Source organism: Meles meles, chromosome 2, assembly GCF_922984935.1.
Source record: "Meles meles chromosome 2, mMelMel3.1 paternal haplotype, whole genome shotgun sequence".
NCBI lineage: Eukaryota > Metazoa > Chordata > Mammalia > Carnivora > Mustelidae > Meles > Meles meles.
Window position 1 is genome coordinate 31,520,318 of NC_060067.1, and position 72,089 is coordinate 31,592,406.

Sequence of the window (72,089 nt, forward strand, 5' to 3'; positions counted from 1 at the left end):
GTTCAATAGCTTCGAGATAAGACGAATTTCATCTGCTATTATAAGGAACAATTTAAGTAATGCTTCTGTATGAGCACGGCAGTCCTACATACTAAATTTCATAAACCCAGAGAATCTACCTCAATTCAACCTTTGAGAGTTGATAAAAAGAGTAGCGGCAACGTGATGGCCCAGGAACTGGAAACTCCGTTGTAGGAAAGAGACGCTGCCTCACAGAATTCCTAAGACCCTCGGCACAGTCCATCCCTAGAGTGCTGGACGTCTGCGCACGCGCAGTATCCGCGGGCTGCGCCGCCGTCCCTTCTGCGCCTCGGCTTTACATCCGGGTCTTTGGGCTTCACGCTCCGCACGCCGGCTGGGGTCGCTCGGGGTTGCTGGGTTCTTGTTTCCGCTGTTCCAACATCGGAAGTGTCGTTGGGTCGGCAGGTGAGTCCGGGGTGGGGACCAAGAAGGGGAGTTGGGCGGGGAACGGATTGGTCATTGTCCCCTAGGGTGGCCTTTGTGCCGAAATGGGGGCGTGTGGCTGGGCAGATTGGGGTCTTGGGAGCTTCGAGGCGGGGCGAAGGGTGACGCGTGGCTGCTGGTGCCCTTCGAAGCGGGGCCTCAGGGAGCGGGTACCTGTTCCTTCCTCTGTTTTGGAGGCTTTCTCCTGACATTTGTCAAGAATCAGTAACAGCCATCCGCATTTGTATTCGCTAAGTTTGCGGAGTGATTGGGGCCAGCAGCCACGGAGTCGAGGTCGATTTGCAGCTCCGGCCTTCGGGGCAGGGACCACAGCCTTTCTCTGCGGCTTCTCGCTGCTCATAGAGAGATGCGGCTCCCCTGCCCTGCACTTCAGAGACATTTTCAGGTATGGTGTAGAAAAAAAGCTCAAAGCAGGGATTCTGAAGTTCAGATGCCAGTGTAGATTATAGAATAACTGCAAACTAAGCCGTGTGCAAGTTCCCATCCTGCTCCAGAGTTCTGCAGCCCATTCTCCAAGTTAATGCACATTCAGAATGAATCAGCACCAGAGGAAGGTGAGCAAATTGGGACGGGGGAGGGGGGGTGAGTGTCATTTTTTGTGAGTGCTCTTTGGTTGTGATGCCAGAGAATTGCCCAGAGCCACCCCAGTTTGAATCCATGAAGATTAGCAAAAACACGTTTTTTAATCTGAATAAATGTGACCAAAACATTCTGCTTAACTTTGCCTGGGATGATTCATTTGAGACTTTCGTAACGAAGTCTGAGTTCTCTGAGTTTAAAACAAACAAAACTTGCCTGTACCTGATCTGAGAGACTTAACTTCTTTGCAATGAAATCTCTTCCTGTGGTGTTGTTTTCGAAATTTAACCTGATTGTAATAATCATCTAAGATATTTATGAAAGTGCAGATTCCTTGGATCCCATTTCACATCTGTTAAAAGACTTGATGTCCAATGAGAGGGGCCTGGGAATCTATATCTTTAGCAAGCATCCTAGGTGCTTTTTTTAAGGCACATGTGGAGCATGGGTCTTTCAGTCAGGTAGACCCTCAACCATTAATAGCTTTATAACTTTAGCAATAAAGTCCTGAGTTGCAGTTTTCTATATCTGACAAATGAAGAGTTATTTTATCTTCTTTTTTTTTTTTTTTAAGATTTTATTTATTTATTTGACAGACAGAGATCACAAGTAGGCAGAGAGGCAAGCAGAGAGTGAGAGGAGGAAGCAGGCTCCCCATGGAGCAGAGAGCCCCATGTGGGACTGGGTCCTAGGACCCGGGTTTCATGACCTGAGCAGAAGGCAGAGCTTTAACCCACTGAGCCACCCAGGTGTCCCTGAAGATGTTAATTTCTACTCCAGAGAGTATTCGAGGATTCTAAGCCCTTACTAACAAGGCCCCAATCTTAATCATTTTTGTGACTATAGAGCTTAGTGCTTGGCATTTAATAGGCCCTCAAAAGTGTGTTGAATTGAGAAAAAGAGTGTGCCCAAAAGACGGAAGGCACTTGGAAAATTCTAATCCTCTTCCTCCTTAACTTACAGTTGTTTTTTTTTTCCTTTTTATCAATAATCAGTTTGCTGAATATTCTTGTTAGAAGTAAGTATATCTCTTGCTGGCCATACTTACTAGAATTAAGTCTGTTTCTTCATGGCCAGGAAATGTTTTTGATTCTTGGTGTAATTTTGAAATTGTTCCTGGCATTAGTTCATTAATGAATTTAAATAGAGGTCAAGTCCATTTATGTTGGAGTGAATTTATGACTTACTATGTAAATTATTGTCTGTAAAAGCTATTTGTCTATTGTTACTGTGCCAGAATTTTAAATGATGGTGATCATAATTTCTTATTATGCCAGAATTCTAAATCATTGTGTTCTTAAGGATATCATTTGGGTTTCATATATTCCTTGTAATAAGACCTACTATTCCCATTAATTTCAAGAATTTGACTTAATTTTGTATATAAAGTATATGGGAATTCGGGACTGCTGAAGCCATTTGTAAAAGGATTGGTATGGGTGATAGATCCATCTAAATATGAAACTAAGAATTAAAATATGGAAATTATGGTTCTAGAATACAGTGTAGATGTTATAAATCTTGTCAATATAAAAATAATACATTTTACAGAAATCAGGGGTTGTGAGTCGTGGTAGTAGGTCAATCCACATTGTGTGAAATGGAATTATAGTTTTTAAATGACTCTGATCTCTTAATATTTGTGAAATATTTTGTCTTAACCTTAAAGTACTCTTTTAGGAACCAAAATTGCTTTTTATGAAGAATTTTTCTTTTTCTTCAGAGATCAGCAGTTTTAGTTCACTTTTTCTTTTGTTAAATTCAGGAAGAATTACATGTTATGCTTCTTATAAAACAGCATGTCTAGTGTGATCTCACTGTTGAAAATTTCTATACATTCTATTTATATATGTGCATATAAGATGGACATCTAGAATGTTGTTTACTACTAATAATAGTTTTTATTTCTGAGTGTAGGATTTGGGTTGATTTTTTTTTCCTCTAATACCTTTCTATACTGAAAGAAATTTCTAAAAAGTGACAAAAACATTTAACAAAAGGGAGGTTTGGTTTTTACAGTATTTATAGGGAGAGTTCTGGACTTTAGCAAGTAACCCAAAGGATGCTAAGTATTCTTTACTCCTTTTAACTTGCATTCAAGAAATGAATACTGCTTTGTTTGCCTTTAGGTTTGTTTTATGTTGCTTTATATAACATCCCTGTCAAGACAGTGTAGTGTGGTGTCTTACAAAAACTTCAATAAGTTTGCCTTGATGTGAATTCTGGTTTTGTCATTTAGTAACTGTGTGACCTCAGTCAAATTATGTGACTTCTCCTCATCTAAAAGTGGGTGTTATATTTATTTCAGAAGATTGTTGTATGTACTTAAATTACATAAGCCACTGCTCAGAACCCAGGGTCTGTTCAAACAAGAAAGGCTATTACTATTTTAAAAGTATAAGTTGTATTTGTATATAAGTATGTCTTTCTTAATGTCCTTTTTAAAGTCATCAGTTTTAGTACACTTATGTTTGCATGTCTGTAAATTACTTAAAGTGCTCTACAATGGAATTTTCTCAGGTTTGAATTGTTGCCTTGGAACCTGTGCATCACCATAATGAGGCTTGTAATTCTTGATAACTATGACTTGGCTAGTGAATGGGCAGCCAAATACATCTGTAATCGCATCATTCAGTTCAAACCTGGACAGGACAGATACTTTACATTGGGTTTACCAACAGGTAACATACCATTTTTGTTCCATTTTAGATACTTAAAATCATGGGATGGAAGAGTTTCCTTTAGTAAAATATGTTTCCCCTTTATTTCTTGCCATATCACTTATTGAACATTTTGTATCTGTGTTTCATTACTGGTTTACTGGTTTTTTTGTATTAAAATTATATATCACTTACCACTCCAAAATGCAAAAGGAAATATTCCTGACTTCAGTGATGGTCATAATATTTTTGTACCTTTAGTCATCTTTTGTTTTATTAAGGATGTTACTTTCATTATTCATATAATCAATTAGTAGATTAGCCTTTCTTTTTTTTTTTTTTTTTTTTTAAAGATTTTATTTATTTATTTGACAGAGATAGCACAAGCAGGGGGAGCAGCAAGCAGAGGGAGAGGAAGAAGCAGGCTCCCTTCTGAGTAAGGAGCCTGATGTGGGGCTCGATCCCAGGACCCTGGGATCATGACCTGAGGTGAAGGCAGGTGATGGCTTAACCCACTGAGCCATCCAGGCGCCCCGTAGATTAGCCTTTCTAATGCCTGAAGTATGTACTCTTGCCTCTTGGTTTCACCTCCCCTGCCTCATACACTTTATTACCTTATTAGCCTTTCATAATTTCTATGTTTATTTTCTTTTTATTATAGAAGTATTATGACTGAAATATTGAAGACTGGTATGTCATCCTGACAGAGTAAACATAAATATGAATTACACATTTTATTGTATTTAGTTCCCTGTTAAGGTTTCTCTTAAAAATTCACCAAGTGGTGTCATTGATCTCATGGCACTTAACTTGATATTGTTGACTTCCACAGGAAGGATTATTGGGCATGGAATCAGAGCTACCATTTTCTTGGTGACTGCAAGGCATTTATTCTACCTCCCTAATCTTTGATTTCCTTACCTTTAAGAAAGATAAGGATAATAATGGCCGATAATGGGGTTTGAGGCTCAGTAAGGCAGTGTTTATGCCACTCCCTTGTATAGTGTAAATACCGTATAAATTTAAACTTCCCATAAGTGTGTCTTATTTAAACAGTATCTTTTTCCTTTTGCTCCTCGCCCCATATGTGCTAACTACGTAAAAGCTACAATCATACTTTTTTCCACCTAATTTCCATGAAAGGTATTGTTTAGCTCAAGTTATTATCTTGCTTTTTGTCTTTTGGTTTAGGGCAGTCAATCTTGGTGAGAATGACAAAGAGGGATTTTTAAAAATTGCATACACCAGACTGGCACCCTCAACACCCACATTTTTGATATATGAGCCCAAGTGGTTGGACATGGCTTCTGTATCAGTCGGCATACTGTAAACCTGGGCTGCAACCATCTAGCTGCTTTGATCATGCTGTCTTAAATATGATGTAGAAATAAACAATAATTTTAGCTTGGGGGCAGAAAGCCTTCAAAGTCATGAATTCAGGCAGTTCTAAACATTATTTCTGTGTTTAAATTTACAAGTTTTGCTTATTTTTGGATAATTTAACTGCTAATAATACATAATAATAATAATAATAACACCAGCGACATATCTTAGAAAACCTTTGTTGATTTTCCACTTTCCTCCTTCATTGACCATTGATAGTATTAATCATGCTCTCTCCTCCTTGCTTTTGAAGTTTGAACATAGATTTCTGTAATTGTGTATAGCATCTCATATTGTAATCATCCCTCCACCAAGCACAGTTTCTGGGCAGTCTTTTCAGTGCTTATTGATGTGATCTTATCAAGCTTCACATGTAAGGGCCTGCGTGTTTCTTGCCTCCCAAACTTATTCCCTGATTCTCTTACTCTGGGTCATGATAGGAAGATTAGACTACTTGTAGTTCAAAGAATAGACCTGGCCTTGGTAGCTTTACTTTCACTCATGTTGCTAGTATGTTACATAATGAAAACTACATGAGCTATGGAACCAGACAGAATCTCTTGAAGCTCTACCTTCATTACCATATGATTTGGCAAATTCCTTAATCTTTTTGACCCAGTTCTTCATTCTCAAAATGGGAAAGATAATACCAGTTTCCCAGGGTTGTGAGATTTACACGAGCTGATGTATAAAAATACTGGTATATAGCATCTAGTACATGGTAAACATACAAATATTAGTGGGCTATAGTTCTTTGAGATGGAATTGTAAAATTTGTATAAATTGATTACAATTTAAAACAGTATGTTTGCATTAGCTTTAAGAAACTCTTTTAGTCTTCTCTTCTCTGAACCTATATTTAGTATTTATAACCACTTGTATTATTCTTTTATCTGAGATAAAAGGCAATCTTTTTACCACCATGGAATTTCCTTTGTTTTTTTGTTTTGTTTTTTTGCCAAAGACTGTTTAGTTCTGTCATACTTATATCTGCCACTTGAGTAGAAATTTTGCACGCAGATGTTTTGTTTTGTGATGGTGGATATTATTAGGAGTTAATCAATACTCCAGTCAGCATTGGGAGGGCCAGATCACTTGTTAAGAATGCAGTCAAGCGGGCGCCTGGGTGGCTCAGGGGGTTAAGAATGCAGTCAAGCTAACCTTCCAATTTTTAGTTAAAATGAAAAAATACAGCAGATTTGAAGATGGAAGCCATCTTCAAGTGGATAAATTTATTAATCTTTCTTGTGCTGTGTCAAGAAGCACTATAAAACTGATTTTAGTTTCATAAAACATGTAAAAGAATCACATTTATAAAACAATTAAAATCAAGAACTCAGATGAAGGGTCCAAAGCCAAAATCCCATTTCCCAGAGGATATTTTGCTTTATACATTTTAGCTGATACATGCTGAAGATAACACAAAATAGGAAACAGAACCTCCAGTTAAAATCATAAAGGCTAATGTCATCAAAGAGTCCTTGCCAATTTCTGAGTCTATTTTGGAAGTAGAGGCAATATTTAAATTTAGCTCTGGTTTCCCTTTTGATTGCATTAAATGGTCAACTTGACCTTTTTTTATTTGTTTTATATGATACAAATCCTGAAAAAAAGCTTTTTCTCAAAAGGTGAGGTGTTTATTTTTCTTTTAATTCAGATGTGCTTTCTAGAAGTTTCTAAGCTTGGAATATACAACATTAATTCCAAATAGTGAACAACTCTAGAATAATTTTCTAACTATAATTTCTATTGACAGATTTCCAGTTTTATTCAGCACATTCTAATTTACTAAGATCTCAGGGTACTTTGCAAATGTATATATGATTCAAAATACATTTGTTAATTGAATGTGTATTTAAATTATTATTTCCCTAATAAATTAGAGACTATCATTAAGAGAATAAAGTAAATATAACCATTTAAAAAAATAGATTTTTCATGTTATGTTAGAAAATGGAATTTCTTTCTTTTTAGGGAGTACACCTTTAGGATGTTATAAAAAACTAATAGAATATCACAAAAATGGAGACCTTTCTTTTAAATATGTGAAGACCTTTAACATGGATGAATATGTAGGTAAGCTATATTATTTGAATATATTATTTGGAGTGTTATATTTTAAATAAAATGAATATTGTCTAAGAATTAGTATATTATTTGCATTTATGTTTTGAATGTAATATGATTATTTCTAGAAGATAATGTACTGCCTTGTGATGAGGTTGGGAGTTTATATTTTTTAAAAAAACTGTATTTTTATGATGCCAACACAATATCCTGGAGGAATATGGGACTAGAAATCAGAAGATCTGTTTTCATTCTTGGGCTCTGCCACTTACCAATTCTGCAACTTTGAGCCAGTCCCTCACAGTTCTTTCTTTTTTTTCTTCCTTAAGGCAAAGTTAAAATCAGTGTTGTTGTGGGAATAGAGTACCACGTATGTAAAAGTAATTAGTAAAAAAAGATTTTTCAAATATAAGCATATTTATATTTGTGGGTATGAAGCTTTTATGTTATATTGTTAACTTGCTTAACAGGAAAGATGTATGATGCGAATAAACTCTTGTTTTAAACTTTGAACATAGGAATGCATTTTTTTTTTAAGATTTTATTTATTTATTTGACAGAGAAATCACAAGTAGGCAGAATAGCAGGCAGGGGGTGGGGGGAAGCAGGCTCCCTGCTGAGCAGAGAGTCCAGTGTGGGGCCTGATCCCAGGACCCTGAGATCATGACCTGAGCTGCAGGCAGAGGCTTAACGCACTGAGCCACCCAGGCACCCCAGGAATACATTTTTAATGGTAGCCTAAGTGATAGCCAAAGAATTGTGATTTGGTATACTTTGCATGCATATAGAAAAAATAGGTGAGAAACATTGACCAACATTTAAGATGTATGACCAATTAATTTATGTTGAAATTAACACATAAATCAGTTCCATTGGTGGAAGTTAGTACGCTTGAGAAATGGAGGACAATGATTAAATGCATGTGAACTAGACTTCTTTGTTTGAATTCCAGTCTTTCTACGAGCTAGGTGACCTTGGGTAAGTTAACATTTCTGTGCTTTTGTTATTTATAAGATGAGAATGATAAAAGTACTTCCATAGATGTTCTGTAAATTATTTGAATTAATACATACATGTAAGGTGATTAAAATAACATTGGGCATGTAATGAGCACGTATTTCACATAATGAGCACTTATTTCACATAAAAATGTCTTTAGGGGTGTCTGGGTGGCTCAGTGGGTTAAAGCCTCTACCTTTTTTTTGGTTCAGGTCATGATCCCAGGGTTCTGGGATCCAGCCCTGCATCAGGCTCTCTGCTTGGCGGGGACCCTGCTTCCTCCTCTCTCTCTGCCTGCCTCTCTGCCTACTTGTGATCTGTATGTCAAATAAATAAATAAAATCGTTTTTTAAAAAAGTCTTTAAATTGGATTTAATTTGGATATCCATTGGATATGGAATAGAAAGGTTATATCTTTTAAATAGCATTTATGGCCTAATCAGAAAAGTAAACATTGGATTTATTCCTGGAAGTACTTACATTTATATTTATTAACATTTTATTTAGGACTTCCCAGAAATCATCCTGAAAGCTACCATTCTTATATGTGGAATAACTTTTTTAAGCATATTGATATAGATCCTAAGAATGCTCATATCCTTGATGGGAATGCTGCAGATTTACAAGCAGAATGTGATGCTTTTGAAAAGAAAATAAAGGAAGCTGGAGGAATTGACCTTTTTGTTGGAGGTAAGTAAAACATTTTGTCGTTTGTCTTACCTTTGTGTAATGTAGGGAACACCTGTAACTGTCTATAATACCCATTTATTCAGCTACTGGTTTTTACTTTATTTTCATCAAAAGATAATACTAAGGTTGCAAGTTAGAATTGTTTAAATTATGTCTTGAGAAATAAGTTCCAATACCTGCTAAACTTTTATGTCTTTAGAATTAACGGTTTACATCTTACAAAATGAGTGATGCTTTTTTTCCTAAATGATAATTCTTATCTTTTATGCTTTCTTTAAATTTCCAACCCCGCTTTCTTACCAGATTACAAAGTTAAATCTCTGATAAAAGTTTGCATGTGGAACACCTGGATTTTAGCATTTCTGTATTGATTGCTTAAGTTGCTTCACCTCACTAAAAAAAAATCAGTTAAGAAGTAAGACTTTACCATCACCCCCTTTAGTTAATATGAGCTAAGCTGTATAACTGTTTTTGTAAACTCCACATGAATACATGTTTAATTGGCTGAATTCCACTTAAAATGTATATATATCTACACGCATGTGTGTGTTCATAATTTACCATTGAAAATAGGAAGTTTCTTTCTTTGTAACGACAACATGGTTTTCTGTTGTCATTGTGAAGCCTAAGACAGATAACTAATTACCTTAAAAATATAACGTCAACTAAACAAACCAAAATGCTTTTTGCTAAAGCTTTTAGTATTCAACTAAATGTACTAAAGCTCTAAATTTAGTTCGCCAGATATATCTTATATTTAATTTATTAAAAGACTGCTTAAAAGTACATGAATTTGATCTTCACTAGAGCTGAATTGACGCTGACTAATGGTTGAGGGCCAGGTATGGTTGCAGTGGTTGATTGCCTTTAAGGAAGATTGGGTATTACAGTCAGACATGAATTCGCATTCTGTTTTGGTCACTTATTACTTGTATGACCTTGGGAAGTTTATTGAAATTCAGTAAAATTAAGTTATTTGTAAAATAGGAATGACTATTAACCATTCCAAAACTTGGAAGAATTAAGCATGTTAGAACATGTAAAATGCTTGGTATATAATTGGTACTCCATTAAGTGTTACTTCGGTCCTCTCTTAATTGTTCCTTAGTTCATTGAATTTACTGCTTTTTTACTGAATTACCTCTAAGGGTATCCAGTGAGATTAAGATTTTTTTCTTTGAGGAAATTCTTTTCTCTACCTAACAGAGCCAGTGTCATTTACTGTCTTTTGTAGGTGGGATGGTTTTTATCTGAGCATGAATCCAAGCTAGACTGTTTTACTTTTTGTAATAGAAACTTACCTGTGTTTGAAATAAAATTTGCTAATATTGCTTCAGTATTCCTGAAAAACATTTGTATTCCAATTTGTCAATATTGTTTAATTCTGAAATAATTACTATTTGTAGTTGCCAATATCAAGGCTCTGGCAATCCATATTTGGGAATGTTTAAGAAATGCACTACCCATGCATTCTTTAGGTTTTCTCCATACCAAAATCAAGTAGAATTACTATAATGTATACCTAATTACAGTAATGTAATTGTACCTAATGTATCTGTATTTTAGTTATATCAAGAAATATTTTCACTCCTTTGCCATTATACAAAAAGGCATGGAGCTAATAGAGGTTCATTATTAAAAATGACTTAATGAAAAATACCTTTTTTACTTCTTCATTTGAATATCCTTTTTTTTCCTGTTAATTGAATTGGCTTACATAAGGATCCATGTGACAAATCCCTTGGGGATCCCATGCCAGAAAATAGAATTTACGGGGGGGGGAGGGGACTAAAGACTCTTGAACTCCATTTTCTCCCTTTGTCTGCTTTCCAGAAAGTACTTACTGCTAAATATTGTGTTTAAGCCTGAATATCACTTCTCAAAGATTTCTCATAGAACTTTCTTCTTTTCCTATAGCTTTAAGTCACTCCTCATTTCTTTTTAGCTTAAGTTTTTTGGTGTATTTTCTCACTATCGGTCTTTTTCCCTTTGAAACAGATGGAGCATAAATTTTAATTATGTATGTGTATCACTCTTATTACTAGAAAGAACTTTATTTTGTTTTCTAACCAATTTTTGTCTAAGCTTCCTGTAGACATTCTCTTCTGACCAACCAATCAGTTAATCAGTCAATAAATAAGATTTCCTTACCTCTTCCATTAATATCTTCAGTGTAGTCATGTCATGATCCACAGTCTGCCATTTTATACTTACCATCCAAAGGACATAATTACTCTGTGGATAGGGGGAGAAGGGTTAGCTTATTGCATTTTCTTTGAACTTTTTCCTATTTGGGGTACCCTACTATTGGATGTATACTCATGAAAGAATCTCATTTGATTCTTTGCCTTTGTTGATCTAGGTTTGTTATTAGATTTTCAAGATGAGGCTTGGTATTTGGGTCTTACCACTTACCCTTCTTTTGTTCCAGGGTTTGTTGGTTAATAAAAACTCTAAGAACTGAGCCAAATGGGATCAAAATATCAGCCTTATTAAAGGTAAAGTTGGATTAGAGGTTTCAGGTTGGGCTTGAGGCCAAAATGGAGTTTCCTATTCTTCCCCTCTAAACTGGGAATAGTGAATGAGGACCTCAAGACTATGAATCCCTCTTGTCTTACTCCTGGGAGATTGAAAAGGAATTCCCTTTCCTGTGTAGAAAAGAGAAAGGAAATATATACTGCTAAAAGTTTTTATTCTCCCTGTGACAATAGAATTGTTAAAAGAAAGAGTAAAGTGTGTCATGCAATCCTTGACCCACCTCCAGCAATAAAATACACAAATACGAAATTTTGTAGATAAAATCTAAAGATATTACTAACTTTAAAATTATTTTAAGGTACTATTTTTAACCCTCTCCTTTGGATACATGATTAGAATCTTTGGTTTGCAAGTAACTATAATCTACTTTGGGACCAAAAGTGAACTAACTGGAATGACTCTGGGCTAACTTGCAGAATTGTTAGAAGAGTTGAAACGGCCAAGTCTGTGGAAGAACAAGAACCAAGGAGCCTCAAATTTCCAAAGCAGGAGCTTACAGATACTCTCCTGCAATGCTATCATCAGATACCTCAGCTGTAGATGCCTTCTTTCTTTTCTGCACCATTGCGCAAGGTTCAGAATTTCTTGAGAGAAATTCTGTTTCAGCTTGGGACAAGTATTTATCGGTAGACCACAATCATCTTGACTCAGAGAGATACAGAGTAGATAAAGGTCCCCCCACCCCCCATTGTGAGGAGGGCAGACCAAGGTAGAAGGAAGAGAGAGAAACTATACTGAGCATACCAAAGAATAGTAACCATCTATTCCTTTTTTCAGCCATTATTTATTGAGGGCCTCCTATCTGATGTAATGTTCTAAGAGGTAAGGGTATAGTAATTAAGAGAAAGTCCTTAATGCAATGAAATTTACGTTCTACCCCACAGAACTGTAGGAACACAGAGAAGGCCTGTAATCCAGACTCAGGTTTTAGAGATGTTTCATAAAGGTGTAAATATATTAGTTTAGACTTAAAGACTGAATGAGAATGTGACGTGGTTTTTAGATCTCATGATTATTTTTTTAAAAGTTTTGTAAAGCTTTGTGAAACATTCTGAATGCTTTTAAAACATTTATATCAGAAAGCTCAAATTTCTAATAGGTACTTATAGTCAGTAAGGAAATATATTACCATGAACCACTGCTGATAATTTCAGTCTTACTGTACTCTTGTATGACTCACAATACTATGTTGATCCTTTAAGACTTCCTATTTTTTTCTGGAACTTTTATTTTCCTGGTTCCAGCCTTTTCTCTTTATATATACATAGAGAAATACAAATATTTACACAGATGTATACTTTAGGAGGAGAAACTATAGTTTTACAAATCTAGAGAGAAATGCATATCTGTAATTTAAAACATATCTATAGGCAGATATATATATGCTAATGGAAAGATCCATACATATTAACCATATGTAGGTCAGACATTATGTCACCACATTAAAAATTCCTAGAATGTGGTGCTTTGGTAGCTTATATTTGCTCCCTAAGATTTTCATTTCTTCTTTGTTCCATCAAAACCAGGTTATTCTTTGTCATATTTTACTTTGTTATAATCTGGGAGAAATTGGTTTGAATTATAGTCTAAGAGTCAATAAAATACACATATCTATTATTAAAGTAAAATGTAGAGTATAAATGTAACAGGTATTTCGACTCAGAACTTGTGGGTTTATTTTTTCATGCAGGTTGTGAGAACTCCAACTCGCTAGTAGGGTACATATACGTAAAACTTGATTTATTAATGCCATGGAAAGATTCTTCATTTAAAAAAAAAAGATTTACTTCCAGTTTCATTCAAATAAGGAATATCATATTTTTATCTACATTTTAGAGGCAGTTCTAGAATATTAGAGCTGGTGTACGTCTCTTTAAAGGAGTGTTTTCAGGTTGTGGTGGTCACCCATTATTAGGTCATGAAATACAGTCATTCACATTCTGCATTTCCCCTTTGTACGTTTTGCTAATGAAATAGAATGACTCCTAGCAAGGTAAGTATTGTTTTCATGCAGTTCTTGTTTTTAATTACATTTGCATGTGTGTATATGTGTGCTAGATTACAGTGTCAAACATATTTCTTCTAGTAGGCTGTAGTCAACACATCTGAAGAAAACTACTGCCCTATATGGTCCAATCTTGACATTTTTGTAAGTGAGGAAACTCTACTACAGGGAGGTCCAGTTGTTAATCGCACCATCTAGACTAGAACCAGGCAGGTTAAAGGGTTGACCATAGAAACCACTGCGTTAGGCATCAGAAGATTTGGATTTGAGTTTTGTCACAGTATTTACTAAATTATTACCTTGAACAGTCATGTATTTTCCATGCATGTCTGAGTTTTCTTTTGAGCTCAGAGAAAGCTTGAGTAGAGGAGGGAAATAGATATTCCTAATAAGATTATCTCATAAGATTGTTAAATATATGTTGAGATGTGAAAATACTTTATAAACTATGAAGTGTGCTAATACAAGCTAATATGCTAAATTCTACTGTTATTACAATAATGCTAGCTCTGTGCTAGGCGTATGGAATATATTGAAATACTTGTTGAGTCAAATACAGGAACAAATATTTTAATGCAGCATTAGAAATTCAGCTATCCTATAAAACAAGGTGAGCCTGTTTATGACTATTTTCTCTTAAAAACAAGTTGAACGTTGAGAAATCTTACTTTATGTGTCTATGTGTGTGTATACTTCTTTTAAAAGGAATTGGTCCAGATGGTCATATTGCTTTCAATGAGCCAGGATCCAGTTTAGTATCAAGGACAAGATTGAAGACTCTAGCAATGGACACCATTTTGGCAAATGCTAAATATTTTGATGGAGATCTGTCGAAGGTGCCAACTATGGCTCTAACAGTTGGTGTGGGGACAGTGATGGATGCAAGAGAAGTAAGAATTCAGTGTTCTTTGATGTCTGTAGATTTTGGAGGAATTATGGCACCAGATAATTTTGGTTATATCCTATTCACTATGTAAACTGTTATTTAGCTTTCAGTGACTTCTGTCACTCTCATTGCCATGCTGAGAATCCAACTAAGTCAAGTCTTCTGGAGCTTATGAAAACTAAGAATCAGGCACCACCCCTTCTGGAATATTGCTACATTGTCTGCTTCTTCATAGTTTGAGTTTCTAAAATCACACTGATCAAATGGTCTGTTATTAAGTGAAATGGTCTGGTGAAAGGTGTGTTGTAACAAAGATGCAGTGCTGGTTAACACTAAACTATTTTTGGAGTCTCAGGATAATTTAGTGTCAAGTACTTCTTGACTGTGGGAAGATAGCCAGTTAGTTTCCAGCAGAAAAAGAACCCATCGAAGGCTGAATCTGTTCCAAATTTGGTATACGTAAGAAGGCAAATACTCTGAATAGACCCAGCCTAATTTTTTTTTTTTTTTTAAAGATTTTATTTATTTATTTGACAGAGAGAGAGATCACAAGTAGGCAGAGAGAGAGGAGGAAGCAGGCTCCCTGCGGAGCAGAGAGCCCGATGCAGGGCTCGATCCCAGGACCCTGAGATCATGACCTGAGCCGAAGGCAGCGGCTTAATCCACTGAGCCACCCAGGTGCCCCCCTAATTTTTAAATTTAATTGGGCTTTCATTTCCTTCCCGGAGAACAACAGAACGAATTATAGTCGGCTCATGATTATTAGTGGTTGTTACATGGAAATTCCATTCCTTCCTGATAACAGGATGGGACAGGTTCAGAGGAAAGCACACAATAAGTTATGATGAATAAGAAATAGATCTTAATGTAAATATGTCTAGACTTGAACATACAAATAGAACTGTCATTCAGAATGTGGTTTTTCATCTAAAAATCATCGGTATGTGAAGAAAGACCTTTCACGAGTTGAAATTCGTAGTAATTAAGTTGAGAAAGATTTTAGAGCAATTGTATTTTTAAAATACGAAACTGAAAGTTATACAGATAGATTTCTTACATTTAACAAGATTTAAGTTGTTAACAAGCTAATTCTTAGAGTGAACAGAGAGTTATTAAGATACTGATTGGTTTTTTTTTTCATTTGGTTTTTCCAACAAAATTTTATGATGCCACTCACCTCACAGTACTCACTCCCAGCATGATTACAGAGAAAATTATTATGGCAAAACTATTTTAGGACTTCATTATTTTCTCAGGGGCCTTAGTGTGCTCTTTTATATCATTCTTTGGAAACAAGTATCATGTCATCATACTTAGTGATTTTCCTATCTTTCTAGTTGATAATTCCCAAGTCTTAAAGGAACCTATAATAACTTCCAGGTGTCACTTCCAAGGTGTGTACAGAAGGTCCTTGTTAACAGAGCTGCCAGACTGTGAAGCTCTTCCTGACACACTAACCATTTAGAAATTTAGTTTACCATTCATATGTACTTTTCATCTAACGATAGCATTCTCCCCACACACTGATTCAAAATTTTATTAAGTGTATTTGTTCTTAACGAAACTAAAATTGAAGAACAGCCCACATCACAGTTCAAATCACTGGCAAGTGAAAATCTGTATACATTAAGCTCCTTACAATGAAAGATAGGAAAATCACCTAAAATAGTTTTGCCATAATAATTTTCTCTGTAATCATGCTGCAGGTCTTACCCTGCTGGGTCTCTTTTCATCACCTACTGCTGTTGACCATGCCTCCCATCTTAAAACTCTGCCATTAGTCCTCTTACTTTCTGAGCATTTCTTCTCAGTCTCCTTCTCAAGCTTTTCTTCTTCATCTCCCTTTTGAATATTGCTGTTCCCTAGGGTTTCATTCTGGAACTGTATACTCACTCTGCATGCTTTTTGGGGCATGACTTTTTTTTTTGTTTTTTAGTTTTATCACTATTCCAAAAAGGTAAAGTACTCTTAATACAGTGATAAGAATGTATCTTTATCTTGTACTCCTTCTGAAGCTGCCCGTCTTGTATTTCCAACTTCCAGCTGACATCTCGATATTTAGATGCCCTATATTTAAGCCATCCAAGAATTAAATTTATCCTTCCACGAAATTTGTCTTTCTTCTGAATATTCCATGCCTTGCTGAATAGCAGCCTTCACCACGAAAATTATCTGAGCTTGAAACATATGTCTATTCTTGGTTTCTTTACATCTTATTAGTCACCAAATCCTAACCGTTTAACAGATAACTTAGAGGTAAATAAGGATCCTGCCCTCCATCACTACTGCCTATTAAGTCTATATATCCATTTTTTCAAGGATTATTACAAACCCCTTCTCAATCACAAAAATAGTAAAGATTCATTCTGATATAGATACACTTAGATTTGCGCATGTTCTCTGAATTGCAGGCTTTTAGGAATTTGGGACCAAGGGCTTGGATTTTCTATTAGTTTGTAAGGGTATTCTTTGTCTTATGTGCTTAAAGGGCTGTTCTTACATTTAAGTAGATCCCTAATCCTTTAAATCTAGGTTTTGTGTCAAGACAACTTTGATAACATCTGTTTCATAAAATAGTCTTTAGGCTTCCTTCTCTAACTTTCAAAGTAATATCTGCTGGGATGATTGGATTAGAGCAGTTTGGTATATCATTCCTGGTTATGTAAATTCTTTGTTGACCCTCAGTTCTGCTTTTGCAAAACAGCCCCTTTCTTTTTTCTTCATTTTCCTGGTCACTTCTGCACATCAGTATCTAATGTATTAATAAGTACCTGCATTATGGTTTATTCATTAATACTTCATAAGAACTTACTATTTTATTTTCTTAAACCAGAAGAGAATTACACTTTATGCTTGCCTTTTACCTTGAAGAACAAAAAATAAATACCTCGAACTGTGAAGAAATAGGTAGCTATTTTTATTTTACCTTCGAGAAGAATATTCGTGCTAACATCTTTCTTTTTGAAAAATAGAGCTTTTTTAGTCATTTGAAACATGTTTTAAGAATTAATTAACATGTCATGGTCATGACTTTTCAGGTAATGATCCTCATAACTGGTGCACACAAGGCATTTGCTCTCTACAAAGCGATAGAAGAAGGAGTAAATCACATGTGGACTGTTTCTGCTTTCCAGCAGCATCCTCGAACTATTTTTGTGTGTGATGAAGATGCTACTTTAGAATTAAGAGTTAAAACTGTGAAATACTTTAAAGGTGAGCATTGAAATTTCAGAAGCAGACTGTGAGAATGTCCAATTGTAGATGATAATTAAAACTTAATAGACTGTGGAGTTACATCCTGCTCTGTGCCTATTGAAACCAGCATTTTGCCAACACAGTAGCCAGTTCTTTTTAAGGAAAAGAAAAATCTCACCTCAAATAATAGTAGCTTTCAGAATAGTTTCCTATTTGTGGTAGAGCATTTGACTGCAGAATAGTTTCCTATTTTTTTCTTGAATTCAAAACTTAATATTATTTTACTTTCATATTGTATATATATGATTAAATAATCCCAAAGGAAATACATATATGTTACAATGTTCTTTTCTTTGTTTCCCTGTCCCACCTTCCTCACCAAGCTATGGTTTAGAATCTAATCAGCTTATAAGTTGGGTCACCCGCAATTTCAAATTATTCCCATACACCAATTAATAACGGTTCAGTGTCAGAGCAGTATGGAATGAACTCTGCAAGTAAGCAGGGGTTTGACTGCCCACACTTCTGTATGTAACTTGTCCTTTTGACTCTTCCTGCAGTCTAGTTCAGTAATTCTCAAGCCTTACGGTACCAGGTTGTATATTTGAAACCACATGTGCTTGATGTGATGGATGATTTAAGAGATTTTCAAGGAAAATTTGACTATTTAGAAACCATTCCCTGCTTAAGAGTGAATTCCACGTATAGATACACACACATAACCACTGTATAAATAGGTGCTCTTTATAAAGTACTTGTATTTCATATAGCTGATATGAAAATATTATATAACTGGTCATATATATATATATATATATATACACACACACACACACACACACACACACACACATATATATATAGGTATACATATCCGTAATTCATAGTGTATGTAGTACGTGTGTACTGTTGATATTAGATAAATATGTATTTTTAATCTTTTTACTATAGTTACTAGGTGTTTATTAACATGTATTAGAAAAAATACACTAAACCAATCAAACCTGTATTCCATGAGTATCAGTATTGACAGAGATAAAGAAGTTACCATATTTTACTGCCTCTGAGACACATCTTTTTTCACATCTATCTTGCCTGAAATTGGGATGTGTTTAAAATTGGTCATTATCAGTTACCTGGTAGCATTTTTTCTTAATGGTACATAAAATAATGTGTCTTACAGTCTTCAGCATCTCATTCATGAAATAATAGTATATAATTTTAAATTATAAGTTAATTTAAAGGAAATCTTTAACTCATAGTTCATGTAAATGGTGTAAATGTGGCAAAAATCTTGAAGATGAATCACAAATGAAGTTTAATGAATTGTGAACAATCAAAATTTTGATCATGCTTACAGTTATTTGCACTTAGCTGTTGTGAGCACTTTCCTATTTCCCTATTCTTCAAAAGCATTTTTAATGGCTTTATAAGTAGATGTATCATAATTTACTTAACTCTTTCCTTACTGTTAAATGCTTAGATTATTTCCAGTCATTTATATTTTTATCAAAAATCATTTTTTACCAAGCCACAAAAGTATCAAATTAAACTGAAATATTGTCAAGTTTTTAAATAAGTTGGCAGGTAAAAGAGAAAGATCTGTGATGAGTTGTGAATAAGAGCCCTTGTATGAGGTTTTACCCATATATTTCCATGTAGTCTTTCATTTATTTGATTCCTTGAAAAAATTAATAGAAGGAATCCCTATTATCCACATATTTTAATGCCAGAGATTTATTTAACATTCCCATGTTCTGATACCAGCAATCCTCAGGTAAACCCTTGTGCTTATCAGATGATGTCAGTTAGTTACGTTTTTATTATATAATGTTTACATTTTAGTGAAGTAAATATTTAATAAGATACTTAATAATAGCCAGTACTTGTATGACCAGGCATTACTCAAAATGGATAATACTTGATTTACTTAATTCTCACAATTCAGTGAAGTGTGAGTATTCTTTAAATCCCATTTACAGATGAGTTAACAGGCTTAAAAGAGATGTTAAGTCACCCAAAGTCATAGAGCTCATATGTGGGCAGAGCTGGGGAAGTGAAATCAGGCTTATCTGGCATCTGGGCTTTTGTCCACTGTTTATACTGCTTCAGAGAAGAGGAATAAAACTCTGGCTATTTTAATCATATTTCTGTTTGTTGCGTTGCTTTCATACTATAATGATGGCTTCCAAAATGGTACAGACATAGGTTAAAGAGCATTTAAAACACAAGAGACGTAGGTGATTACATGTATTTTGTTCTTTTACTTCATCTATCCAGATTCTAAACTTTTCTGAAACATTTTGAAGTATAGACTATTTATGAGAGAATTGCTGCACTGCTCTTTTGAGGACACTGTATTTTCTACTATGGATCTGTATATTTCTGGAGAGGTTCAGGGTATCAGCCTCAGAGTGCCTCCCATCAATATGGAGAAAATGGAATTGAGATATTATTCTGGGCTATATGCAGACCTCATTTTACAGTAAGGTATTTTAATGAGGGTAGAAGTGAATATTCATAAACTTACATGTATTATAAGTATAGTTTTGTATTTTGCCATATTCTCATTGAGTTATTTTATCACTTTAAGATGTCCTGAAGGGTATGTATCCTGTAGTTATTTACCTTCTGTAATTCTTCAGATTCCAGTCACATTACTACGCTTTCTTCTGCCATCACTAAAATGTACATAAAAGGGCTCTAATTATTTAGGTCCTAAAAAAAATCTAGGTCAACTGCATCAAAAACAATAAAAACCATTAGCAAGTGGAAGTTTATTTCAGTATATACCTTTTTGGAAGATACAAGTAAATCACAGGAAAACAGTTTAATATTTAATGTTTTTTTCTAATTTTTTTGTTTTTATATAAAGCCTTTGTTTTATGTCCTTGAGAATATATTTTCAAGACCTCATCATTAATGGTGAACTTTTTTTTGTTGTTTCATCCTTTGTAAGCCCTCCTCAGTAGCTTGATTGAATGAGTTCAGATTGAGTCACAACCATAAAATTGACATTTAGAATCTATGACATTTAACTTCTTCTGGCAGCATATTAGGAAGTCTGTACATTTAGTACTCAGAATTTATTTTTGTCTGTTAATGATTTAAATAGCATGATTTGTTTCTACCAAATTCTTGTATAAAAAATTGTCAGTTTTACCTTAAGTCATAATAAATTCTTTATGTATCATCCAAAATGCATTTCTAGTTTGGAAACAGCTTTATATGTAAAAGTTACAGCCAATGTATAGTTAAACTTGAGTTGAATTTTTAATGTTTATTCTGATATTTTGTGTTTTCAAGCTCTAATGTGTTATTTCCATGATTAAAGCTGTAAGTGATAGATGAATTGTATCAAGTAGAATGATCCTATTAATTGCAGCTGCTTCTCCATAAGAGGTTACATCTTCTAAACTGAGTGCCTAAAATTACCATTGTTTTTGTTGTCCCCTCTCCTCCTGAGTTTCTCCAGTTCCTATTTTACTGCTCTTTACATTCTGGTGGTTGAAATGGATTAAACTTCTCGGTTAAATCCTATTTTAAGTAGGATTGGTTCTGTTTAAAGATACCATCTGGTAAATAGTTCTCATTACCAAATACTTCTTCTGCACTATAAAAATTACCCTTTGATGTGTATTTTTGGTAAATACAAATTATATTTTCCAGTTAGTGTCATCAGCCAAGAAAACAAGCCAAAAATGCCTTCAAGTACATATCTCTTGCATGGTGTTAGTTTAAAAAAAAAAAAAGTGTAAGTATCTCTTCCTGACAGTGGTTGACTCACCATCATAAAAAGTTGGCATATTATTTGAGAAAATAAAATGTAATATATTTCATTAAAATAAAAGCTCCACAAAGGTAGGGACTTTAAATTTTGTTCACTGCATTATTTCAGCATCTGGAAGTGTGCCTGGTACATTGGAGGCATTTGATAAATTGTGGGTAGGTAGTTGGACAGGTAGATGGATGGGAGAACACAAGACTATGAAACCACTGCCGTCTAAGCATTAAATGAAGTAAATCACCCTATGAAGCCCAAAGGATATTAAATAAAGAGCAAGAGTTAAATAGTAGTTGAAGAAAACTTTGAGTTGATAGAGTGGAAAGCCCTAGAAAATGGGTAGTAGCTCTCAGATTGGGAGGAAACACCATAATTTCCAACAGCACAGATACAAGGAAGAGCTAACAGAGGAGAAGTTGTTCCCATTAATAGACTAGAGAACAGTTAAAGTATATTGATAAAATGGGACTAGATTGTATGTATGTATTCTTAGTAGTCTCTACACCGAACACAGGGCTTGAATTTACAAACCCCAAATCAAGTCGCATGCTATTCAACTTAGCCAACCAGGAGACTCTGGGCTAGATTATACTTTGAAAGCAAAACGGGAATGTAGAGGTTAAGAGCGCAAAGGAAAACCAGGGTTCACCTCTTTTGGGTCACGGACCACTATGATAATCTGGTGAAGAGACTGCCCTCAGGAAAAAACGCGCACATGCACACACACTTGCAGACACAAATTTGTATATTAATATGGGAGAGTCAAAGACTCCTTGAACCTTCTCTAGCTCTATTATATCCTAAGGTTGAGGCTGTACTTGATTTCTGCCAGGTGGACAGCTTCCAGGTGTCATCAGTTTGGGAGTCAGAAATGATTCAGTATTGACTGCTCTACATTTTTCGCATTCGAAGTTTAAAACTTTGGTTATGTTTAAGTATGGAGTCTTCAACTTTTTAATGGCACCTTGGATTTTTTGATTAACCTCCTTCAGTATAGTTTGTTATCACCCCAATTGTATATGTGCTGCCGAAGCGAGCACTGTTATCACCCCAATTGTAAATACATGTCAAAATCGTGGAAAATAATTTGCCAGATGATGAATGGATAGCATAATACTTCGGAGAACTTAGCTATCCCAATTTAACAACAGTTCTCTGAGTTCCTGGGCTGAAGTCTGGTAGAGAAGTGCCAGTGGATCAAACTCAACAGCTTTATAGGATAAAATTAAAATGTATTAACCAAGTCAGTATTGAGATTTGTTATTTTGCCATACTAAAGCTTTGAAGGCAAGAACTGCTGCTACTCCAAAGGAATTTGTACTCATTCTGTATCTACAGCTTCATAAATAATTGTAAATTGCTATTTGCTAGGTAGTACAACCAAACCTTATGCACCATTTCTATTTAAAATACATTTTTCAATAAAACTTAACTATTTTGTATCAGATGGGAACAGCATACTTATGGTATCTTATAAATTCTTCTGTTTTTCTAAGATAAATGAGATAATTCAAAATTAAAAATAAAACTAGAATTGTGCTTTTTTTTCTTTAAGGTTTAATGCATGTGCACAATAAACTTGTGGATCCACTATACAGTATGAAAGAAGGAAATTGAAGGAGACTGGAGCAAATTCTACTTGAATGAACAGAACACTTTTATAAGTAGTAGATGAATTTTCAGCTATGCAATATGATAAAACATGGGGATTTTTTGAAGATTGTTGTTTTTGAAGTCCAATACCTATATGTTAAACATTCCAGATTTAGAATGTGTCCATTTTATACTAAGGTTTAGGAGAAGTAGTTGGCTGTCAAAAATAGCTGTTTATTATAAAGTACAGAAGCCACACAGCCACTCTGTAAAACATCACAGAAATGAAATGTCTGTTTAAAAATTTCAAGTCATTTTAAATGCGAAGAATCTATACATCAAATATTATTCATATGAATCTGGTGGCATTCTCAGAGTTTTATTTTTTAATCACATAAAGACACTCCAAGCCTTTCAGGTATCAATCACTGCAAACCTTTACTTTTGGAATGTAATCTTTGTATTTTCTGTGCATTACACACAAGCTTTTCTGCACGTGGTTGCCTTAGTCATCTTTCTGCAGTAGCATTTGGACATCAAAAGTCCTGCTATATATTGTTGGAACAGAGAATCTGAAGAGATGCCAGTGCCTAAAAGTACAGTTTACGTCCTTTTGGAAAGTATGTATAAGTGCATGATTTTTGTGCACCACCTTCTATAGCACTTTTTTACAAATGTGCTCTTATTTTTATTTAATGACTTGGGTTCATGCTTTTAATATAAGTATTTTGGCAATTATGAACTTTATACCTAGCAACACACTTAAATTCTTTTGAAGACAATTTTCTGATTATTGTTAAATTCATAAATGATTAGCTTTATTCCTGACTTACATGTCTAAAAGGATAACATGAAATATTTATAAAAGAATTACTGTAAACTTAAAATTGCCATTAACTTGCATCATTAAATTGCAAATAAAAGTATATTGTTTTCTATCTTTAACTCAAATAAAGCTTATAATAAATAAATGTTATCTAAATTTTATTTCCAGAAGTAAAACTGAATACATGCATCTGAGATATTCCAGCATTAGTAGTAGTACTGATTCTGCATTTACTTTTTGTTTGTTGCCATCAGGCATTTAGGAGATTTAAGTTAAAAGACAATAATTCTACCTATAATTTAGTAGTTGCTCAGTGGGGAGTAAAAAATTCTCCCATTTCTTCGGCATATTTTGCATCTTATAAGCCCATCACGGAAAAGCATTACTTATATAACTTAATAGAAATGTGACTGAAATGTATTTATAATTAAGTTCCTTAAAATAATAAGCAGCAAATAAAAGTAAATAAAACTGTTTGTATAAAATATGTTCCTTAAATTCCAAATAATGTAGTTATAATTGCCTTAAGTGATACACATGGTCCTTAAATGACTAGTAAGTCGTATCATCTTCCAGTCACACATCTGGTAAAAATATTAAAGTACTGTGTTATTACAAACCACCCTATCTTAGAAAGTGATAGTATTATAGTGAAAACACGAAAGGTAACTGTTTTGGTGCATGATTCAACTTGTTATTTCTGTGCTTTAAATGTGTTAGGTGAAACAAAATTTAAAAGATCTTTCCATCACTGCCCTTGATGTTAGGGGGCTAGTTTGAGTCAAGCCCATGTACTCAAGCCCCTCAGCAAACTGATTTCTGGCCACTCTAACTCCCTAACTCAGAGGTTAAGCTGCTATTAAAGAACTAAGAAGCCTATTAGATTTCCACAAGGCAATAAAGCATGGCAGCTAAGAACTGGTAGGGTTTGGATAAAGAAACCACCGTTTGAATTCCAGCTCTGTCAACTACTGACACCGGCACATGTAAGTCTGAGCTGCCAGCCCTATAAGATAAGGTGGTAATCGTACCTGCACCTCAACTGTTGTATAGATTGAGGAAATGCCTATGGAGCTCAGCTCGGTGGCTGTCATACACTCAATAAATGGTGGCTATTCTAATATTCATATTTCAATTATTGTAATGTTTGCAAACATCTCAATGTTTTGTTAAGGTTCTCTGGGGAATATACTTAGAAGGCACACAACTCCCTATCATGAAAATCATCTGTTTGGGAGAATGGTCAGGGAAGAGAACTTAAGCTTATACTACAAAATTTGAAAAATACTTTTATCACTACTAGTAATACTGCTTAAAGGAAGAGAACTAAATGTGTCTAAATTATACACAACTAATAAAGCACAAATGTTAAATGGCAGACACATGGTGCATACTTTGTGCCAGGTATCAACCTGTAACTTTCACCTGATAATAATGGTAGAACAGAACATTTAGAAATTATATGTAAATGCTCTTCTAGTTTCAAATATACTACACAAAATACAAGTATTATTACGGAACCTCATATTTCAACTGTTCTATTACAGCTAGAGAGGACAGGGAAGATACCTGAGCAGATGATATAAGTATAAATCCCACTATCTTATAGTTAGAATTACCTCATAATGTAATAATCCTAGTATAAAATATATGGATAGTCTTATCCCTAAAAGACATTTACTTCATTTAGTTCAGTGTACAGAACAAAATTCAATGGCTAAAGTATCTTCTTATTGTAATACAATTTGCCCTCTAGTTTGTTCACTAACTGGGTGAATGGAGGTAAGAACACATGCTTTGAAGCATGACAGCCATTTGCTGGCTGTGTGACGTCAAGTTAACTAAAGCTTTGTCTCATCAACTATGAAATCTAGACAAGAATTACTAAAATTGCCATTAATAACAGCTACTGCTAACACCAAACACCTACTGCTTTGCACCCAATGCATGTTAACAAGCCCCTACCATTATTTTAATTTAGATGTGTATTAAACTGTTTCATTTATAAAAATTTTAACAAAAACTAGACAGCACATGTTCAGCTAGAATGCTATTGACTTTATTTAATAACTGACTGCTATAAATCTAAATTTATCCAGCTAAACAAACTGATACTTAGGTGATTCTGCAAATATCACAGACTTGAATTAGAATCTTAAAGGGTCGTTCAGTGTAAGAAAAAATGTGCATGAGAACAAAACAGTTAAGATTCACTAAACACTACTGTGTCATATACTGAGTATTTTAAACATACTATATGATAACAATCTTCACAACAACCTATGGAGGTAAATAACAGCATAATCCTGACTTCACTAAAGAGTAAACAGGTAATAATTTACCTTGCTCTAGTGAGTGGTGGTACAGAAATGTGAAACCAGACAATATGGCTTCAGAATCCAAGTTCTTAATCCACCCACAACTTACTTTTCAAAGAAGAGCTAATAGGTTCTTTAAACCTAAAAACTCAGAAAGCAACCAACAAATTTTATAATTTTCATTGTCATCAACATATAAATTATGAAAAAAAATTAAAAGATACACAAGTTTTAATTTATGAAAATTCACTGTATTTTTTTCCAACAATTACTTATCACATTGTGTTCTTAGAACTTTTATGAAAGCATCTTTTGGAACTTCAATGTTGCCAATTTTCCTCAGTTTTTTTTTTCCTTCTGCTTGTCTCTTCAAAAGTTTCATTTTTCGGGTAATATCACCACCATACTGAAAAATAATTTTAAAAATTGGAAGTCCAAATCACTCCACAGAAAATCATACAAGTACAGACATCAATAAAATTATAATAACCTTACAGTTATTACCCATGAGGTAGACCTCTGTAAAGTTACTTTTCTAATCACCTTCATAGCAGATCATAATTTAACATCATCTCAAAGAATGATAAAGGGTTTATTATTTTTTGGATGAAGATGAAGATCACCAAGGAAACCCAACATTATGTTATGCATGTCAAGAATAATTATCAAGCCTCTTACTGATTCAAGTCTTAAAATTCTGGATCATATAGCCATAGTCTAATAAATTCACACAGGCATAAGTGTGCCAGTCTGACACTACGGATTTAAAAAAGCATTAACCATTTATTTCTCATAACTGAGTTAAGAAATTTTAATAGAGGAGACCACAAACGGAAAAGCAATGTAGGAGAGGTGGATTTCAAACTGCCATACTCTTCCAGGGTAAGACACAGTCCTTGTCTTCAAACTTTCTCCTTATAAATTAGATCAATAAAACATGTTATCCTGATCATAACTATTACAAAAATACTGGGTAGTACTTCATATAAGGGAAATTTTTATAAATAAGATGGAAAAATAAGAATGTTATCAAAATGAATATATTAACAGTCAAGCTGAGATTTACCTATTTAAAAAGGAAACTAGAGATGAAATGGTTATTATAAAAAGAATGGAAACCAATATATTTATATCTCCCCTCTTACTTTAAACTCATGAAAACAGATATATTAATAAAAAGTAGAATACAGGCAAATACGTACACATTTTGCCAAAACGTTTTTCCTATAAGCTTTCACACTGTAAAAGAAGAAATTTTATATAAAAATTATATCATTTCAATATGTTCTTTATAAGAATTTTATTTTCAAAAACAATCTCCTCTTTGCAGATTTAAATAATCATGTCATACCTAAGTAAAACTGCCATAAATAAATAGCTCAAATGCTCTTGTATCTGTATCTACTTTTAAGTATTTGACATAAAATAGAAAATGGATTCAACATAAACATCAACATAAATTTTATTAAGAATAAAAAATATCAGGGCTTGTGGGTAGTTTTGATTTAGGCCAAATTCAAGAGTAAGTAAAACACCCTAACATCATTTCTGGCTCAACCTAAAACTGTTCTTACTACTACTACTTCCAAAAAATTTAGAAATGGTTATCACATTATTAACTCTACCACATGTGGGTTAAGAGTGACTAGGAATATAAAAAATTTATTTCTTGGGGCGCCTGGGTGGCTCAGTGGATTAAGCTGCTGCCTTCGGCTCAGGTCATGATCTCAGGGTCCTGGGATCGAGCCCCGCATCGGGCTCTCTGCTCTGCGGGGAGCCTGCTTCCTCCTCTCTCTCTGCCTGCCTCTCTGCCTACTTGTGATCTCTCTCTCTGTCAAATAAATAAATAAAATCTTTAAAAAAAAAAAAAAAAAAAAAATTTATTTCTTTTATAAAGCCCTTTTCAGGACAAACTAAATAATTTTAATATATCTACCCCAACAGATATAAACTAATCTATTTTTACAATGTTCAATGTTTCTAAGAAATTTAGAAATTTAAAAAAAAAAATCTTTTTTTTTTTTTCCCCTCTAAAGTATCTTCTGCCTCAACACACATGTTAGAATTATTTGCTATTCTAAATTGTGCTTTCCAGGATGTTGCCTAGTTATCAACTATGTTCTGCCTAATCTCTGGGTACTCATGAAATTCAAAACAATTAACTAAAACTAAACTGCCTTAGGAAATTAAATTCACTGCAAATATAGGCATAAAATTTGTCCCATGACTCTGTAAAATGTTGGCTATAATCTCACCACTACTGATACATGTAGGTTTGGGTTTAAACTACAACTGAATGGCAATTTCCAGCTAGGGGACACTTCTGATTTTCCAGAAACCAAGGAAATATGTTACACAATACTTCCTGCACTTACTGTTACTAGTAGAGCAGCTTATTCCGTGTTCTGATTAGTTTATCAATCTCTCATACAAAAAGACCAGTTTTCTACATAAATTAGTCTCTCTTCAATATCTACTATACATCACACAATCAATCTACAATACAAAAGTCAACATATTAGCATTCCTCTGTCTGTCTACTCTCTGATCTCTAAATTGGCTAGTTCTGAAAAGTGGTATTAAATGCTTCAAATAAAAATCATAATTTAGTTTTTTGTCTTTTGGAAGAGTATCTCCAAAACCTTTTTTTCCCCCTCAAAACTTCTTAAAAAGTTTCAGTTGCTATTAGCTTATAAGCCATATCTTACCCAGGAAATTCAGTAGTCATTCAGTAAAACGAGTGGAAATAAAAGCAATTCCTCAAACCCATGCCCATTATATTATTATAAATAATATCACTAGGTGTTAAGTAAATCAAAAATTATCAATTAAGTCAATTAAAAATCAGATTAGTGTTTCTACAAGTAGGAACAAAGTTTAGGCCAATGTGAAGTTAAATTTTTCAACATTATTTCATAATACAGTTCTAGTCCCATCATTTCTAATCATTTTACCATTTCTAAAACAAGAACAAAAATGAATTTCAACTCACGTTTCTCTTGCAATGATTTTACTTCCAACAGCAGCCTGAATTGCTATCTCAAACAGATGCCTAGGAAGAGAATCCTTAAGACGTTCACATATGGCTTTGCCAACAGAGTGTGCTTTGTCTCTGAGAGAGAAAATGCAACTATTTACATATCCTAAATATGAATATTTAAAGTACCTTTCTAGTCCATATGCATAATCAATGTACAGGTGATTTCTCAAGGAGATTCAAATGGAACTCATCTGTCATAAACATATCTTACTCTGAATCATATGACTTTTCTGACTGCAAAAATAACATTAAGACCATTGCAGGCAATGCAGAAAAACATACATAAAAACCATTATTGATGCCATTCCCTTCATCCATAGAAAACCAGTGTTAAACATTTTAGAATGTTTATCAAACATATATATATATATATACACACACACACATATAAAACATATATCCTTCCATTATTTTCCTGCATGTTTGATATTTTATAGTTTGAATCATAGTGAATATATGTCTACCCTTTTATTTAATAGGCATTTTTATATCACTTAAGATTATTTCATAGTATAATTTTAACAACTTAACAGGATTATTAAAGAGGTGCTCCATTTATTTTTATCAATTTGCTGAACATGTAGGATATTTCATTTTTCATTATAAAATTCTGTGAATATAAAAAAATTTTTGTTCTTAAAAAAAGAAAGTTTTTGTTTGGAGATTTTTGATGACTGTTTCAATCTCCTTACTGGTTATGGGCCTGTTCAGGTTTTCTATTTCTTCCTGGTTCAGTTGTGGTAGTTTATATGTCTCTAGGAATGCATCCATTTCTTCCAGATTGTCCTCTCAACTTTAAATCTATCATAAAGTTTAAAACCGTTTCTTCTACTTTACTCTAGTGAGGGAAATATTTCTTTCTAAGACACTCTTCTTTTTAGCTATTTTAATTCTATTCTTCCACATTTAACAGTATGGAAAAAGAATGGAAAGAAAAACTAGTACAAGGAAATTTTTTTTTTTTTAAAGATTTTATTCATTTATTTGACAGCGAGATACAGCGAGAGAGGGAACACAAGCAGAGGGAGTGGGAAAGGTAGAAGCAGGCTTCCCACCAAGCAGGAAGCCCAGTGCAGGGCTCAATCCCAGGACTCTGGGATCATGACGTGAGCCGAAGGCAGACACTTAACAACTGAGCTACCCAGGTGCCCCAGTACAAGGAAATTTAATTACTTGTAAGTTTTCAAAATATAGCTGTCAAATAAAAATAAGTAATCCATAATTAAATAAAAACATGTCAAAAGTGGTACTTTCACATTCCATGATTAGTTTCTATTCAACTTACTTGTGTACAATAGTTACCAGCTCCTCTACAGGATTTCCATTCAGTAGAATATCCATTTTTACAAGTTCTGCAGTCTGGTAGCCCGCATCTTCATAATCAAAACTAACAAGAAAGAACATCCAAGTAACAGATAAACATACTTCCCAAAACACTGTATTATTTTTCTTTGCAAAACATTTTTTCTACCCATTCTCTTACACCTGACCCAAAGATCTATCAAAATAGTAAATGTACACTTCACATAAACAGGATCTACATGACCACAGTGAGGAACAAACTCCCTCATTTTTTTACATTTACAAAATGAAAGGCAAAAGCCAAGGGAAACATGCTTCACGGGGGAAAGGAAAATAAACTTGTAAGCCAGTCTAGGAAAATGGGACACTGAAGGCAAATGTCACCTTCTTCCCAATGTTTCCTCCCAAGAGCTGGCTGGCTGTAGACAACAGTATATATTAATGGGTCATTCTCCAAGATTCATTAAGTATGGATTTCTATTTAGCGCTCTATTACCAGTTAAATAAATGCTAAGGTACTGATAAAGAGTCACTATAAATAAGATTTTTGGATTTCTTACACTACTCTTCGGCTTAAAGCTTCACAAGGCTTTTTTGAGGATGAAATGAGTTAACACATGTAAAGCACTGACACAGTACCTAATACAAAAACAGTGTTTAAAACAACAAAAAAAAATTATAAAAAAAAAAACTATATGCAAAAATTATGCAGTTATTAAAAATAACTTTATGCCATTTTAAAAACATGGAAAAATTACACTCTGGTTTCAATGATAAAAGAATATAAAATTAAAAAAAAAAAAACAGAGCCTAGCTTAGCACATTAAAGCACTTGATTAGCATCAGCTATTACTATTAAAAAATACAGCAAAAGCTTACAATGCTAATCAAAACAGGTTTAACTCTCAAAACGGAAGCCTCATGAGAAAGAAACTTTCATTATGCTTACATGTCTTTTAAACTATGGATAAGAACAGGTAGTCCTGAACTGTCTTAATTTTAAAACAAACTAATGCCTAGAGCTGCTAATTTTTGGTTTCTAAAGCAAGGAGGTCATAAGTTGATACTAATACTCTCTAAAACCATAAAAATCGTATTACCTAAAGTTTTGCTAAAATCCTTTCAATAAATATTAAGCATTTACTATATGAAAGATTATCGCCTTAAGTATATGCAGAAAAATAAAATCTAGACATAGTCCCTAGATTTCACCTGTTTACAACTTTAAAATCTTCTGTGCTCCAAAATTTTAGAATTTCTTCATTCATTTTTTTCCCAAAAGAAACCATTAAACAAACGTCTCTGTTTCCAAGCCAGCCAAATGGAAACCTAACCTCTTTTCAAAACACAGATTATTCATTCAAGTGTACCCCTGGAATGCAGGAACACATTTAGGATTCAAAAAGGCTATGTGTGGGTTGCATCAAGTTAAGTATGAGAAGCAGCCTCACTAGTCCTCAAATAACAAAGGAAGTCTTCTTCTGACCCAGCTGAGAAGATTCTTGCCACGAGAAATTGTTCCTTATCTAAGTCCAGGAGAGGCCGATGGCTAGGCTAAACAGACTATGATGCATTTTTATTCTTAGGAACTGACTACATGTAAAAAAGATCCATCTTGAACATAAGAATCACCTTAATTCTGAAAACTGGCATTGTTTTCTTTTCATGTAGTTCAAAATTCAATATGTTCTTTCATTAGTCTGAAGTATGTTTAAGTTTCTAAGCTTATAGATTTTAAGACCACTTAACTCATAAAGGGGTATCTAAATGCAAACTACAATTGACAGACTTCGTTAAAAATGTTCATAAACACTCAGCTTAGTAATTATTCTTTTAACCACAAAAATTTTTATTTATTTTTGTTTGTTTAAAGATTTTATTCATTTATTTGTCAGAGAGAGAGAGCACAAGCAGGGGAGAGCAACAGCCAGAAGCAGAGGGAGAAGTAGGCTTCCCGCTTAGCAAGGAGCCTGGTTCGAGGCTCAATCCCAGGACCCTGTGAGCATGACCTGAGTTGAAGGCAGATGCCTAACTGACTGAGCCACCCAGGTGCCCCACAATAACTGTTTAATGACATGCTGCCTCAATTCATTCTACTTTAAATCCCATTGCCACTTATTTGCTTACGTTCTTGTCTGAAAGAAGACACATAAAAAAACTGGCTGAAGAGGTAGAAAAAATAGTTTCTCAATACAAAAAAACCACAAAGAACACTCCTTTGTATCAACTACGATAACTCTTTCATCTAACACTCATTTCATAAAGCTAAATTTCCAGATCACTGTAGCATATTCTTTGAACACAAATCTTTCTTTGAATGTTAGTATTAAATATGCCGGCACACTCATATAGGTAGGTGCATATGTATTTTACAGATGTGAATGTTCATTTTCCCAACTTTCCCAGCATATTTTGTATTTTCTTTAATATTCCAATATATGCTATCCAATATCATAAGATTTTAGGGTATTAAGGGCATCTAGAGTTATTTACCCCAACATAAAATACTCCCAAAATGCTATGCATGGAGTTCTTTGTTACTTAGTATTAAATCTTCCTTCACTTGTATCAGGCTGTTCCTCCATACACTCCTGGGGATTAAGACAATGGTTTTCATAATGTGGACCACTTATTCTGGAGAAGACCAAGTTATTAAAGTGTTCACAGATATGGGGACACATGTAGCATTTTTTACAGACTAAATACGTAGTTCTGTTTTCCAAATATATACAGGTGCTCCTAGGATTATATAACACACAAATCCAATGTGCCACCATACAAATGTGCCACTAAGATAACAGTAGCTTCTTGAAATTACATATAATTTTTAACAGACAGAGGAGTATACTCTTTCATGAAGAGGACACGATTAATTTATTAGAAGAAGGCTAAAAGTTTTATGAACTAAAGGAACTCATTCTTCCATAAGCAAATTAGGAGTACTCTCTAACACTTTAAAGGCTGCTTCAAGCCTTTTTATACTCATGTTGGTCAATATTTCAAAAGAACTATCCAGGTTATCTGAATTAAATTTTTACCTAGCATATCCAGAAGACAGGGATTTCAAAGAATCATAAAAATCCACCACAATTTCATTCAACGGGAAGAGATATTTAAGCATAACTCTATTTTGATCAATATACATCATATTCTTCTGAACTGCTCTTCGAGCCTAAAAAAGAAAAAAAAATGTGTTTAATGATAAACTATTGATGAAATGATTTACAATGACTATAGAAAGATGTCAATTACCAACCTAAAAATTTCCTTACAAATCCTAATAAACAGTGGACAAAATGAAGGAATATTTAATGGTCTACCAAAAATTTGCAAATAACAATTTTAATACAGAGACAACTATTTCATATTTCAATTGTATTTATTACCAAAGCTTTTAATCCTGTCTTTATCTAACAATTTTATGTTTTTAAAATTATATAGTATTTAATGATAAACCAAATTAACCACAGATAACATCAAAGTTCTGATTTCTTGTTTTACAAATAAACTTAAATCCCAAGAAATTAAGCAACTGACCCAAGTTTTCTAGTTTGTGATTATAGAATTAAACTTCAAGTCCACTAGTAATCATTTAAGAGTTCTTTCCAATATATGTCAGAGTACTTCAAATAGTTTTTTTGATGACATTGATTTATGGACTAAGTCATTTATTACATTGTGGCAACAACTAAGGCAAAATAGGGAATACCCACCCTTTAGTCAAAAGTGTCAAGTATTACAGTAATCTTTCAAACTATCCTCACTTTCAAGTACTATAAAGGCTAAAAGAAATTATTCTTTGAGCTAGTCAGTATAAATAAGCATCAAATTTCTTTCCTTTGGGCTAACATATCAAGTCAGTAAATTAATACAGATGACCAAAATTCTGGTTCTATTTTTCTCATTTAAAATCAAAATTATTTTAGAAGTTATCTATATCTCTCATATACACATATATATTTATACACACACACACACACACACACACACACACGTAGATGTAGATCTTTATGAAAATTTCTTACAAATTCAATTCTACAGAGAGAAATCTTTCAAAACCTGAGTGGGAAATCACTGTTAGGACTAAAATTTACTTTTATATTAAACTGTATTATACTTATACCTGGCAGAGCATCATTACTTTTCCAGTGTATTCATCTGGTGTGATAATTGTACCCAAAACAACTGGCTCCAAATACTCTGTTACTTTTGATTTATCAGGGAATTGTGCAGGATTGATGATTGTAATTTCCTTTTCTCTGTATTCCTAAAAATAAGAAAAATCACCAACAGCTAAAAATAAGTCTTAATTACCACGCTTTAATTTACAGTAAATGTTAGAATTTATTATAATTGCATTTGCTGAATTAATAAAATCAAAAGAATTCCTAAAGGTTAAACTATTATGTTAATAGGCTTTGTATTTTATTGTATTTTTTTTGAAGATTTTATTTATTTATTTGACAGAGATCACAAGTAGGCAGAGAGGCAGGCAAAGAGAGAGAAGGAAGCAGGCTCCCTGCTGAGCAGAGAGCCCTATGCAGGGCTCGATTCCAGAACCCTGGGATCATGACCTGAACTGAAGGCAGAGGCTTTAACCCACTGAGCTACCCAAGCAACCCTAATATGCTTTGTATTTTAAAACCACCCAACCATAACCCCTTAATAACAATTTTTAGTAAGTAATGTATCCCGTTCATTGACATCTACTAAGCACATCTTATGGACCACTTAGAAAAAATATGATGTAAAAGTACATTTTAATCTGCCCTTATAAGGCATTATCATTAGTGTCCTAAGTTCATTTTGTTGGAAAGTATTTACAGAAGCCAAAGTTAAAATTTGTTTAAAATGAAGAGACTGCCATTCAGATAGAATACAATACTGTCTCTATCACTACCTTGAAATCTAAAATTTCCTATAGCCAGGCAGCCATGAATACTTCACCTTTCATTAAGATAAATTACTTATGACCACATTATATTCTTAATTTCTGTACTGGATTTAGACTGATACTGATTCTACGTTTTACGTTCAGTAACAGGATAGTATCGATGATATACAGATTTCTATCACGTTAAGAAAAATACTGCATGAATTAGTTCTCAAGTGGCTTCTCCATGATTAGTCATAAAATAATTCAATTTTTAATGCTACCAATCAAGAAATATTTCATGTAAAAGCTAGTCAGGTGACGGTGTACTAACAAGTTTCTCCTGTATTCTGCATATATATACACACACTTATTTAGTTTTCCCTTGTATGCTGGTTCACAACAGTACCTTTATCAATTTTGCTGATGAAAGAACAGCTTTATATGGAACAGTTGGGGTTGTTAAAATTACAGAAGCATTATATTCTTGCTCCAGTCGCTGGTTGAAAACTTCCATATGCAAAAGTCCAAGAAATCCCAACCTGGGGGAGAAAAAGGCAAACTCCAAAATGTGTATGTCTCGTGGGCTCTGGTTTCTTTGATGAATATAGTATTATATACTATTATACTATATTATTTATATTTTATATACTATATATTTATATGTTATAGTACTATAAATAATACTATATTATTTTGTGGGGGATGGGTAGAATCGAAAGTCATTCCAAAAAAAGGTCATTCAAGCAATTCACATCATAATTAAATGCTACCAAAACTTCATTAAATAGGATTGAAAATTTCAAAAAAAAAATTTCTATTGGAATTCTATTTAAAATTGCTATAAAGCTTACCCATAGAGTATGAATACAATGTGAAATAGGCAGATGTTTATTTTGGTTCACTTTACACTAGTAGGAACTTATCCTTAGAAATGAAATGTTCAGGACCAATGAACCACTTAAACTTCACTTTTCAACAGAAATTTGATCCTACAGGGAAAAGAATCTTACCTCCATCCAGCACCTAAGGCAAGGCTACTATCCCGATGAACTGTCACACTGGAATCATTTATAGTCAGTTTTTCTACAGCACTCTTCAGGTTATTATATTCAGATTGGTCTATAGGGTACATTCCTGAGAACACAACGATTTCTAATTATCACATGTGAAAATCTGCCTAAAACTAAATATACAATGCTTCCAGGATCAGAATTAATCATCCTCATCTCTCACATCCTCCAAAACTCAAATGACTGACTTTGCCTACTGTGGGAGTAAACAAACTTCCTACTTCCCAGTGACACAAACAAAGGGAGAAAACCAAGTGCTGGATACCCAGCACAGAGTAACTTGATGACCTTCAATCAAGCCTTCCTTTTCCAAATGTCTGCAACATCACACAGTAGTAAAAGGTTGTGAAGTCGGGCATATGAGAAGTAACACTATCCTCTGCCATGCCACCGCTAGTACTATACAATATTAAATAAAGTCAACTAATAGAAAGGCAGTCAGTAAATGTCCACTGACAATTAGTAATGAAAACATCCTAACTAGAAAAATATTCCAAATGCAATGATTTACTCTCTAGCGAAACAAATAAAATCTATGTTCTTTTATATATCAGAGAGCTCGTTTAAGAGCTTATACTTTCTAAGAAGTGATTAAAAAAAAATGTAGGACATGATCTCCCACATAAAGTTGCACTATACATATGAAATTAACTGACATATAAATAGTACACAAAAAAACTAAAAGAAATAGAATATTCTGGAATTAGCTGTTATTTAAAATGAGTATTTCTAATAATTCTTATTTCAATTTACATAATAAATTGGCCCTCATCCTTACATTTGTGAGCTCCTCACCTGCAAATACCATTGGTTTCGCTGATTTAAACCCAGGCAAGGGCTCCACTGGTTGTTTATGTAAATATAATGTATCTCCTATTTGTGCTTCAGTGACATCTTTCATCCCAGCAATCAGATAGCCCACCTGTCCTGCATATCTAAATAAAATTATTATACGGACATATTTACTGCTTTAATGTTTCAAGTGCATACTCACAATTAGCTCTACCCTTCCCGGAAATGATTATATTTTCCAAAGAAAACCTCATCTAATTCAAAATAAGTATTACGTATCAATTCTCAACACTAAACTGTCAGCAAAAGAACATACCATGCCTTGCAGTCCATTATCAAGGACCTCTGAAACACAAGTCTACAGCCTTCCTCATGACTCCAGCTACCTCTGCATATTAAACAACAGCTTCTAAAATATAATGTAAACAAAGTAAAACTAAGTGCAGAAACACAAAATAACTTTTTGTAGTGTAAAACACTATTTTATTAATGAATTGTGTCATAATGTGCTCTAAAAAAAATTTTTTTTAAACCAAGCAGAAAAATGTGAACTCTAAACAAATCTGACACCAATTTGATGTTCCTCTTGTATGAAAAGAGCACATCCCAAGATTTCAGAGTTTTCTCTTAGTTTTGTTTTTTTAAAGCAAATTCCCTACATGATAAACTACGTCTAGGATAAGGTACCAGAATCTTAAGTGAAGATACAGTAATGGTCAATGTATGCACTACATGATGGAACACAGATTTCAGAACTCTTTGAGTAAAATTAAAATAGACTTTATGACTCCATTAAATAAAAAATTTATTGAGCCAAATAGTGCTGGTTTTAGACAAACATTAAACTATCGAGTGTGACCTATATGGTCACTCTCTTAATTTTTACAGATGAGGAAACAGAGACCTTAGAATGCTCCAGGTACATGCCAGATGATTTATCTCATCAGTACCTTGCAGTACTGATGGAGCAGGCACTCAAGTATGTCAGTGAACTCAGAATTCAGTTGTTCTAATACACACTACCTTACTAACCCCATGTGCCATGGATTTTAAACAAAGTTTTACAATGAATTCCATACAAAAGGGAAAAAATTACCAAATTTTCTTCACTGTTTTTATGTTGAAAAATCTAATTATAAAAAAATTAAATATCAAAATTGATACCCAGTATGATTTGGATATGGGTGACAGAACCATCTCTTTCACTGGCTCATCAAATACAGCAGATCATAAATTTGTTAAGACTAGTCAAAAGGAATAAAAATATATCCAATTTATATGTCCTTCACACATAAGATTCCTTTTGCAAGAACTTTTAATATTTAGGTGCATTAAATAATTAGTTTGGGTTTTTCTTCTCTGAGTTATCAAACTGGGATCATTCTAAGCATACCAAGCTGAGAAAGGCAGAGACTGAACACATATGAATGTATTTTGATTACTATTGCAGATTACTTACAGTTTATGTGTTGGCTGCTCATTCGGATTCAGAACTCCTACTTCATTAACTTCATATGTCTTTTTAGTATGTGCAGATACAATTTTATCTCCTTTGGAAACCACTCCATCAAATAATGCTACATTGGCTATCACACCCCTATACTGGTCAAATGTGGAATCAAATACCAAAGCTTTCAGGGGATTTTTGCGATGCACTTTAGGACTATTAAAAATAAGTAAAAAGAAAATGTACATATAATAAATTAAACTCTTAATAAAATGATTATTATTTAAATATTATGCTTAATTTATTCTAGTACCTAAGAAAGGCTAATAAGTGACAGCCAAAATAAAAATATCTTCCTATAAAGTATAATGCCTATTTTTATATTAATTTTATTTCAACCTTGAGTTTAAAAGTTTTAAGATGATTTATGAAACTGATGAAATACATTTATTCAGTATTGAAACACAATAACTGCTAATTTATTCAAGTCTCTTTATTACAATGATTTTTTAAAAATATTTTATTTATTTATTTGATGGAAAGAGAGATCACAAGTAGGCAGAGAGGCAGGCAGAGAGAGAGGGGGACACAGGCTCCCGCCAATCAGAGAGCCCAACATGGGGCTCGATCCCAGAACCCTGAGACCATGACCCGAGCCGAAGGCAGAGGTTCAACCCACTGAGCCATCCAGGCGCCCCTATTACAATGATTATTAAGAAGAGAATTCAATCACCCTTGTTTGCTTTCTTTTTCTATACTGTACTTGATTTCTATGTACAACTAAAAATAATGTATTATCACTCACCACAGGTATAGTCTAATCTAAAATTACAGATCTGACTGATGGCCTTTGTACTATTAAAGTTAAGTAAAAAGTACAAAAACAGCAAATTACTTACGGTGGTATTCTTTCAATGACTGCCTGAAGAACTCTTTCAACATTTGTTCCAAGTTTAGCAGAAATCTAAAAAAAAGTATATTAAAAAAATAATGATTTAAAGACTACTTTTCTATCCAGGTGACTGAGCTTTATAATGAGAAAAAAAAAATAATTCTCACAGTTATGAATTTGAAGACAGTAATAAAAGGAAGCACAAACCATACACTATACTGACAAAGGTCCTTCCAAAACAGTTAGGTGAGTCTATGGTTCTTGGATTAAATTGCAAAAACATTCGGATTACGGTAATGAAAGAGCAGTGGTTTTAAGAGTTTATAAAAAAATCTGAGTAACAGTTATGACTCTGTATGGACTGTATGACTTGAGCAATACATATTTGAGCTTCAAGTTCCTCATCTAATAAATGATCATTCATATTCTTCCTAAATCTCAAGATTGTTGTGTAAAGAGAATAAACAATATATGTGGATAACACACATGCAGTTACAGGGGATATTACTATTGTTCTCCCACTGAGAGAACAAGCCTGAAGACTCAAAAAACACAGGAATGACTCAACTTTGTCATAACTAACAGCTGTACTATCTCTGAAATCTTGATTTTAAAGCCCATTTCCTAAATACCACCTCTTAACCTTTAAACTTTCTCCACATCAGTTTCTCAAGTCAGCACTAAGGACAGTTTGGACTGATAATTGTCTTAAGGGATTTTTAACAGAATCTATGGCACGTCATCTACCCACAAGATGACTGTAGCACCTACTCCCCAGTATAACAACAAAAATCATCTCCAGATATTGCGAAATGTTTCCTACAGGGCAAAAATACCCTCTAACGAGAACCACTGCTCTAGACTCCAGTACCTTCTTTGCAATAATCCTTCAAGTTCCCATCTCTAAACCATTGAATGGACTATCTCCTTTCACTATCCATTAGCCCCATGCCCCCTCCTTTCCCAGCAGAGACTCCGCGGTCCACTATTTACAATCACTCTTCAACCACTACCTATTCTCTCCCTATCATAAGGTTGGTAAAACTCAACTGTGACTGCTTCCGACACTGTGTCTTACCTTTTTTTTTTTTTTAAAGACTTTATTAATTTGAGAAAGAGCGATTGAGTGAGCCCAAGCAGGAGGAGGGGGGATAGAGGGAGAAGCAGACCCCCTGCAGAGCATAGAGCCCAACACAGGGCTGGATCCCAAGACCCCAAGATCATGACCTGAGTCAACGTCAAACACTTAACTGACTGAGCCACCCAGGTGCCCCAACAAGTGTCTTTTCTGTGCCTATAATACAAAGGGTTCAACATTACTGGAGAAAAATCGAGTACTTGGTCTGGCAAGTTTCTCTGAATTCATGACCACACATCTCAACGTGCAGTTAAACTTCCTAACTTCCCAAGATGTATCCCATAGTAAATTCACATTACTACTCAGTAAGGTGTTTCATACTACCTTCTTTTTCAATCTATACATTTTCCCCTCTGGCCAATTCACTCTTGGTTGATGACTTTGCCTGTTAGTTCATTTAAGGAAACAGAAAATATCACAAACTTCCTTATCCAAAATATATGAATCTATCTGTATTTATACTCACAACCTCTTTGCAGTCTCTATAATTTGGGAATTATTCCCCCTTCTCTGGCGACTCAATCCTTCCATACTTTTTATTCTGAATCCTTCCATACTTTTTATTCTGAATTCAAATCCTTCTCAAGTTCTTACTTGTAACACCCTCAAATTCACAATAATGTAGTTTGGCTCTTAGGATCTTTTCTCTACACTTCTCCTTATGAAACCCTATTTGTTTACCACATACATGTTAACAACTCCTAAGTACCTATCTCTGACCACAATTATCTCCATGAATGCCTGAATTAAAGATTTATACAGTATCTCTACTTGGATGTCTAATAGACAAAGCAAAGCTTTGTGTTTTCTCCTGTATCATTTCCTCTCCAACTCCTCCTCATATGGATATTAACATCTAGTAGCAGCTACTTGCTTAAACCCAAAGCTACCTGATTCTTCCCTTTATTTCACTTCCTCATATGTAACCCACACCAAATCTCTTCTACCCAAATCTCTCCAAATAAACATCAAATCTGCCGACTTCTCTGACATCAACATATTTAGCCACCTCTATAAGCACTTTAGCTATTACTGCAAACCAATTTCCCCTTACCTCTTCTTATTGTTTTCTAATGAATTCTCTATAAGGCAACCGGATCAGTTTATTTTCCTCACTTACTTTAAAATCCTTTATCATAGAATAATTTTCAAACCTCAGCACAGCAAGAGTCTCAGCATGACCTGATTCCTGCTTATCCCTACAGAGCCATCACATCTAATTTGTCTCTGCTCCATTCCTTAAACATGCCAAACCTTGCTAAACATGCCAAGCCTATACACTTGCTCTTTCTTCCTCTTGGAAGTTTCTCCCAACCGTCAATTCTTCTGTCTCAGTACATCAGAGATGCCCTAAGTTACTCTGCATCATAGCATCTCTCTGAGAAAAAAATTACTTTTCTATAGTTAAGTATGATACTCCACCTGAAACAACACAATCTGCTAAATGAATTTCTTGACAATACCTGTCTTATTCAATAATCACTACACTTATTCACTTACTTCTTTCTTTACTCATTTAATGTCGGCCTCCTTAAGAAGAACATAACACAATGATACAGCAATCTTATCTAGCCTGTTGACGGCTGTGCCCCTAGCTAGCACATGCCAAATAAGTATCTGAGTAAATTTTGTAAAGATGTATTAAAATCAGAATAGTTCATTATACTTTAACATAACCCAAGTTATGAAACCATAATTTCAGGACTGCTTTATAATGAGGTCCCTCTTTATAATAAAAACCATTAAATTCTCTATGTGTGTATCTATCTCCAAGGGGAAAAAAAATAGTTTTTCAGTTAATACCATGTTGTATGTAATCCTCCACGGTGTTAAAGTTAAACAAAAGAAAACAATTCATCACCTGAAACTTGCTTTTTCAAAAAATCAAATGAGACTGAAGTGGAAGCTGAATGTTATATACTGTTGCACGGACACACTTACAACATAGCACAGCACAGTCTGGCCATGGCTATTCAATACCTAGTCATCATTTAAAAGGTACATAAAAAAATTCAAATTTGAAGTAATATCAACTTTGGGCTCCTGGGTGGCTCAGTTGGTTAAGCATCTGCCTTGGGCTCAGGTTATGATCCCAGGGTCCTGGGATCAAGTCCCATACAGGGCTCTCTGCTCAGCAGGGAGCCTGCTTCTGCCTCTGCCTCCTTCTCTCTCTGTCATGAATAAATAAAGAAAATCTTTTAAAAAAAAAAGTAATATCAACTTTGATATAAATAAAATCTGTTGTTTAAGATTATTACTATATCTAATTCTATTATTTAAAAAAGCTTTGTTGGGGCGCCTGAGTGGCTCAGTGGGTTAAAGCCACTGCCTTCAGCTCAGATCATGATCCCAGGGTCCTGGGATCGAGCCCCACATCGGGCTCTCTACTCAGCGGAGAGACTGCTTCCTCCTCTCTCTCTGTCTGCCTCTATGCCTACTTGTGATCTCTGTCTGTCAAATAAATAAATAAAATCTTAAAAAAAAAAAAAAAAGCTTTGTCAATTCCAAAACTAATACAAACACCTTGTAATTAATTTGAATCTGTTCTTTAAAGAGAGTATTTCCAGGCACGCGGGGGTGGCTCAGTCAGTTAAGCCTCTGACTCTTTGATTTTGGCTTAGGTCATGATCTCAGGGTCTTGGGACTGAGCCCTGAGTCAGGCTCTGCACTCAGTAGGTAGTATACTTGAGGATTCTCTCTCCCTCCACCTGCCACCCCCACTCTTGCATACTCTCTCTGTAAAATAAAAATAAATAGATCTTTAAATAAATAAATATATATAGAGAGAGTATTTCCACAGAGGCAAAATACTAACAAGAAATACTACTGTAATCAGTTGCAGAAGACTTGCATTTTAAGCCTGGCACATTAGCTAACTAGATCTATAATCTTAAGAAAGTGATAAAACCTTTGCGCCTTGGTTCTTTCAACTGGATTGTAAGAATAATTCCTATCTGTCCTAACCATGTAACAAAGATTTTTGATGACGATCAAATGAAATATTAGTAAAAAGAACTTTGTAAAACTATGAAAACTTTATATACCAATGAGCTATCAAATACTACGAAATTTCACTTAGGCCAATACCTGACATTTTTTAAAGTATGTCTTCAAGAAAAAGGGTATTTTACCTTAATACATTCATCACTTGGAATATCAAACACTTTTTCAATTTGCTTTTCAACCCTTTCAGGATCAGCATTCTTCAGATCTACCTTAAGAAAAAAAAATTCATTATGTCTTAACACAGTAAAAATAAAATAAAGTGTATTACATATTAATAGCATTCAGAGACAGTCAAAAGCATACCTATAATAACTGATACCTCTATTTTTCATTTCAAAACTGTTAAAATAATCTAGACATAGTCAATATAATTTTAACAAGTATGGCTACTGAAAAACAGGGGGTAGGCAAGGCAGAGCATGCAAAAATTTTAGGGAGCAGGCAATTCAAGGCAGAAGAGTTCAATAACAACATATCAACCAACACCATGTAAACTGATTTTACAAGTTAGATGTAACTTATGACAACAAACTGTCTTACCATAAGCAACTCTGCCTCTTTTAAACTTAACTCCATTATAAAAAAATTCAACTGAATGCAATGTAATTTTTTTTGGTTGGTTGGTTTGTTTTTAAAAGTAGGATCCATGTCAAGCAGAGCCCAATGCAGGGCTTGAACACACAACTCTGAGCTGAGATCAAGAATCAGACACTTAACTGACTGAGCCCCCCAGGTACCCTACAATGAAGATTTTTAAATTAAGATTCTTTATTTTTTTTTTAATATTTTATTTATTTGACAGAGAGAAATCACAACTAGGCAGAGAGGCAGGCAGAGAGAGAGGAGGAAGTAGGCTCCCCACAGAGCAGAGAGCCCGATGTGGGGCTTGATCCCAGGACCCTGGGATCATGACCTGAGCCGAAGGCAGGGGCTTTAACCCACTGAGCCACCCAGGCGCCCCTAAGATTCTTTATTAATTTCAAAATATAAAAGCTAAGGTTTATCAACAGTACTCAGCTTAGCACTCAACTGTTATGTTTCATGTGTTACACTGTTTTCCCCAAGATCTTAAGGGCTTTTTCTTTTCCAATATGTTTTAGTGTGATAAACATAATTTTTTGGCTGCCGTGCATATATTTCTTTCCTAAAGAAACAAGCTTCAATCACTTCATGTCAATTCAGGGAGACTGTCTTCTCAACTATGTGTAAGGATATAGGAGTTCGAGTTGAAATTCTATCACGTGCAATTTAAAGAAATAAATCCTACCAATACATTTAATATATAATTGAAGATTCCTCATATAAAAAATAGTATACTTAATAGTCAAACACCAAATTCACTTTTAGAAAATAAATAATAAACATTATTGTTATCTCATTAGAATTACCTGTTTTTTTTGTTTTTTTTGTTTTTAAGATTTTATTTATTTGACAGAAAGAGACACAGCGAGAGAGGGAATACAAGCACGGGGAGCGGGAGAGAGAGAAGCAGGCTTCCAGCTGAGCAGGGAGCCCGATATGGGGCTCAATCCCAGGATGCTGGGATCATGACCTGAGCCGAAGGCAGAGGCTTAACCCACTGAGCCACCCAGGCACCCCTAGAATTACCTTGTTTATAACTGGGATTATCGACAGCTGTGCTTCAAAGGCAAGAAAGAAGTTTGCTACAGTTTGCGCTTGAATACCCTAGAAATATCAAGACACAAGATACTGATATGACCATTCTACCATCTATCACAAAACTTGTAATTTAAGCCATTCTATACATCTTCACCAAAAGCAGAGATACAGAGTAAAGTACAGTATCTATACTTCCATGAATATATATAGAGTATTTCCACAGAGGCAAAATGGCTAACAAGAAATACTACTGTAATCAGTTGCAGAAAACTTGTGTTTTAGTCCTGGCACATTAGCTAACCAGATCTGTAATCTTAAGAAGTGATAAAACCTTTGTGCCTTAGTTCTTTCAACTGGATTGCAAGAATAATTCCTAGCTGTCCTATCCATGAATCTGGATAATTCCTTGTGAAAATTCCTTTCATTTTGGGAAACATTACTGGAGATAAAAAAAAGTGAAACATGAACCCTCAAGGTCATGAAAGCCTACTAAAGGACACAGTCATATGATGTGGTTTATAAAACCCTGTACTATGTGTATAAGGTAGACATAAACTTTCCCCAAGAGGAACAAGGAAGGTTTAACACAACATTTATCTTGGGTTTTAAATGAAAAGTTTGTGAGAAACTGAATTATATCAAAAGCTTACTTCAATAGTACATAATAGGTCTTATATCATCAACGGATATGTTTTTATGGTTCTCTGTGGTAATGTTACTGACATATTTCTTTAAACTTAAAACATTATTACCTTAAAATCACCCAAAATGTCCTCCAATATAGATTCATTTTCAAGTTCTGCTAAAAATTAATATTAAAACCCCAAATAAAGAACTGCTAAAAACTGAGCTTTTGGTAGGATGAATGTAAATATAATATACTTCAACAATCCATTCATTCATCTGATCAGCTTAAAGTGTTTAAAATATGAATTAGTCAATTTCACAGACTGCTTTAGGGCAATAAAATTCAAAGCACCAGGACTAAATCATGTGCTTTGGCTTAAATAATACATCTTATTATTTTCAAACATAAAAATTCTATTTCCAAAATACATTTTAAGGAAAATATCCTGAAATAACCCAGAGCGAATCATACAACATAAAATTAAATTAAAAGTACCTACCTCATTTGCATCAACCACAAGTAAAACACCCTGGCAAGCAGAGAGTGACCTGGATACCTCATAACTAAAATCAACATGGCCCTGAAAAACAAAAAATATTGATACTTCTAAAGTTAGCTATAATATTTTTAGGGAGGGGCATTATGGCAAATCTACTGACTCCCCTTGATAAAAAGTTAGTACATTTCTTTTTTCAGCCTCTACTTGTGAAACAATTTACTCAAACATAAGAACACTGAGAAAATGAAGAGCAAAGTGTTTAATGTTCAGTTCCAAAACTGAACAAGGATTTGTTCTCACTATTAATACAAGGCTGACTTAACAAGAGAGACAAAATATTAAACTTACTGGTGTATCAATGAGATTTAAAAGGTACTGTTTTCCTTCACAATTATAGAAAAGAGATGCTGTCTGGGCTTTAACAGTGATTCCTCTTTCTCGTTCCACTTGCAATTTATCAAGAACCTGCTTATTATTTTTTGTTTTATCAATTGTGCCTATAAAAGAGAAATACTTATTGATATTTCTATGGGCTTTTAAAAAGACACAATATTGCATATAAAAGTAAAACCAAAATTTTAAAAAGCATAGTAAAAATGATGATTAATTACTCATGGCCATCAATTAACTATATAACATAAAATGAAAATACCTGTTAGTTCCAAGAGCCTGTCAGCTAAAGTGCTTTTGCCATGATCCACATGTGCAATGATACTGAAATTTCTAATATTTTCAACAGAGAATCCAGACAGGTCAATTTTTTCCTAGAAAGGGAAGAAAAATAAAAATTTATGAGTATATTTTTGCAGTATATGAAAAAAGACTACTAATTCAAAGATTATTCCTTTAGTCTAAACCATTTCATTTTATAACATATAAAAACGTGTACAGCTAAACTCTAATTACAAGCAAATTTTTACGACCGCACTTACCAAATATATCAGTTTCACAGTCAAGGTGACAACCAAGCTAAAGAAGAGTCCTTTATAAATATTTCCACCACTTAGAGGGCCAATGAGGAAATGAATTTATTTTCATGAAAGAAGAACACAAGATACCTAGAACTCCTGAACAGCCTTAGAGCGCCTGGTCTAATAAAACTGCTTGAAGCAAAAAAAAAAAAAGCTACAGAAAAGTTTAAGGAAAAAAAAAGGAAATTCTTTGCCCTCATCACACATTTAGTCAGCAGTCAAATCTATTTAAAAATCTGTGCTCCTAATAGAATCTTCTAAAGTTAAATCAGATACAATTATGTTATTTGACAATTTCTCTGGAAAGAGAGGAAAGAAAGATAGCAGCAGCAGCAAAAAAAAAAAAAAAAAAAAAGAGAAAGAAAAAAGAAAAAACCTCTTATCATTCAAAATTTTAAAATATTTTAAAATGTAACTCCCAATTTTTAGTTATATACATCTTCTTTAATGTTTTATGTAGACTCACTGCAAACTGCTAAAAATGGTTACTCAAGTAGAATATGCCATCTTTTGGGGTACTCTAAACATTTTATTTTTCCAAGCAAATCCATCTTATAATCAGCATTAAAAAAGTAAAATCATTGGGGCTTCTGGGTGGCTCAGTTGTTAAGTGACTGCCTTCCAGTCATGTCATGATCCTGGGGTCCTGCAGTCCTGGGAACAGCCCCTCCACTGGGCACTGGGCTCCCTGCTCAGCGGGAAGCCGGCTTCTTCCTCTCCCACTCCCCCAGCTTGTGTTCCCTCTCTCACTGTGTCTGTCAAATAATAAATAAAATCTTAAAAAAAAAAAGTAAAATTACAATGAAATACATAATACTCAGGGGCTTTACGCTTTTTTTAAAATAAATGTTCTAATACAAAGCATACAATGAAAATGCAACTTATATTTGAAAGAAATTCTGATTAAAAACTAAACCTGATTTGTTTGCCCGGTGTATTTCCCACACTGCCCTTTCAATTGCCATTCAATTAAAAAGATACACAGGACTGTACCACTTTTAAGAACTTTGAATTGCAAGATAAAACCATTTTACATTCCACAAGCATGTTAGAAGAGGGCATTATACTACTTTAAGTCTTATTTTTTTCCAGGTACTCATAAATTGTGTTCAATTGCTCTACTTTTCTTCCTAAACTGTATCTTTTCCTAGTAAATAAATAAGTGTATTTTTAAAAAGTTGCTGAATTCCTCACCTTCTCCACCACAAGAACAAAAACTCAGAAAACAAGTGTGCTTTGGATCACTTAAAATCAAATAAGAAACAGAAGCTAAAGCATACCCAGCACGTCTTCCAGTCTAGATATCGGACTAAAAAGTCCTAGTCCTTACATAGTTACCATCCTCGTGAAGAGCCATTCTTTATCCTTATCTCATTCATTTATCACTGAAAAAAAGTTACAGGACGTTCAAGTAGCTTCCCCAGGCCACAGAGCTAGTAACTTGCAGGAAAATGGAGGTTACACTAGCCTCTTCAGCAGGCTTTTAAGAGAATTAAATGCATGCAAAACCCCTGCATCAGTGCCTCGCATAATCAATAAATTAGTTACTGACATTACAAACCCGTGAACTCGAGAAGTGACTTGCCCAAGGTCACAGTGGTGAGCAGTGGAGCCTACAGAAACCCGAGAGCGAGGCGCTCTCTTAGCTCTAACTCCCTCACAGAAATCTCAACCCGCATTCACACGTAGTCTAGGAAGCCCTTCCAGCCTACATTTTTGCAAGGAACGTCCTCCGTAGTTTTAAAACGGTTAATCAGAGACTAATGGCGGTCACCTTGCGGTCGGCAGAGCTGTAGTGCCGGTCGAGAGTCCTGGACTTGGCAGCAGCCTCACGGCTCGGCGTGGGACAAGGCTCCAGGAGCCCCCGGTATGCAGCTGCGGCGGCCCACACCGTGAGCGCGCGACCGTGCCACCTGCCACGACCCACAGGAGTCCACATCCCTCCGCGCTACAGAGGCGTCAGGAGAGGGTCTCGAGACAGTTCGGCGCCATGGCCTGCGCCCCGATTTTGCAAAGACGCCCGCCGCTAAGAGCCCACGAAAAAGTCGCAACCAGCTTTACGCAGCGGGAGAAGAAAAAGTACTGTGGCCGGTGTGGCCCAACTGGAGCTTCTGGCAGCGCGACACCCGAGACGCAGCGCCGCTCGTCGGCGTCTGCAGGTCGCACGACCGGATGACGTCAGCGCGCTTCCGCGAGAGGCGGTTTGGAAGTCACGTGAGGGCGAGCGCTACAGCTCTGAAAGCGTGTAGTGATTCGGGTTCCTACAAAATACCAAAATAATACAGCAAATATTTTAAAATTTGACAGTCGAAATAAACTCTCCCTGCTGTTATTGATATGGCTAATATTTTAGTGCACCTGTAAGGGAACGGGCGGAAAAAGTGATTCCAATAATGCATCCTAGGAAAGTTTGGACCAGAACGGGAGGTGGAAAAGAGTTACACTCTGAACTGCCATAAGTCTCCCATTATTTTCAAGTTATGATTTCAACAAATATTGACCTTGCAGAGGGCAGGTCTTTGGCTAAGTAACGTGGGTGATGATGATAAGAGATCATGAGTCCTCTGTAGCACACTCAGTGTCTGTCTCCCACTCTCTCTCGGGCTTTTCTGGAATATCTGAAGTTGGTGCAGAGGAGTGAGACAAGAGCTGCGTTGAGTTCACCGTTGTATTGGTTCTAGTTCGTTCTTGGAGTACTATAAATCAAAACAATACTTGATACAACAGTAATTGCTACCACCTTTGTTAGAGAGTAAATTTAACAGCTACCGTGAATTATAATGAACCCAATAATTCATAGCAGTTCTTACAAATCAGTTGCAAAATGCAATAATTTGAATATTATTCTCCTTGCTTTCACCATATATACGGCTATTATATACTTAATATTTTCCTTAAATCAAATTACCTTTTATACTTAATTTACTTTAAAAGAAAAATTTGTATCATTACCATAAATTGAAAAAGCATTGTGATCTGCCATGCATTAAAATAAAGCAGTAAAAATAAGTGTAATTAATTTAAAAAAATGATTCAGTGCTAAGATCTCACCTAGTAAAGGCTCTGAATCTCTCTTCATTAAACATGCAGATTAGCAGGACTCCTGAGTGCTCAGTCAGTTGAGCAACTGGGGTGGTGGGGTTTCATAATCTGGGGTGGTGTGATCCAGTCAGATGTCAGGCTTGGAGCCTGCTTAGGATTCTCTGTCTCCCTCTGGCCCTGGCCCTCTCCCCTAACTCGTGACTCTTACTTGTGGGCATGCTCTTTCTCAAAAGGAAGAAGCAAAAACCAAAAACAAACAAATGTAGATCAGCAGACATTAGAGAAAAATGTTAAAAACATAGCATAAACAAAGATTTCTGTCCTTGACCTAATTAGCAGTATTGAAATAAAATTGAAAGGAGAATTTTCTTGGGGCATCTGGGTGGCATGGTCAGTAAGCATCTGCCTTCTGCTCAGGTCATGATCCCCGGGGTCCTGGGATCCAGCCTCAAGTTGTTGGGCTCCTTTCTCCGCAGGGAGCCTGCTTCTCCTGCTCCTATTGCACCTGGCTTGTGTTCTCTCTCCATATAAAATAAATAAATAAAATCTTAAAAAGAAAAAAAGAAAGGAGAATTTTCTCTTTATGATTGGCTATTCTCCATACCATGTCTGTCTCATCTAAAAGCATCTTGGTATGGGGCGCCTGGGTGGCTCAGTGGGTTAAAGCCTCTGCCTTCGGCTCAGGTCATGATCCCAGGGTTCTGGGATTGAGCCCCTCATCGGGCTCTCTGCTCTGTGGACAGCCTGCTTCCTCCTCTCTCTCTCTCTCTGCCTGCCTCTCTGCCTACTTGTGATCTCTGTCTGTCAAATAAATAAATAAAATCTTAACAAAAATAAATAAAACCATCTTGGTACTTTCATTAGTCCCACCCTTTGGGAACACTGCTGTATCTTATGTAGTTGATGTTACATTCCCAAACCGACAGATGTGATATGTATTCATTAGAAAAATAACCACTGAGAATTCCTAAGTCAGGGTACTGTACTTGATACATAAATTCAAAGAAATTAAGTAAGTTGTCTGCAATTACATAATAGGTAAGTGGAAAAATCTGTATTTGAAACCAAAGCTCAACTCTCTGCAATATCTTTAGCAGCACAAGTTTATTTAGTTTTCAGTCTGGGAATAAAGGGGAGGTTGAGTCTCTAAAGTTTCAAAGTAGAGTTATATTTTCCTCCGGTCCTTGAAGGATAAAAGTTTTTCTCAAAGAGATAACTAGAGCCTAACCAAGCAGAGGAATTAGGGACAGCAAAATTACATTTACTATGTTCCCAGTACTACTCTACCACTTTCAGTCTATCAGATTTTTAATCCTTACAGAGCCCTCTAAGATAGGTACTCTTGTGACTGTTTCTGTACAGACATCTGAGGAAAATGTGGCTTTTTAAGTAACTGCCTGGAGCTACACAGTTAGTGATGAAGTGGGCTATGAGCCCAAGCATTCTGGCTCCAGAGTCTGCATCCTTAGCCATTCCATTAAATTCTGCTGAGCAAGGGTACATGAGTAAAAACACATGATCTTCTATGTTAATGATCAGTAGATGCAAATGGGCAAGATTTGAGACAGGGACATTTTACTTGAGGCAAGGATTTCTGAAGAGTTCATGGATTAAAAACTCACATAAATCAAAAATAATTTCCCCTTAAGAATAACTATGATAGAGAGATTACAGCCTTACATATTCTATCAATCCACAGCTATCATATTTATGTATATTGTATGCATGTATTTTAAAACATGCGAAAGGCTTATTAGTGTGCTAGGGCTGCCATAACAAAGTACCATACACTGGGTGGCTTAAATGACAGAATCTTGTTTTCTCACAGATCTGGAGTCTAGAAGTCCAAGATCAAGGTTTGAGTCAGCAGGATTGATTTCTCCTGAGGCCTCTCTCCATGGCTAAAAGTTGATTTTTTACTCGTGTCTTTACATGGTCTTCCTCTGTACTTGTCTGTGTTCTAATCTCCTCTTATAAGCACACACATCATTTTAGATTTGCGCCAACCCTGAAAACCTCATTCTAACTCAATTACCCTTTAAAGACCTCATCTTCAAATACAGTCGTATTCTGAAGTATATTGGGGTTAGGATATCAACATATGAATATGGATTTAGTCCATAACAAAGTGAATAATAAAAACGTAATACATAAATAATTTTAGCACCTCTAAATTTGTTTCAAAGTTATTGCAGAGAGTTTTAACACTAGCATACTATTAATAATGTTTAAAATAATATCACAGTAGTCCTCCCAAAGCACATGCACAAATTTATAAGCATATCCACAGGATGTTAACAAAGGAGTTCCAATGCAGCTGTTAGGCAGCTAAAATGCTGCCATCATGTGTCTCCAATGGAAAATACAGCTTGAAATTCATTTTTTAAGTCAGTTTTTAAAATCTGTGATTATTTTCAGAGTTTCATATATTTTCAAATTAGGGCTTTATAAATATTTTTTAATCACAAAATAGACGGTATTTGAGGAAAGAAGGAGAAAAGTGGCAGGAGTTAGATATGGAAAAAACAACCTCACCCAGGTTTGTGAAAAACTTTAAGTAGGGTCTTGCTAGTTAACATTTCACCATTATCCTGTGCAGAAGCTATTGTGCCGTAGGCAAGGAAATAACACACCAGGATTTTGTTTTAGGAAGCCTACTCTAACAGTGGTGTGTACATAGATCGAAGAAGAAGGCAGATGAAGTGATGAGAGAAATGGGACAGAGAGATGAGAGGCTCCTATTTGTATAATCTAGGTGGGACACAGCAGGGGCCTGAATAAGTCACTGCAGAGAATAGAGATGAGAGAGTAATTGGTGGATATTTTGGACATAGAATTAACAGGGTTCATTTAATGTAGAGAGAGGGTGGAGTCCAGGATAACTTCATATTTTATAGCTTGGGTATATTGGAGAATGTAATGGATGTTTACTAGAATGTGAAACTTAGACTCAGTATCTAACAGGTTTTTATAAATGGAGCTTGGGAAAAAAGTTCAGGGCTAAAATTTTAGAAACCACATATAAAAAGACAATGACAAAACTGTGGGAGTTTTTGAAATCAGAGAGTAGGAAATAAAATAGTTGAGAAAAGAACCAGACACACTAAGTAGGATACTCTTTTGTGAAATGAGAGAAACAGTTAACGGTCACAGAAGAGCACTTATGATGTGTGTTTACATTTTTTTAAGAAATTCTGGCAAGTATTCAAGAGCACAGTATTAAGTCAGGAAGGCAAAAATTAAATAGCTATGGTTACAGTAATCAAAGGATTCACAATCAAAGGAAGAAGGCCATTATATAAAAGATAATTGTTTCTTTCCACAGTTTGGCAACTGTGGCCATTGTTGCTATGAACACTGGAGTACAGATGAGCCTTCTTTTCACTACATCTGTATCTTTGGGGTAAATACCCAGTAGTGCAATTGGAGGGTCATAGGGAAGCTCTATTTTTAATTTCTTAAGGAATCTCCACACTGTTTTCCAAAAGGGCTGCACCACCTTGCATTCCCACCAACAGGGTAAGAGGGTTCCCTGTTCTCCACATCCTCTCCAACACATGTTGTTTCCTGTCTTGTTAATTTTGGCCATTCTAACTGGTGTAAAGTGGTATCTCAATGTGGTTTTGATTTGAATCTCCCTGATGGCTAGTGCCCTTCAACAGACGAATGGATAAAGAAGATATGGTCCATATATACAATGGAGTATTATGCCTCCATCAGAAAGGATGAATACCCAACTTTTGTATCAACATGGACAGGACTGGAAGAGATTATGATGAGCAAAATAAGTCAAGCAGAGAGAGTCAATTATCATATGGTTTCACTTATTTGTGAAGCATAAGAAATAACACAGAGGACATGAGAAGTTGAAGAGGAGAAGTAAGTTGGGTGAAATTGGAGAGGGGAGATGAACCATGAGAGACTATGGACTCTGAAAAACAATCTGAGGTTTTGGAGGGGTGGGAGTGGGAGCTTGGGTGAGCCTTGTAGTGGGTATTAAGGAGGGCACGTATTGCATGGAGCACTGAGTGTGGTGCATAAACAATGAATTCTGGAACACTGAAAAGAAATTAAATAAAGAAATAAAAATTTTAAAAAAATTTAAAAAAGATAATTGTATTAGTGTTGTAACTTCTATGACAGAATGTGGATAGGTTGTCATAGGAGAACAGAAAGGAAGCATCTTCCACACCCTTCACACACTCTTCTGATAGATTTCAAAACCATTCCACCGGCCACAAAGTTACTCCCCCTAAATTGGGTGTAAAGTTTTAGCCAGGCTGAGAATTGGAGGGGGAGGGTGGCATTCATCCCCCTGTGTGAGCAAAGGTGTGATAGCTTGCAGGAGTTGACAGAGTTTACAGAATTCAGAAAGAGATGAAGCTGGAAAAGAAATCAGAAGCAAGACCCTGTAAGGAGGAGCTGGCACTTTATGTTGGTGGGTTATTATAGCCACTGCAGAGTTAGACAAGGGGAGTAACATGGGAAGTTAACGTTTCATGTAGGTCTTTCTGACAGCCACTTGAAGGCAGGGGTAAGTTAGGTTTAAGAGATAAATGAAGATAGCCTTTTACGGCAGTGGTAGTATGGAAGGGGAAGAAGTAAATTCGACTAGAAGGCAAAATTAGCCTGTCTTGAAAAGATAATAGAATGTGAAAAGGGAACTTTTACAAAACCAAAGGAAAAAAAGGAAAAAAAGCATTTTCCTATTTCACATTTGAAATGTATACACTGGTCTGTAAGTTTCATTCATTGAAGGTATCACCTATTGGTTTAAAAGATTAAGTAAGAATACAGAAGAAGAGACAGTGTTTTGTTTTGTTTTGCCCCAGTGAGACTCTTATGACAGACTTTACAGATGAAGACCAATTCAACTACTTTCTAACTTCATGGGATATTAGTCTTTATGATTAAAAAAAAAGAAGAAGAAGAAGAAGGAGAAAGAAAGAAAAAAAAAACATTAAGAGCAAAGCTTCTGGTTCACAAATTCCTCCATGAAACTTATGACTTCTGGGATTTAGAAGTAACTGAAATGACTTGCCTTTGGCATTATTACTTCTATTGTTTGGGTATACAAAAACCTGTTCGATGACCTAGCTCAAAGTCGTTGACCCACTGAAACGATGTGCTACTCGTGCATCAAATTATGTCACACATGAATGGCCTGTCTGCTGTGTTCATCAGTCAAGTAAGTTTCATAACCACAAGGGAATGCCCAACAATGGCTGTACCCTTTGAAAACCATGTTTGGGAGCCCGAATCTTCACTAGTAAAATTTTGAAAGCAATGTCTTCTTCCAATGCTATGTCAGTGAGCATTTGTATTTCATTTAAGAAGAGTACATGATTAAAAGTTTTAAGCAATTTTGTTATAAAAAATTAAATTCCAGAACACCTGGGTGGCTCAGTTGGTTAAGTGTGTGCCTTTGGGGTAATGGGATTGAGCCCTGCCTCCAGCTCTCTGCTCCTCAAGGAGTCTGCTTCTCCCTCTCCTTCTGCCCCTCCCCTGCTCGTGCTCTTCCTCTCTCAAATACATAAATAAAATCTTTAAAAAATTAAATTTTTAAATAAGTAATTTAATGTGGATGCCAATGTGTAATTTTTGTCTCTTAAGACAAAATTGGGGAAGCATAAGATTGCAAGTGGTTTTGTATGTTTGCTTGTTTTTAATTAAGCTCCACGCCCAACAAGGGGCTTGAACTCACAACCCTGAGATTAAGGGTTGTGTTCTCTACTGACTGAACCAGCCAGGCAACCCCAAGTTTGGAAGTGTTTAAACTGATAAAATATCTGAAACCCAGCATGTACAACAATACCTAAGTAAAGAGCAGCAATAAGATCCCTTGGTTATTGCAGTGTTTCTACCAGAAGATGTGCTGTCATTCTGGTCAGACCCACACAGCTCTCAAACCTCAACAGGATGTTCTCCAAAGGAGAAACAAAGTGTTGACAGGAAATGAGCACAGAGGTGGACACTAGAGGCAGTAAATGTCCATTACAGGAATTGAAGGATTCATAACCAATCCAGGACCTTGCATTTCTAAGAGCAAAATGCCAAGGAAAGTAGATTTTCATTTCTAAAGGGAATTAATTTTTTTGTAACTTCATTTGTCTTCCAGAAAGTCACTTTTGCATCAACTTCTTCTTTTTTTTTTTTTTTTTGGCTTCTCTGATTGTGTGTGTGTGTGTGTGTGAGAATCATTATTTGTACAGTGCTGATCAGATTTTCCTCTTCTAATTGCTCTGATTTTTATCACTAGTTTTAGATTCATTAAACCCCTCACAAATATTCATTTTTTTTGAAAGGCAGTTACCTTAGGGTGTGTCATTCTATTTTGAGCTTATTTCTCTTTGGCAGTGGTAGAACTTATTTATTGCTCTGAAACTGAAAGAAAATAAGGAAAGAAACGGAAGGAAATAAATTACCACAACTGGAGTAAAGAATATGAGATATAATACTTCTAAAATTGCACTAAAAATATGAAAGAAAAGCAAACAACTGCCAAAAACAAACAAACAAAAAAGGCCTAGAGGCTCTACTGAAAAGACTCTCTGTAGATCGCAGTAGATTTAAGTTTGTAATAAAATGTGTGAGCAGAAAGTGTTGACACATTCAGGATGCACATCAAGAAGCTTTGCTCACAAATTATAGTCTCCTATCAGAAACTTCTGCTGTGGCCACATCAAGACTGCGGCATTTTTTTCTAGATGGACTTACTCGCAGGATTTCAGTAGTTATTGGAGGTGGTTTTTATATTATAGTCCAAAACCTTCATTTTACTGATAAGAAAACAGAGATCCAGAGAAGCTAAGTAAATTGCCTGAGGTCAAATGGGAGAAGAAGACCTCTAACGTTATTGGATGTGAGACTCCGTGTTTGCAGGATGTAATGAATGCCTAGGGCAATCTCTGAGACAAACTCAGTGGCTGTCTCAGTGGAGAAACTTGATACCGTTCTTCCTTCTAGAAAAGGGTCAGCTGTAGGTCCTCTGGTATCATGTAAGTTTTGTCGGATGAATCTTATGTCTCCTATTTCTCTTCTTCGTCATACCAAGTGATCTGAGTGTCTGACACCTGGAGGAGACATTATAATGCCTGTTGGTCTGACTTGGCAGATAAATTATCTGACTTTCTTAGGAAAAGAGAGTTGAGTAATATTGGCAAAATGTCTATGAAGATGAGTTTTTGCTCATTTAGGTTTTTTTTTTTAAGAACTTGCACAAAAGCAGTTTTACTGACAAGTTTCTTTTATTATCTGTTGTTAACCAAGCAACACACATTCATTATCTCATAGTTTCTGCATCAAGAAACTTCCCATGGCTTAACTGGGTCCTCCATTTCACAGCCTATCACTGGCTGCAATTAAGGTGTTGAACTAGGAATGCCATTTGAACTAGAATCTCATCTGAAATTACAGCCAGAGAAGGGTATGTTAACCAAAGTCACTCAGTGATTATTGGCTACATTCAGTTTATTAATAAACATTCTGTTTATTGGAGCTCTCCCAGTTCCATGCCCCCTGGGGCCTCTCCCACATTGCAGCTTGCATCATCAAAGTGGGCAAGCCATGAGGACAGTAGATAGAGTCTCCTAACAAGACAGAAGTCATAATCGTTTGTAACTTAATCATGGTTATAACACCCCATCACCTTTGCCATGTTTTACTGATTAGAACAAAGTTACCTGTCCAGAGTACACTCAGGGAAAGGTATTTTACAAAGCTTGAACATCAGGATGCTAGGATCAACCGTAACCATATAGATGCTTCCTATAACAACTAGAGAGCGACTTTGCCAGTAAGACCTCTCAATATAACTATTATTCTGTGAGAACTGTAGACTTATATCAACAATCTAATATTCACAACCTAAAAAGCTGCTTAGTAGGAAATTTCCATGTAGAAACAATGATGTAACAGAAAGTAAACGAAGATTTTAAAGATAATTTTACTGTATTTAGAACATATGATAAACTTACTTTGGCAATAAAAAATTACCAAAAATTATTTATAACCCACAATTTTTTATTTCCCCAACCAAAAAGATAATCAGAGACACCCAAGTGGTTCAGTAACTTAAGCATCTGACTTCCATTCAGGTCACGATCTCAGGGTCCTGCGACTGAACCCCACTCAGCAGTGGGTCTGCTTGTCCCTCTCCTTCTACACTTCCCCCTGCTTGCACTCACATGTACTCTCTCTCTCTCTCTTTCTCTGTGTCTCTCAAATAAATAAGTGAAATCTTAAAAAAAAAAAAGGTAATCATGCTTATAAATGGGACTTGAATTGTATTTATTTTTAAGATTTTATTTTTTAGCAGTAGTTTTAGGGTCACAGCAAAATTTCCCATATCCTCTGTGTTCTGTCCATTGATACTAACTCCCCACAACCATGGGACATTTACTGTCTCCATAGTTTTGCTTTTCTCAAATGTCATATAGTTGGAATCATACAGTATATAACCTTTCCAGATTAGTTTCTTTCACTTAGTAATATGTTAATTGAAAGCACAGAGAAATAAACTTATAAGTGGATCTTAGTTTTAATAAAATGCTAATTGGAAAGGCTATGAAAAGGGAAAAGTAATTGTTGGTGGGGATTTTTACTATATTATGTGATATTTTAGAGTATGTTACTCTGATAAAATATTAAGAAAGCCTGTTATACAGAATATTTATTCTTAATATGTATCCATTAGTCTTGATAAAAACATCAGGTAAAATTTTTATTGACCTTATTTGGGTATTCATTAATTCAACAAGCTTTAATTGAGCATCTTATATATAGCACCACTCTGCTATATATTATGAAAGAAATACAAATGCAAATCAGCTCTCATGTGTTTTACCAAAATAAAATTATTTTGGACATAATTATAAGAGATGTTAAATTATGGCAACTCTGAAATATGTGAGAGGAAGATTTTTCAACTTATAGCAGTAATTGTCATGATACATTTAGACTAAATGCTGTGTTTTCCCACAAATGGTTCTACTAGGTATACCTGTCAATCTATTGTGTTTCACAGTCATACCCTTGAGCTTAATCACCTCTTTCCATGCTATATGATGGTGGCATTCTGGGTTTTATCTTTGCTCTGAAACCATTTCTTATTTTAAATATCTTTGCTGAGAGAGAAAGTTGGCAAATAGTTTTATTTTCAAATTAAACAAATCCTAGTTCTCTAATATTTTTTCTAAATTCTGTTCAGAACCTTAAAAGTGCCTACTTTCAGTTCAAGGTGAAAAGAAATAGATTACACTTCTTAATGAGAGAAGTGTCAAAGAATTTACAGCTGTCTTTAATGTGCCTCAAATTGCAAAGTGTTTAGTTAAGAGGTGTATCAGGATTTCTTTAAGTTAGTCCCTTAATATTAGACATGCAGGCCAGTATAAGATTTTACTTTATGTGTGTCCCTGATTGCATCCTTAGGATAAATTCCTTCAGTTGAATTTGATAAATCAGGAGAATAGACAAGTTTTATAACGTGTTTCAATGCCTACTTACTTGCTAAGGATTTTTAAATACAACATATACTAAAACAAACTCTATGTGAGAGTTCTGGTTGCCTTCATCTTTACTAAAATTAGATGTTTTCACTGAATTTGATCTGTGTTAATTTGATAGGTCAAAATCATATCTAATTTTACTTTTAAATCATTAATCATTTTTATTCATTTCTTTGCTGTTCTTTCCTCTTTCATTATAATTTCTCTGTCCTTTTATTCTGAATTAGAAGATAATATCTTAAGTGTGTTCGCTATAGCCCTGATTAAATTTTCTACACTATGGTTTATATTTTGTCATTTCCACTGAAGATTTAAATAATTCTGTTTTGACAAAGAGCTTCCTTACTGATTTCCTAAATAATACAAGTCTCTTTTGGTGTCAAATTTCTGCTCTTATGTTTTGTTCTCATTCTTTGTCTTCTCATTTCATCTGCTCTATGACTACACAATAAGCCATGGGTGCTTATTGTGTAGAAATTTTAAGTTAAAAAAACCCAATGCATTACTCTATTTAGTGGGCATTCATAAACCACAATATGCTGCAGGCCTACAAAAGAGAGGGATGAAAATGGGCATCACTGGCAACCTCTCCAAGTCATAGGCTCCCACTCTTTCCTCAGGAACTCACCAGCACTGCAGATAAGCCCTGGAAAACAGGGAGGCTACAGTAAAAATTTGTACACTCAATGCTGGTAAATCTTCATTTTTTTCTTCTTATTAGATATTGGTTTCTGTACGCCATTGGTCATGTTGACCAACTTTCACATCAGATCATTCAGTGGAAGTATTGTAGGACATGAAAAGCTCTATTTCCCCAATATACATTGTCACTAAATAACTTATGTCTTTGACCCCACCAACAGCAGCATAAAGGGGAGACAGTAGTTTCCAGGATGCATCAAACTAATTAGGAAGAACTTCCACCACCACCACCCCCCCATCGCACTGTGGCAACTCCCCTTCGCTCCAGTCCTCCTTCTCACCAGAAATGGTCTTCTCTAAAAACGTGTCAGCATAGGAGCAGATGGCACGATTTTTCTACTGGCACTTTATTTATTTTCTAGAGCTTTTCTTTTCTTTTTTTTTATTCATTTATTTGTTTATTTACAGCATAACAGTGTTCATTGTTTGATTTGTATTTCCCTGATGCCAAATGATTTTGAGCACTTTTTCATGTGTCTGTTGGCCATCTGGATGTCTTCTTTGCAGAAATATATGTTCATGTCTTCTGCCCATTTCTTGATTAGATTATTTGTTCTTTGGGTATAGAGTTTGATAAATTCTTTATAGATTTTGGATACTAGCCCTTTATCTGATATGTCATTTGCCAATATATTCTCCCATTCTGTCAGTTGTCTTTTGGTTTTGTTGACTATTTACTTTCTTGCCCAAAAGCTTTTGATCTTGATGAAGTCCCAATAGTACATGTTTGCCCTTGCTTCCCTTGCCTTTGGCGGTGTTCCTAGGAAGAAGTTGCTGCAGCTGAGGTCTAAGAGCTTGCTCCCTGTGTTCTCCTCAAGGATTTTGATGGATTCCTTTCTCACATTGAGGTCTTTCATCCATTTTGAGTCTATTTGTGTGTGTGGTGTAAGGAAGTAGTCCAGTTTCATTCTTCTGCATGTGGCTGTCCAATTTTCTCAACACCATTTGTTGAAGAGACCATCTTTTTCCCATTGGATATTCTTTCCAGTTTTGTCAACGATTACTTGAGCATAGAGTTGAGGGTCTGTTTCTGGGCTCTCTATTCTGTTCCATTGATCTATGTGTCTGTTTTTGTGCCAGTACCATACTGTCTTGATGATGACAGCTTTGTAATAGAGTTTAAAGTCTGGAATTGCAATGCCACCAACTTTGGCTTTCTTTTTCAACATTCCTCTGGCTATTCGGGGTCTTTTCTGGTTCCATATAAATTTTAGGATTATTTGTTCCATTTCTTTGAAAAAATTGATGGTATTTTGATAGGGATTGTATTAAATGTATAGATTGCTTTAGGTAGCATAGACTTTTCACAACATTTGTTCTTCTAATCCATGAGCATGGAACGTTTTTCCATTTCTTTGTGTCTTCTTCAATTTCTTTCATGAGTACTTTATAGTTTTCTGAGTACAGATTCTTTGCCTCTTTGGTTAGGTTTTTTCCTAGGTATCTCATGGTTTGGGGTGCAATTGTAAATGGGATTGACTCCTTAATTCTCTTTCTTCTATCTTGCTGCTGGTGTATAGAAATGTAACTGATTTCTGTGTATTGATTTTATATCCTGACACTTTACTGAATTCCTGTATGAGTTTTAGCAGATTTGGAGTGGAGTCTTTTGGGTTCTCCACATAAAGTATCATATCATCTGCAAAGAGTGAGAGTTTGACTTCTTTGCCAATTAGGATGACTTTTATTTCTTTTTGTTGTCTGATTGCTGAGGCTAGGACTTCTAGTACTATGTTGAATAGCAGTGGTGATAGTGGACATCCCTGTCGTGTTTCTGACCTCAGGGGGGAAGCTCTCAGATTTCTCCATTGAGAATGATAATCACTGTAGTTTTTTCACAGATGGCTTTGATGATATTGAGGTATGCCCTCTATCCCTACACTTTGAAGAGTTTTGATCAAGAAAGAATGCTGTATTTTGTCAAATGTTTTTACTTCAACTATTGAGAGGATCATAGGGTTCTTGTTCTTTCTTTTATTAATGTATATTATCACATTGAATGATTTGCAGATGTTGAACAAACCTCGCATCCCAGGAATAAATCCCACTTGGTGGTGGTGAATAATCCTTTTAATGTACTGCTGGATCTTATTGGCTAGTATTTTGGTGAGAATTTTTGCATCCATGTTCCTCAAGGATATTGGTCTGTAATTCTCCTTTTTGATGGGGTCTCTGTCTGGTTTTGGGATCAAGGTAATGCTGGCCTCATAAAATGAGTTAGGACATTTTCCTTCCATTTCTATTTTTTGGAACAGTTTCAGGACAATAGGTATTAATGCTTCTTTAAATGTTTGGTAGAATTCCCTGGGAAGCTGTCTGGCCCTGGGATCTTGTTTTTTGGGAGATTTTTGATGACTGCTCGAATCTCCTTACTGGTTATGGGTCTGTTAAGTTTTTCTATTTCTTCCTTGTTCAGTTTTGGTAGTTTGTACATCTCTAGGAATGCACCCATTTCTTCCAGATTGTCAAACTTGCTGGCATATACTTGCTCATAATATGTTCTCATAATTGTTCATGTTTCTTTGGTGTTGGTTGTAATCTCTCTTCTTTCATTCATGATTTTATTTATTTAGATCCCTTCTCTTTCCTTTTGATAAATCTGTCCAGGGGTTTATCAATCTTATTAATTCTTTCAAAGAACCAGCTCCTAGTTTCATTGATTTGTTCTACTATTCTTTTGCTTATTTCATTGATTTCTGCTCTTATCTTTATTATTTTTCTTCTCCTGCTGGATTTAGGCTTTCTTTGCTGTTCTTTCTCTAGCTCCTTTAGGTATAGGGTTAGTTTGTGTATTTGAGACCTTTCTTGTCTCTTGAGAAAGGCTTGTATCGCTATATACCTTCCTCTCAGGACTGCCTTTTCTGTGTCTCACAGATTTTGAATGGTTGTGTTTTCATTTTCATTTGTTACCATGAATTTTTTCTATTCTTCTTTAATTTCCTGGTTGACCCATTCATTCTTTAGTAGGATGCTCTTTAGCCTCCATGTATTTGAGTTCTTTCCAACTTTCCTCTTGTGGTTGAGTTCTAGCTTCAGAGCATTGTGGTCTGAAAATATGCAGGGAATGATCCCAATCTTTTGGTACTGGTTGAAACCTGATTTGTGACCTAGGATGTGATCTATTCTGGATAATGTTCCATGTGCACTAGAGAAGAATGTGCATTCTGTTGCTTTGGGATGGAATGTTCTGAATATATCTGTGATATCCATCTGGTCCAGTGTGTTATTTAAGGCCTTGATTTCCTTGTTGATCTTTTGCTTGGATGATCTGTCCATTTCAGTGAGGAGGGTGTTAAAATCCCCTACTATTATTGTATTATTGTTGATGTGTTTCTTTGATTTTGTTATTAATTGGTGTATATATAGTTGGCTGCTCCCATGTTAGGGGCACAAATATTTTAAATTGTTAAATCTTCTTTTTGGACAGATCCTTTATATGATATAGTGTCCTTCCTCATCTCTTATTATAGTCGTTGGCTTAAAAATCCAATTTATCTGGGGCACCTGGGTGGCTCAGTGGGTTAAGCCGCTGCCTTCGGCTCAGGTCATGATCTCAGGGTCCTGGGATCGAGTCCCGCATCAGGTTCTCTGCTGAGCAGAGCCTGCTTCCGAACTCTCTCTCTCTCTCTCTCTCTCTCCCTGCCTCTCTATCTACTTGTGATCTTTCTGTGTCAAATAAATAAATAAAATCTTTAAAAAAAATTTGCATCTTGCTAAAAAAAAAAATCTAATTTATCTGATATAAGGATTGCCACCCCAGCTTTCTTTTGTCCATTAGCATGGTAAATTGTTTTCCACCCCCTCACTTTAAAATTGGAGGTGTCTTTGGGTCTAAAATGAGTTTCTTGTAGACAGTGTATTGATGGGTCTTGTTTTTTTTTTCCCCATTTTATTTATTTTTTTCAGCATAACAGTATTCATTGTTTTTGCACAACACCCAGTGCTCCATGCAAAACGTGCCCTCCCTATTACCCACCACCTGTTCCCCCAACCTCCCACCCCTGACCCTTCAAAACCCTCAGGTTGTTTTTCAGAGTCCATAGTCTCTTATGGTTCGCCTCCCCTCCCCAATGTCCATAGCCCCCTCCCCCTCTCCCAATCCCACCTCCCCCCAGCAACCCCCAGTTTAATCCATTCTGATACCCTGTGTCTTTTTTCTTAAATTTAAGTTTTTTATTAACATATAATGTATTATTAGCCCCAGGGGTACAGGTCTGTGAAGTGCCAGGTTTACACACTTCACAGCACTCACTATAGCACATATCCTCCCCAATGTCCATAACCCAACCACCTTCTCCCTACCCCCATCCCCCCAGCAACCCTCAGTTTGTTTTGTGGGATTAAGAGTCTCTTACGGTTTATCTTCCTCCCAACCCCATCTTGTTTCATTTTTTTCTTTCCCTACACCCAAAACCCCCCACGATGCCTCTCAAATTCCTCACATCACCTGTGTCTTTTGAAGGGGGCATTTATACCATTTACATTCAGGGTAACTATTGAAAGTATGAATTTAGTGCCATTGTATTACCTATAAGGTGACTGTCAACCGTATATTGTCTCTGTTCTTTTCTGGTCTACTATTTTTTAGGCTCTCTCTTTGCTTAGAGGACCCCTTTCAATATTTCCTGTAGGGCTGGTTTGGTGTTTGCAAATTCTTTTAATTTTTGTTTGTCCTGGAAGCTTTTTATCTCTCCTTCTATTTTCAATGATAACTTAGCTGAATATAGTATTCTTTGCTGAATATTTTTTTTTCATTTAGTGCTCTGAATGTATCATGCCAGTTCTTTCTGGCCTGCCAGGTCTCTATGGATAAGTCTGCTGCCAATCTAATATTTCTATCATTGTGTGTACAGACTTCTTATCCCAAGCTGCTTTTAGGATTTTCTCTTTGTCACTAAGAATTGTAAGTTTTACTATTAGATGACAGGGTGTGGACCTATTTTTATTGATTTTGAGGGGGTTTCTCTGTGCCTCCTGGATTTTGATGCTTGTTTCCTTTGCCATATGAGGGACATTCTCTACTTTAATTGTCTCCAATATACCTTCTGCCCTCCTCTGTCTTTCTTCTTCTTCTGGAATCCCAATTATCCTAATATTATTTTGTCTTATGGTATCACTTATCTCTCGAATTCTCCCCTCATGGTCCACTAGTTGTTTGTTTCTCTTTTGCTCAGCTTCTTTATTCTCTGTCATTTGGTCTTCTATATCACTAATTCTCTCTTATGCCTCATTTATCCTAGCAGTAAGAGCCTCCATTTTTTATTGCACCTCATTAATACCTCATTAATACCTTTTTGATTTCAACTTGGTTAGATTTTAGTTCTTTATTTCTCCAGAAAAGGATTTTGTTTCTCCAGAAAAGGATTTTGTTTATCCAGAAAGGGGTTCTCTAATATCTTCCATGCCTTTTTCAAGCCAAGCTAGCACGTTGAGAACCTTCATTTTGAACTCTTGTTCTGACATATTACAATGTCCATATTGATTACGTCCCTAGTCATTGGTACTGCCTCTTGTTCTTTTTTTTGTGGTGAGTTTTTCCATCTTGTTATTTTATCCAGATAAAAATATATGAACGAGAGAATAAAATACTAAAAAGGTGGTAAAGACTCCAGAAAAAATGTACTCTAACAAATCAGAAGAGACCCAAAACTGGGAGGAGAAGAAAGGGTGAAAAAGATATAAAAATATAAAATATAAATTATTATATATATGTGTATATATATATATACATATATATACATACACACACAACACACACACACATATATATATGTGTTAGACTGGTGAATAGAACAGAGACACCTGCTTGATTTGGGGCGTATTCTGGTCTCTTAGAAGAAACTACCTCCCAAAATTTTAAAGAAAGAAAAACATATATATACAAAAATAAGGGTAAGCATGATGAAGGAATGGAATATGACTGTAAAGATGAAAGTTAGAAAAAATTATAAAAAAGGAATTGATAAAATAAGTTGGTTGGAAAAAGAAAAAAGAATAGGAGAGAATGTGTTCAGGTTGGAGACTAGAACAAAGCCATGTCCTAGATTTAGGGTATAATTTGATCTATTAGAAGAAATTGTATCCCAAAATTTTAAAGAACAACAAAAAAAATCTATATGTATACAAAAAATATGGTTAAATATAATGATTGGATAAAATATGACTATAACAATGATTGTTTAAAAATATTTTTTAAAGAAAGTATTGTTAAGATAAACTAGTTTAAAAACACTAAAAGAGGAAAGAGGAAAAGTTAAAAAAAATAGAAAAAAAATTAAAAAATTAACTTTGCAAGATTAAAGGATCATGGGGAAAATGCCCTGAATGCTATGTGTTGCTCTCCCCTAGCTCTGGAGTTCTGCAGTTTTGATTGACAATAAACTTGGTCTTGGTAGGATGTTCTTGCTGATATTCTGGGGGAGGGGCCTGTTGTAGTGAGTATCATATGTCTTTTCCCAAGGCAGAATTATAGTGCCCTTGCCAGGGGCCAGGCTACGTAATCTGCTCAGGTTTGCTCTCAGTAGCTTTTGTCCCCTGAACGCTTTCCATAGAGCTCTGGAGGATGGAATGAATATGGTGGCCTCCCAATCTCCAGCCTGGAGGGGCCAAGAGCTTGGGGCCCTACTCCTCTGTGTGCCTTCAGAGAAAAGCAGTCAGTCACTCTTCTCTCCCTTGTCTCCAGCTGCATTCTGTGCTTGCCTAGCCTGTGACCAAGCATTTCTATCTCTGGAACACAGCCCCATTTAGAGTCTCCAAACCCAGAAGATTCCTGCCACGTGTTCCTGCACTGCTCCCCCTAGAAGAGGAAGGAGGGGGTCTCTCCAGATCTGCCACTTGTGGGGTCCCTACTTAAAAAGCAGTGGCCCCACTATGTCTTGGATCATGGTTTAAGGTAACCCTGATCTGAAACTCACTCCTCAGCTCTGTCTCCGTAGTTGGCTTCCCTGCTCTGATACCTGGGAGCACACTCAGACACCCCCAGTCTTTCTGTGATCCTACAGGACCTGAGACCACACTGTCCCCGTGAGGGCTCCACCCCCACTTATCCTCTGGAGCAATGTCCCTCAGTGGAGCAGACTTCCAAAAGTTCTGATTTTGTGCTCTGCTGCTCCACTGCTTGCTGGGAGCGACACCAGCCCCTGGTCTATCTTCCCATCATTTTGGATTCACCTCTCCACACATCCTACAGTTCAGAAAGTGGTTGATTTTCTGTTCCTAGAATTGCTGCTCTTCTTCTCTTCAATCTCCTATTGAGTTTGTAGGTGTTTGGAATGGTTTGATAACTATCTAGCTGAACTCCTGGGACCTGATGTCATCTCAGTCTGCTACTCCTCTGCCATCTTGGCCCCAGCCTCTCTATGGGCACTTTAAAAAGCTTTATCCTGGGGCACCTGGGTGGCTCAGTGGGTTAAAGCCTCTGCCTTCAGCTCAGGTCATGATCCCAGGGTCCTGGGATCGAGCCCTGCATCGGGCTCTCTGCTCAGCAGGGAGCCTGCCTCTCCCTCTCTCTGTGCCTGCCTCTCTGCCTACTTGTGATTTCGGTCTGTCAAATAAATAAAGTCTTAAAAAAAAAAAAGTTTTATCCTTACAGTATGGCACAGCTGCTTTTCTCCTTTTATTTAGTTATAAAACCTAAGACTGCAAGGATCTCAGGAATCTACCTATTTTGTATGAATGACTGTTCTTCAGCATGAAAGAAAGAATGTGGTAGTCAAAAGTCATTTTTCTCACTGCAGAATCTTCAACTTTATCATAGAAATTCTGCCCAAATTCTGGCAGTAAGCTGATTCCAAGCATCAGTTTTTGAGATTGTGGAGTATTTCTCTTTTCCTAAACACCTGTGAGTATCCGTCTGGGAATTGTGAGGCAACTTTCTAGCGTAGTGCCATTTTAAACCAGAGATCCAAAACATTTCTTAAACAGAAATGAGATGGTATTCAAAATATTGATTTGTTATTCTGTACACTACTTTCCTACTTCATCTTTGTGAATAAAAATATAAATACTTCATTGTGAAAAAGATGCCTCTATGTCAAGGCAATGTTTGAATAAATGTCTGTTAAGTTAAAATTTTAAGCTGTATGTAGTGAGGTCCTAGTGCCAAAAAGTGGAGATACTGTTTTCTGAAATAGAATTCTATGTTAACAATTACATTTAAATATATATATACTATTCAGTCATTTTTTCCAAACTGCTGCAACTACTTTCACCCACTCAGTATAATAAAATATTCAAATTAAACATGGAATATATGAATAATCTAGTGCTATAATTGCAAAGGTTTAATTGTGGTAGAACATGGGAAAGATTTTGTCTTTCATTGCTGAAAGAAATATAAACAACATATGTTTGCATCATTTCTGATTGGCATCTTAGAGAGTTTAATCAAAATAATGAGTGGTATACTTATAAAAAGTCCATTCTTAGCCTTTCCATATTTAAAATTTTTATTTTTTTAAAAAATAAGAGATAAATGTTGAAGTAATGTTTTATGTCTAATCACTATGTATACATAACAGATACCCATCACCTTCTTTTGGTGAAATGGTTTTGTTCATGTAGATTTATGTAATAGCAATACAGACTTCACTAAGAAATATTTATGTGGTGAGTGACTATAAATAATGGACACAGAGTGAATACAGACACCTGCTATTCTCCAACTTTATTTCCACCTAGAAGTATAATCATAACAGATAACATTTACTGAGAATTTACTATGTGCTCTATACTGTGTTAATCATTCCTATTTTAAAAACCTGTTTAATCTTCCTATTTTACACACAAATTTATTTATACTTATAAATTTACTTTATTTATTGATTAATAATTTAAATATGTTATAAAACATGGAAAAATTGGGAAAAACATGGAAAAAAATTAAGTTGATGACCTAAATGTAAAATAAATAGTCCCTAAAAGGTAGGTATACATTTTCTTCTTATTCTATAGATGAAAGAACTGAGGATCCATGTGGTTACAGAACTCATGGAGGGATTTATGTAATTTCTAGGAAAGATTTCCTATAAAAATTCTGTTAGTCTACTAAATGTATATAACTTGGACTTCGTTATTACATTTTATTTTTTTTAAAGATTTTATTTATTTATTTGACAGACAGAGATCACAAGTAGGCAGAAAGACAGGCAGAGAGAGAGAGAGAAGCAGGCTCCCCACTGAGCAGAGAGCCTGATGCGGGGCTTGATCCCATGACCCTGAGATCATGACCCGAGCCGAAGGCAGAGGCTTAACCCACTGAGCCACCCAGGCGCCCCCGGTACTACATTTTCTAAAATGATTTTATAATAGTATGGTTACTAAGGATGTATAACTCAACTACTACTCATATCAACTTTCATAATTTCACACGCAAATTGTTTTTGCTAATGTTAATACCAAACCAAAAACTTCATGTATTCCATAATAGTTCTGGTAAGTTCCATTTTTTCTCAGACAAAAGTGGAAGCTAACAAGAATTAGCTAAATTGGAACTCAATGATAAATTATGGCAACATTAATGAGGGAAAGCCCTGTAATTCTATTTTCTTGCCATTGAACACATTGAGCTCTTTACAATTCATTCATTGAAACATAATTTTATGTCCATTTTCATGTGACTATGAAATACTCAGGGCTGAGGTTCAAGACTAATAAAATGGAAGCAGCATGGTCTTTAAAGGGCAGACGGTCAGGAACAGATCTTGCACGATATTAACAAAAGAAGCATGTATATAATACTGACCAAAATGTGCTTTTTAAAAAAGTAATAGAGGGGCGCCTGGATGACTCAGTGGGTTAAAGCCTCTGCCTTCAGCTCAGGTCATGATCCCAGGGTTCACCTTAGGTCATGATCCATCGGGCTATCTGCTCAGCGGGGAGGCTGCTTCCCCCTCTCTCTCTGCCTGCCTCTCTGCCTACTTGTGATCTCTCTCTGTCAAATAAATAAATAAAATCTTTAAAAAAATGATAACAAAATTTAAAAAGTAATAGAACACAGATTGTATTGTATTCTTTCTGCTATAATAAGAGTAGCAATTTATTTTACTTTTTTAAAGATTTATTTATTTGTTTGTTTATTTATTTATTTATCAGAGACAGAAAGAGCATACAAGTAGAGGGAGCATCAGGCAGAGGCATAAGCAGGCTCCCCGCTGAGCAGGGAGTCCCATACAGGACTCTGTCCCAGGCCCCTGTGATCATGGCCTGAGCCAAAGGCAGCCGCTTAACCAACTGAGCCAACTAGGGGTCCCTTCAACACTATTTCTTGTAATGAACAACAGAGTACTGTATTGGGTAGTGCAGAGATTTTTACAAACCAGTTTGGATAAAATCAGTTATGGTTAGTAAGTTCAAAATGTCTGTGAGATATCAAATAGCCTGGAGCTGTGAAGAAGTGAATTCAGGAACTGTCTATACATAGATGGTGTATAGAGCCAGGGGAATAGAGGAGATCACCTTAGGAGAGAGTTTAGAGAGCGAGAACAGAAGAAAGGGAGGGAAGGTGGGAGGGAGGGAGAAAGGGAGAAGAGGAAGGGAAAGGAGAATGATTGTGAACAGAACATAGTACTCTTTGTATCAGGTGAGAATCCTTATTCATATGATCCAGTGTTTTTGATCATTTAGAACCCAGAAATAATTATTAAAGTAGTTGAACTAAAATAATTGATGAAACTATGATCTTTTATAATATTGATTTAAACTTTCTATATTGGAGGAGCATCCAAGTGGCTTAGTTGGTTACACCACCTAGCTCTGGTCATGATCCTGTGGCCCTGGGATAGAGCCCCCACATCTGGCTCTGTGCTCTGCGGGGAGCCTGCCACTCCCTCTCCCTCTGCCTGCTGCCCCACTTGCTTGTGTCTCCATGCTATCTCTCTCTGTCAAATAAGTAAATAAAATCTTTTAAAAAATAAAATAAGCTTTCTATATTGGAGATAAATATATATAATATATATATTCACTATGTACAAATACTGTGGGTATATTAGATGATTCATTAGTGGAAAATATTTAAATGTATATTTTATTCACATACCATGTTACTTTTATAAAAGTAGTTTCAATGTATTCTGATGTATGTATTAATGGTTTATTAATGCCCTTATCAGCAGAATGAAGTCATTTGGTTTTCAGTGTTTCACGGCTTATAGTTCACTTGAGGCTTAGATTAATTTCATTTTTATATGCCATTTTCGATCCATGTATTTCTGCAGTTCATTTAATCAAGGTGGTTTTTCATGAAGGAAAATTAAGTTGAAAAGCGCAAAACCGCAAAATAAGTTTAAAATTTAAATGGACTAAAATTGAACATATTATCTTTGGTAAACTTTTCAGTGCATTTGTATATCATAAAAAAGAATGCACTCTGAGTCTTATTGTTAGAGGAAGAAACTTAAGTCTCACACAAAGGAATCTGAAAAAAGGAGTGGAAGGTAAATTTAAATTTACTTTCTAATTTTAATTTAAATTTATGATCTAAATTTAGCCACTATATAAAAATTTAGCCTCTTCTTATGACTTTAATACATTAGGACAAGGAGATTGTCAGAATTCTAGAAATCATCCTCAAC

At 35.3% G+C, this 72,089-nt stretch overlaps 2 protein-coding genes across 3 annotated transcripts; one reads left to right on the forward strand and one right to left on the reverse strand.

Annotated features, from left to right (window-relative positions):
• The first annotated feature begins 297 nt into the window (after positions 1-297).
• On the forward strand, positions 298-24,128 carry GNPDA2 (glucosamine-6-phosphate deaminase 2). 2 transcript variants are annotated; one of them, XM_045997852.1, is made up of 7 exons: positions 298-426; positions 3,565-3,725; positions 7,062-7,163; positions 8,661-8,843; positions 14,092-14,276; positions 17,311-17,485; positions 22,807-24,127. In XM_045997852.1, exons 2-7 carry the CDS (start codon positions 3,602-3,604, stop codon positions 22,866-22,868), a joined length of 831 nt encoding a protein of 276 aa, XP_045853808.1. In that variant the 5' UTR covers positions 298-426; positions 3,565-3,601; the 3' UTR covers positions 22,869-24,127. The 2 variants fall into 2 exon arrangements, with proteins under 2 accessions (XP_045853808.1, XP_045853807.1); XM_045997851.1 differs by lacking the exon at positions 298-426 and adding an exon at positions 897-1,019 and having other exon boundaries at positions 22,807-24,128.
• A 2,095-nt stretch (positions 24,129-26,223) lies between these two features.
• GUF1 (GTP binding elongation factor GUF1) lies at positions 26,224-49,385 on the reverse strand. The gene is made up of 17 exons (XM_045998425.1): positions 49,044-49,385; positions 46,951-47,062; positions 46,647-46,795; positions 46,299-46,379; positions 45,160-45,237; positions 43,677-43,760; positions 39,415-39,479; positions 38,528-38,731; positions 37,072-37,211; positions 36,217-36,340; positions 35,613-35,745; positions 34,454-34,597; positions 33,369-33,502; positions 30,314-30,415; positions 28,981-29,100; positions 27,191-27,227; positions 26,224-26,394 (listed from the first exon to the last, which is right to left on the reverse strand). The coding sequence occupies exons 1-17, from the start codon at positions 49,206-49,208 to the stop codon at positions 26,257-26,259; spliced, it is 2,010 nt and encodes a 669-aa protein (XP_045854381.1). The 5' UTR covers positions 49,209-49,385; the 3' UTR covers positions 26,224-26,256.
• Positions 49,386-72,089: the final 22,704 nt, after the last annotated feature.

What these genes read in the sequence shown, in the direction of transcription:
- GNPDA2 (XM_045997852.1), top strand. Translation starts at nt 3,602, where the DNA reads ATGAGGCTTGTAATTCTTGATAACTATGACTTGGCTAGTGAATGGGCA. An exon ending in TACATTGGGTTTACCAACAG is followed by an intron (nt 3,726 to 7,061) that starts GTAACATACCAT and finishes CTTTCTTTTTAG; the next exon opens with GGAGTACACCTTTAGGATGT. An exon ending in AACTGTGAAATACTTTAAAG is followed by an intron (nt 17,486 to 22,806) that starts GTGAGCATTGAA and finishes TTTTTCTTTAAG; the next exon opens with GTTTAATGCATGTGCACAAT.
- GUF1 (XM_045998425.1), bottom strand. Translation starts at nt 49,208, where the DNA reads ATGTGGACTCCTGTGGGTCGTGGCAGGTGGCACGGTCGCGCGCTCACG. An exon ending in TAATCCCAGTTATAAACAAG is followed by an intron (nt 43,761 to 45,159) that starts GTAATTCTAGGG and finishes TTTTTTCTTAAG; the next exon opens with GTAGATCTGAAGAATGCTGA. An exon ending in CTGGTAACTATTGTACACAA is followed by an intron (nt 29,101 to 30,313) that starts GTAAGTTGAATA and finishes TTTCTCTCTCAG; the next exon opens with AGACAAAGCACACTCTGTTG.